General features: G+C 53.9%; 2 protein-coding genes across 2 annotated transcripts; both read right to left on the bottom strand.

The window, feature by feature from the left end:
- Positions 1–21,359: 21,359 nt before the first annotated feature.
- LOC121475736 (tumor necrosis factor receptor superfamily member 6-like) lies at positions 21,360–29,253 on the bottom strand (the record flags this gene model as incomplete). The annotated part of the gene is made up of 7 exons (XM_041729275.1): positions 21,360–22,862; positions 23,464–23,488; positions 24,332–24,396; positions 25,308–25,376; positions 25,525–25,583; positions 27,802–27,910; positions 29,058–29,253. Coding segments are annotated over 7 exons (810 nt in total), but the record flags the coding sequence as incomplete, so codon positions are not given.
- A 3,938-nt stretch (positions 29,254–33,191) lies between these two features.
- Positions 33,192–52,474, bottom strand: FAS (Fas cell surface death receptor). Its single transcript, XM_041728978.1, has 5 exons — positions 52,352–52,474; positions 40,067–40,232; positions 35,297–35,434; positions 34,240–34,266; positions 33,192–34,148 (listed from the first exon to the last, which is right to left on the bottom strand). Exons 1-5 carry the CDS (start codon positions 52,379–52,381, stop codon positions 34,036–34,038), a joined length of 474 nt encoding a protein of 157 aa, XP_041584912.1. The 5' UTR covers positions 52,382–52,474; the 3' UTR covers positions 33,192–34,035.
- Positions 52,475–70,259: the final 17,785 nt, after the last annotated feature.

Here is a 70,259-nt window from a genome sequence, read left to right as displayed (position 1 = left end):
AATGTTCTTATTGCTCCTGGAGCTAAGTTAGAGAAGACACAGGAGGCTGATGATAATGACCGTTACGAGACGTCCAGAGGTGAAAGGCAGTTGGTGGATACGGGCAGGGAGTCCCGATGGGTGTTTGGGCCGGGCGGACCTAATAACGTTCCCTTGAACCGCAAGGTCTCAGGCGGCGAGGGACGGACCTCTCTCCCAGCCCTAGATGCGCGTACCTAATTGGCCGTTGATGTTTTCATGGCTTCACCCTCACTTTTATCCTCCTGTTCTTTTCCCCTAGAAGACGTTTGCTTCCAACAAGGACATGTGTGGGCGGGGGGGGGGGGGGGGCGGGGATTGCAAACAGTAATACTCTGACCCCATGCCACTCGCTGAACACTCAGTTCAGTTGAAGTCAACCAGATCCCTCTAATCATAAATTTTTAAATTTACAAACTGGCACGGAGTCACACAAGGCACATGCCCTAGCGAAGCCACATTAACTCTTCCCACCATGAACGGATTGCCTGCCCTGCCAACTAGGGTCACTTTAACTCTGCAGCTTGTACGCGAGCCTCTGAAGACTTCTGCAAGGAGAAGGCTTTGCCGTGCGCTGGGTCCTGGAAAAGCAAAGAGGAGTAGGGCACAGTCACGTCTCTTGAGGCCGATTATTTCAAAATAGGCAATGGGTAACACTCATAAAAGCCGTCAGTGGGGGCAGCTAATGGAGAACTGTGGGGGCCTGAGCTATTGCCCTCCTTGCACGTGAACAAATAGCCCAACACAGTCTCATGGAAGCTTCCAGAAGACGCCAGCCTCGTGGGTCAAAGATAAGGGACCCTACACACATGCACAACCATGAACGTCACGTCTGCCACGTTTCCCTCCATCCAGCTATTATCTGGGCACAGCTGGGGTCCTTGAATTTAGGACACCTAAACCCTTCCTACTTCACAGGAAGCAGTAAGCTCTGCAGGTGGACGCATTATATCCGTCTCCCAAGGCTGCTCACCGCACGTCTTTTTTTTTTTAATAAAATTATTTTTTATTGGTGTTCAATTTACCAACATATAGAATAACACCCAGTGCTCATCCTGTCAAGTCTTTGAAAAGTCAGCCAGAAACCAAAGGACAGTTGGTGCCTCCCTCACAGGACAAGGACAGTTGGTGCCTCCCTCACAGGACACGTGGAACCTCGTAGAGAATTAGCCCTGCCGGGAGATCAAGGAGGACTTCCCGGAGGAGTTGTCTAGCGTAGAGACTAAATCGGAGGTGACCAGGTGGAGACGTGAAAGGGAAGACGCTTGAGAGAGTGGAAACTGAGTAAAGACCTGGAGACGGAGGGAAGAGAGGTCAATGATAATTCGCAATTTCTCGGGAGGAAAATATTATTCTCTGCTTCAATGATTTCAACACATTTTGATCATCATTTAAATGGATTGCTTCTAAGGGGCTGACCTGATGGTCGCAGTGATGTTTGTGACTGCTCAAGGAGCTGCAGGCCGTGGAGAAATGCATTTTGACTTCTGGAGCCACACGATCCCCGTCTGCCCACTGAGTCATGAGGGAAGTACAGTGGCTCACGATGGGGGGGGGGGGACACCCCCTTCCCGCGGCCCCAGGGCCTTGGGTCCTGGTTTCTAGGCCCTTCACCATCTGGAGCTGCTCGTCTCTGGGCCACCCCCCGGAATGCTGAACCAGCATTCTGCGGCACAGGTCGGAGTTCTGGGGGCTCGAGTCCACCCTGTGAGCTCCCGAAGGGTCGAACTCACCGAGTCTACTGATCGCTTCTGGGTCTGCGAGAATTAGTGTCACCTGAGCAGCCAGCTGAGCAGGGGAGCCTCAGCCCCAGCCCGTGCAGCCTTCGGGATGGCTCTCAGGGCCCAGGGAGGCGCTCCAGTGCAGAGACAAGAGCGCTTGGGGGCCTGAAGCTCTCCCTGCCTTGGAGCCAGAGGACCGGCAGCATCAACAGAATGGGGAGGGGGAGACTCAGGACAGGAAAATGCAGATTCCTGGGTCCCCCCCCCCCCCCGAGAAATCACTGTCCCAGCAAGAAATCTGCATCTGTAACAGACCCCTTCCGTGAGTCTCTGCCCTCAAATACTCCTATGTGCTCAAATATTAGCACCCTCCTGCTTAAGAAGGTCCTTTAAGGGGCCCCTGGGGAGCTCTGCACTTGAGCAGCTGTATTCAGCCCAGGGTGTGACCCCGGGGTCCTGGGATGGAGTCCTGCATCCGGCTCCCTGCAGGGAGCTGCCTCTCCCTCTGCCTGTGTCCCTGCCTCTCTCTCTGCATCTCTCCGGAATAAATACATAAAATCTTACAAAAGAAACAGTGCTTTAGAAATGTGCTCTGTCCCAAAGGAGTTACTAGCTCTCCCCAGGAGCCAGCGCACTCTCTGCTTCCCGGGAGGAATTTCCCTCGTATTGTTGCCAGGGTCCCTTTAACACCGTGGTGTATGTGGGGGGGAGTCAATCTCCTTATCAGCATTACAAGGGCAGTGGGGGCAGGTGCATCCCTTTGTCCCCAGGGGGACTCACACAGAGGACCCAGGAGCCCAGCCTGCGTGTTTGCAGCTTCCATAGGCTAATTCTCAGAAGGGGCTGCAAAAGGGGTGCTGGGCTCCGTGCAGGTGAGCAAAGGTCACGCTGACAATACACAGATGTGCCTGAGCATCTAGGGGAGCAGAGCACGGGGCGGGGGGTACACCAAAAAGTAAGAACCACGCAGGGAATACATGGCGTTGGGGGAAAGAGGGAGTAAAGACTGGACTGGGGGTTTTCTACCTTCAGAGGCAGAGAGAAAGCTATCCCGGGAGAGCCCACGCAATCCGCGGCGGATGGAAAGGCTGGCCAAGGCCAACAATGTGCCCTGGAATAGACATTTTATGTTATATACGGTCGCATTTTTAAAAATTTTTAAAAATTTTATTTATTTATTAATAAGAGACACCCAGAGGGAGAGAGAGAGAGGCAGAGACACAGGCAGAGGGAAAAGCTGGCCCCATGCAGGGAGGCCAATGCAGGACTCGATCCCCATGACCCCAGGATCATGCCCTGAGCCTGAGCCAAAGGCAGACGCTCCACCCCTGAGCCCCCCCCACCGGGGGGGTCCCCTTTCCCGTGCAATTTAAATGTAAGTGCAATGCACTCCATAAACCAGAATAGGACTTATCCCCCCAAAAGTCCCTGGTGAATTGGAAAAGTCCCAAATGAACTGAAGGGATTAGAACTGTCAATGGCTGTGGTTTGGAAGGTCAGAAAAGGCCTCTTTCAGAATAGAGGCTTCAGATGGACTTTTATTTTTTTTTAATTCTTTTTTAAAGATTTTATTTATTTATTGATGAGAGACACAGAGAGAGAGAAAGAGAGGCAGAGACACAGGCAGAGGGAGAAGCAGGCTCCATGCAGGGAGCCGGACGTGAGGGAGAAGGCACTGGCCGGTTAGACGGGGGAGCCCACGGGTCACCGCAGGCCGGTCCGACCTCGGGGTGATTTGGGAGGTTCCAGGGAGTCCAGGCTGGGGCGGCCCGCGGGTGTGCAGGTGGGCTCCTCCAGGGGAGGGGTCCCAGGCCGCCTGCCGTCCTCCCTGCTCTCTGTGCTCACTGCCCCCTGAAGCTCACAGAGGACTGTCCCTGATGCTCGTCCCCGCTTTTACGGGTACAAATTGCTGTTAATTTTTTACGTCTCAGGGCTGTGCACTAGAATTTTCCGGTCTCTTTTCCTGTGCATCTTAACTTCCTACTGGATTCAAGGTACAGTGAAAAATTCTTAGAATGGAATTTTCTGTGTGTACGAGTATTTTTATAGTGGTCCCCACCCCGCCGGGCCTGTATTTTTAATTTTTTTTTTCTTTTATTGAAATCTCTGAAACACTCATGACAAACCGCTGGTATTTGCTACTCGGGTCGCAGATACACGAAGGCTCCATCACTGTGTTGTGTCATAGGTGCGGTACCTGTGTAGTGACGGCTATGGAATAATCTGTAGGGCGCTGTGTTGTATTTACAGTTTTCAAAATAGAAATAAACTCGGAGCAGTTACAGCACTCTCAGTTCTTGGCCCAGGAACTCTGCTCAGAACTACAATCTGGAATCCAGCATCAAAAAGTGAGGCTGGGGGGATGCCCGGGGGGCTCAGGGGTGGAGCATCTGCCTTCGGCCCAGGGTGTGACCCCGGGGGCCTGGGTTCGAGTCCCATGTCAGGCTCCCTGCATTGAGCCTGCTTCTCCCTCTGCCTGTGTCTCTGCCTCTCTCTATGTTTCTCATGAATAAATAAATAAATAAATAAAATCTGAAAAAAAAAAAAAAGTGAGGCTGGAGCGTGTGGGGGGCTCAGTCACTCGGGCTAGAGGTGGCATCCCGGGAGGGGGAGGCCAGGCCCCTGTCCGGTTAGCGGGGGAGCCGTCGTGCAGGTGAGCTGCCCCCCGACGGTGTCCGCTGCGCCACTCTCCTCCTCGCCTGGTGCCCAGGCCTCACCCTCAGGAAGCCGCTCGCTGTCCCGGAGAGCATCTTCCTCGAACCCTAACCCCGGGGCCTGGGGATGTGACCCGCTGGACCCAAACTTCCCTCAGAGGTTTCCAGGCTTAGAAGTTTTGGGTTTGGAAGACAGTGAAACATTTCTTTTTTTTTTAAATAGACTTTTTTTTTTAGGTCAAAAATGCAGGAAAGTTGAGAAGATCACCCCGGAGGTGGCCGCAGGCCGCGTACCCAGTTCCTCCTCTTACCCACGTGTGAGTGTGGCACGCTGGCTGCGACTGCTGAAGCAAGCCACGCGCTGTGAATACGGCCCATGAGGTCAAGTCCACATTTTATTTGTATTTCTTTAGTTCCCGCCCGCCGCTCCCTTCTGTTCCGGGCCCGGCCCAGAGCGCCGTGTCACAGTGAGTCGCGCGTCTCGGCCGCCCCACCGGGGTATCCTCGGTCTGGACGACCCTGACAGTCTCGGGGGGGGGGACAGTCGGGTGTTTTGTCGGCTGTGTCTCACTCGGGATTCGTCTGAGGCTGGAGTGCCACTGCAACTGGAGCACCCGGGTCACGGACCTCGCGGGCTCGGGCCGCCAGGGCAGGCCCCCCAGCTTGTCCACCGCGTAGTCACGCTCCCCACTGCCCGGCCCGCCTCCTGGAAGAAGGTGTGTGAAGCAGGGAGCAACCCATCAATTACTTTGCATTTTTCTGCACAGAGGCGGTGCTTCTGCCACCATTTGCCACGTCACTATGGACTTCTACACACTTCTCCTAGAGTTTGAGTTAGGATTCAATACTGTTCCGTGCTGCTCAGATCACCCTAGCTCTGGCCACTGGGAGCCCCTTATCGGTTCCTGCTGGTCACATGTTTCTACCTAAGGATGACTATCTTATATGGCATTTAGAACATTGTAAGCATCAACTTAAAATTTTTCGTGTGGGAATGCCCGGGTGGCTCAGTGGTTGAGCATCTACCTTTGGCTCAGGCCGTGACCCCGGGGTCCCGGGATCAAGTGCCGCATCAGGCTCCCTGCATGGAGCCTGCTTCTCCCTCTGCCTGTGTCTCTGCCTCTCTCTGTGTGTGTCTCTCATGAATAAATAAATAAAATATTTAAAAATAAAAATAAAATTTTTCATGTGTTTGGATCATACATGTAATATATACTTATGAGAGATAATCTCCATGATAACACAAAAGGCATAAGAAGCTAAAATCACGTAAAATGTACTGCTCAGGCTCAACACGTTAGCTTGATGCTTTCTATTTTTTACAAGTGTATTTAGAGATCATGCTGAGAATTTAAGCTGAACACATCGTCTGGTCTTCAAAAGAACACGATATGGAAAGGGTCTTGATAAAGCGGAATATTTATCTCCGAATGGCTTGTTAGTTTTTTTCTGATTAAAAAAGGAAGCAAAAAAAATTTTTTTTAATTAAAAAATAAAAATAAATAAATAATGAATAATAAATAAATAAATAAATAAATAAGGAAGCAGAGTGATCGACTCAAATCGATATAACTTTTTTTGTCATGCAAAAAATTTCACAGGGTCTTTGACAGCGGAAATTAGGACTCTCTTCTTCGTGACTCCTACAGACTAGTACCAGGGGTTACATGGGCCGCTGTCGAGGTAGAGCTACTCACCAGGAAATTCTAGTAGGATTATTTTAAGTTTTGTCAAAAAGTGGTGTAGGATTTCAACCACTTAAAGGAATGAAGAATAATGACAGAATGACATTTTCAGTGCTGACAAGAAAGTAGAACTAGAAGGCACAGCTCTAGTCGCCTCTAGTCCTACATTTTAGCTACTTACTCAACTCGGGAAAGTTTACTTCTGTTACATGTGAGGTTACTTTGATTCCAGGTGTGATGGTTTCACTTGGAATCCCCTATATCCTTATTAAGTTGGAAACTTACTGTCTGACCTCCAGATTATCAATGTCAATTTTGTCTTCATGAAGGAGCACTCAAGTTTAAATAAACTACTTAAAGCTACTTGGGTCTTATGAATATTGTAATCAAAATTTGGAAATTTAGTTTTCTTTGAGCCTTTATGTTTTGTCAATATTTTTACCAATTGGGTACATGTTATATAAACTGTTAAGTAGCAAACTGTTATTTCTGAGGGAGGCTTTGGTTAATGTTTAATAACCTCAATTCAAACATATTGAACTATTTACAGACTTAGTAAATTAGATCTTTTAAATACGGTATTTTTAAACGTTTAAAAAATTATATTTATTTATTCATGAGAGACACAGAGAGAGAGGCAGAGACATAGGCAGAGGGAGAAGCAGGCTCCATGCAGGGAGCCCGATGCGGAACTCGATCTCGGGACTCCAGGGTCACGCCCTGGGCCAAAGGTAGATGCTCAACCGCTGAGCCACCCAGTTGTCCAACTCGTAAATGTTTTAAATTTATTTATAATCACTGTATTCAAATCTCTTGGTAAATACTTTAAATTTTGCAACCCCAACTATCAAGGGTTTCCCCAATACTTAGACAATATATACCTAATGAATTCACGTGGAAATATAGTTAATCCCAAATTGCCTTAAACATTCCAATACAGTTTATGTATTTTGGCAAATTATTTTATAAGATTCAGCTTAAATTCAAAGCTCACTCATACAGTTTATTAGGGATCTATGTAGGTTCATAGGTCAGAGTCTCCTGAACACAGCAAACACTTCGAATTCATATACTGAGAAGCTAGTCCACTGATTGCAAGACTTAGTCCTGAGCCTAACTCACAAATGGTAAATCCACATTTTCTTTTTTTTTTTAATTTTTTATTTATTTATGATAGTCACAGAGAGAGAGAGAGGCAGAGACACAGGCAGAGGGAGAAGCAGGCTCCATGCACCGGGAGCCTGACGTGGGATTCGATCCCGGGTCTCCAGGATCGTGCCCTGGGCCAAAGGCAGGCGCTAAACCACTGCGCCACCCAGGGATCCCTAAATCCACATTTTCTATTTATGCTTCAGTATTGATTTTCTAGGGTTGAAAATTGTTTATCCATACAGAGGCCGCAGAGGAGCCGCCTAAAGAAGACACGGCCAAATGACGCCTGCTGAGGCTGCAGAACTCACAGGCCCGAGGGGTTGAGCCCAAGCACAAGCGCTGTCACGCCCACCGCGGGTGCAGGCTCACGATGCTCGTGCCCACAGGTCATTTTGATGACAAATATGTGTCAGCTCCCTTTAACTTTTCCTGATTATTTTTCCCTTTGCCTCTATACTCTGTAAGAATTTAACTTTGTTTCCCATGAAATGGGTTTGATTTTTTCATCGTATTTGGAGTATCTTAAATTAAATGAAATGTGCATTATAAATGTCCCCCGTTCCAACCGCTCTATGAATTTTTTTTCATAAAATAGCCACTTTTCATTAATATCCATGAACAGATTACCTTTTTTAAAGATTTATTTATTTATTTTTTATTTTTTTACTTATTATTCTAAAGAGAGAGAGAGAGAGCTTGTGCGAGTGAGCATGGGTGGGAGGGGCAGAGGGAGAGGGAGAGAGTCTCAAGCAGACGCCGAAAGCGCTTCAAGGAGGAGTTAGCTCTTATCTCGCAAAGGGCGACGCTGGCAGGTGTGGCATCTGCGGGTCAGGAGGCTTCTTTGTTGATCCGAGTCTACAAGGCTCTGGGGACAGAACCATGTTGGATTCAAGTCAATCCCCCAGAAGGAATCCTGCCCTTACATGAATCCTCTTCTCTGGAGAACCCAGACTCATAGGTTTGCTCTTGTTTTCGGAGTCGTGTATCCTACACAAGTGACTCTCTGTGACCTCTGGGCCAGGTGGGCTCATGGTGCTCAAGCTTCTGCTTGCCCCTTTTGGGGTGCTCGTGGTGCGCCCGCCCCGGGCTGGGAGGATGCTGAAGGGCAGGTGGAATCAGCTGCATGCTGGTGCCGCAGCCCCCGTCCAGCTAAGACCCGGGACCGCGGCCTTGGGCACAGGCCTGCGAGTGGGGGGCCGGTCTGCTCGGCCCACGGCTGCCCAGCTGCCTCTCTGCTCCAGAGACGGGCCACTCCCGAGTCCTCTGACCTCCAGACCCTGGGGTGCACGTCCACAGCGACCGAGAACCAGAGCCTCGGAAAGGGCGGGTGTGGGTTGGCCAGTGCAACACGGCGACGGGCCACCCAGGCTGCAGAGACCTCGGTGGCGGGGTTCTCGTCTCTGCCCGGTCCCAGTGCACCCTGGGGCCCGCACTTGGACTCCACAGGCTCTCTGTTCTGGACTCAGACCAGGGCCCCAGAACGGGCCAAGTGATCATCTGGTCTACCAGGGGGAACCATCTATCTGGCATCGGGAGCAAACGCTCGATGCCTTTGCTCCCTCTGGGTCTCACGTCAGAAGAGACCAGGCTCAGCTGTTGGTGTGGCCCACGTCCTCACTGGAGTGTGACGCGCCCACCCCGGTCTCTGGTCCCTCCTTGGCCTTTGTCACTCAGCTTTGCAGTTACTCTGCGCTGGAGGGGGCGGTGTGGGCGATCACAGAATAGATCGTAGATGCGAGTGGGTTTAACTTGGAGGTTGTCCCTAAAAGACATCGAGGAGCTCTTGAGGCTTCGCGAGCACAGTCGAAGGCCAGCTGCCTAATGGACAGATCTGAAAGCAATCTGGAGAATGGGTTCAAGTAGGGCAACCTCGGGGGCCGGCTGTCCGGCATCTCGGAGGACTTTGTCTAGAAGGATAGAGACCAGAGTCTGAGGTAGATAAGCCACAAAAAGCGAGGAAGTGGACTTAAACAGTGACTAGGCTGCACTGACGAGCCCGAGGACAGAGGCGTAAGGGCCGGGAGGACCAGCGCGGGCCGCCCGGAGGCTGCAGCTGGACGCACTGCTTGGCAGAGCACAGCTGGGATGTCTCCGGTCGTCCGAGCATCTCCAGCTTTCCAGAAAGCCTCCTATGAAAAGAAGTGTCTCGGAGCATCTGGCGGATGCTCAAGGGGTGAGTCGTCTGTCTGCTTATCACCACCGCCTGGGTCATTGGTCTGGCAATTTCTTACCCCAAATCCCCATGAAAAAGGTCTTAGACCAAAAAGGGTGGTAAGGGCAAGGGAATTTTTCCGTGACCTCAGCCCAAGCGCGTCTGTGGGGCCCCCGGCAAGGACGGAGGTGAGGCCTCCTGAGCTGTTGCTGCGCTCCACCCAGGACAAGGGGCCCGGAGCCGCCAGGGGCATGTCCACTCGGGCCGGGGAAACGGTGCCTCCGAGGAAAGAGGAAGGAGGGTACTCACTGCCCAGAGTCCTCCCATGACTGACCGCGGGCATCCGGTTCGCTCCTGTTACACCCCCAGCCATGGCACAGGGCCTGTCCTGCTGCCTGGAATTAATGGTCCGGCTCAAAGGAATTTAGGACATAAGATGCCCCATTAGCAGGAAAACGGGGTTACGTGTGCGATCCCTCCTTCTCAACTTCCTGTTGTGTAATTATTCAAGATCTCAGGGCTCTGGATGCTGTTGAAAGTGGAGAAATATAGTTTAAAAGAAAAAAAAGGGGGGGGTCCCTGGGTGGCTCAGTGGTTGAGCATCTGCCTTCGGTTCAGGGTGTGACCCGGGGTCCCGGGATCCAGTCCCACGTCGGGCTCCCTGCATGGAGCCTGCTTCTCCTTCTGCCTGGGTCTCTGCCTCTCTCTGTGTGTGTGTCTTTTCATGAATAAATAAACTCTTAAAAAAAATAAAAGAAGAGGAAAAAAAAATGAGCCTCAGTCATGTAACTTGATTTTTCATTGGCAGGAATAATCCTCTCATCCAAATGTGTTATTTATGAAGAAATGCTCACCGGAAGCAAAATCTCATGAGTTAATCAGTTACATTTTAAGAATTAAACAGCTGGCTTTCTTATCTGAAATGTTAGCCTCTAAGCAAGTAACCTCAGGCCTCATGCAGTCATGAGTCACCAGGATAGAAGACAAGACTTCGGAATATCGCACTTAGTAAGCTACTAAGCTCCAATAGCTTCGAAAATCTGTAAAATCACAGATACTTAGTTTTTTCCTTCTGGACTGCTATAGTTGGGTTTTTGTGTCAGTGATGACTTGGTGAAAATTGACCGTGGGAACATCATCCAAGAACACAGCAGCCTGGATAACAGATATGCCTGCCAACAACCTATATACTCTGAGTCTAATATCAAGCAAGAAAAGGAAGATAAAGAATACATTTGCTTGGCAGTTGCATGGCTTTTTTTTTTTCCCAGAAATTGACAAGCTGAAACTAACATTTATATGGAAATGCAAAACATCCCAGAGAGTCAAAGCCATCTTTAAAAAAAAGGGGGAGGGGGACAAAGTTAAGAACACGTATTTTCTTATTTCTTTTTTTTTTTTAAGATTTTATTTATTTATTCATGAGAGATACAGAGAGAGAGAGAGAGAGAGGCAGAGACACAGACAGAGGGAGAAGCAGGCTCCATGCAGGGACCCCAACACGGGACTCGATCCCAGGTCTCCAGAATCAGGCCCTGGGCTGAGGTGGTGCTTTTGTTTTAAGATTTTATTTATTTACTCATGAGCGACACAGAGAGAGGGGCAGAGGGAGAAGCAGGCTCCGTGATAAACGTTGTGGCATAAGGATGGGTACGTAGGTCGAGGGAAGAGAATTAAGAGCTCGTACGGACATCCTTGCATTTATCATCAATCGATTTTTGACAAAGGAGCCGAGGCAACTCAGAGGGGAAAGAGTCGTTTTCTCAACAAACGGTACCAAGACAACTGGCTCTCCAGGGCAGATGTATCAATTGCACTCCCATGTTACAGCACATACATCCCAAAATTAACTCAAAGTAGCACACAGGCCTACGTGCACAATATGAAACTGTGATATCCATAGAGGAAAGCACAGAAACAAGTCTCTGTGACTTTGGGTGAAACAATGGGTGGTTAGCTAAAATACCAAAAGCACAAATGACAAGAGAAGGAAACAAAGTGACCTGCATTACAGTTGAAAACTTTCATGCTCAGCTCTTTCTGCCCACAGGTCCTGTAAAAAAATAAAAATAAATAAAAAATAAAAATAAATAAAAAATAAATTAAAATAAATAAATAAAAAATAAATTAATAAATTAAAATAAATTAAAAATAAAAATAAATTTAAAAATTAAAAAAGAGAAAACTTTCATGCTGCAAACAATGTTGCTAAGAAAGTGAGAAGACAGCCTGCAGAATAGGAGAAGTGTCATAGATCATATACCTGATAAATAAGTTACAGCCACGGTATGTAAAGAGCTCTTACAATTCAATAATAAAAAGACAAGCAGATTTGGTAGCGGATTTGCATAGACATCTCTCAAAAGGAGATGTACAGAGAGGAGACACATTCATAAAATGTTTTCAACATTCTTCATCCTCGGGGAACCACCAATCACAACCGCAGTGAGATGCCACGTCACACCTGCCTGGACTGCTCTGGTCAGGACGGTAGCGGCCGGTGTCAGGGATGTGCTGGGGATGCTGGGCTGCGTCCTCTGCTGTGAAGTGTGTGCAGTCACTGTGCAGACAAGTTCGACAGTTTATCGAAATCTGAGACACCATCAGCTACCGTAGAAGCCGGCCGCTCTGCGCGCTCCCAGGTGTCGTCCGGAGAGAAAGGTACTGATGCATGTGTCTGCAGAGGACGCCCCGGGGGCCCCCAGGGCACATTCACCATCACCACACGGTGGGAACGGCCACACGTCCGCCCACCAGTACATCGTCCGCATGGGGCGATCCCTCATCCCCAAGAGCGGGTGACGTGCCGATGCACAGACGGCCCGGGCAAACCCTGGAAACATCACACCGGGGGACACAGCCGTCACGGGAGGCACGTGCCCACGAGCGCACCAATGGACAAGGTCCGGGGTGCAGGGGGGTCCATCGGCCTGGTTCCTCAGGTGCCGGGGGAGAAAGCAGGGACACGGCTCTCGGGTACAGGGTTTGGGCGGGAGGTGATGGAAGGCTCGAGATTTGGATGGTGGTGACGGACTGAAAAAAATGGAACCAGACGGGTCAAGCGTATGTGAATTGTCCGGGGGCTTTGCAGGGAGGAGGGCAGATGTGGTTTCTCAGCCTCAGGCCTGTGATCTGTAGAATACTCAGTTTACAGGGTTTTGTTGGAATTAAATACCGTAGGGAGTGAGCCCTGGCGAGGACGGGGCACTGGGGAAGCGCAGCAATCTCTACTGTCCAAGGAGGTAACTGTTAACACATTTTCAACGTGGATTTTAAAAGATTGATTGATTGATTGATTGACTGATTGACTTCAGAGGAGGAGAGCGTGGGTGCTCCGTGGAAGAGCTGGGCTGCTGCTGGGACAGGCTTCAATTAGTGTCCGACGGACACTGTCCATTTTTGAGCCAGTGATGGGTATTTTGCGATCCGTTTCTCAGAAAAACAAAATTTTTCAGATTTCCTAAATTCCTCTGTGAATATCAAATAGGTCTCTACTCATTCAAAGCTGCAGAGCCACGGGTACGACACCAGCACCGTGTAACCCCGTGATGGATTTGCTTGGATTTTCCTTGACTGTAACTCCGTGCAAACGTGCAGGAAACTAATTTGCATAGGAAGCACCTATTTTTATATGTAAAAAAAATATACGTTTTGTGGAAGAAAAAGAATGGTCCCATATAATCCCAAAGCCCATTGCTGGGAGATGATCCTCTTTCAGTTTTTGTGGATGTGTGTTCACATCTATGGAGAGATCTGTCCAGATACGGGAGGACACACGCTGGTGCCATTCCCTCGTCACCCAGCCCCACGTCGCTCAGTAGGTTTCTCCATTACCCCAGGTCGCAGCACGCGGGCTCCTCGATGCCCCTTATTAAAGAATACGGGATTCGGTTAATCACGACAGACGGTGAACTCAGGGGTCCACCCTACGCGCACGGTGACCCTACAAGTGAGACGGGTGCCCCGGAGATCACTGGGCACCTCCTCGGCACCTCGTCCTGAGTTAACCAGCGGCGTATGCGGATGGGCACGAGGGTCTAAAGCCGGTGGGCCACCACCCCGGGCCCCACGTCAAGGGCAGTCACGAAGGAATGGGGTGGGCACAACGACAGCCACGTTAGCTGCCACGAGGGACCACGGCGTTTGTCAGTCTGAAACAGCGTAGAGAACTCCCACGTGCACAGGCACGGGCAGAGGTTCCGGCCCACTCACCTGCCGCCCCACCTGCTGCCCCCGCCAGGCCTCGCTGGCTCGCTGCGAGAGTTCACGGGCTCCCGGGGGACGTGTGGCTCAGCGTTCCCACAAACGACCCTGCGCAGCACTAAGGAGTCCCCCCGGGGGCACAAAGCCTGAGCGGCCAGCAGGGAGCTGCAGGATGTGCCCCAGTGTCATCCTCCGGGGACTGGCATGTCTTCTTTAAAACGGGAGGATGGTGTCTGCGTGGCTCTGTTGGTTACACCTGCGACTCCTGATTTCAGCTTAGGTCGTGGTCTGGGGGTTCTGGGATCGAGGCCCGCAGCGGGCTCCACGTTCGGTGGGGGGGGGTCTGCTTGATGGTCTCTCTCCTTCTGCCCCTCATGCTCTGTCTCTCTTTTTAAAGATTTTATTTATTTATTCATGAGAGACACAGAGAGAGAGAGAGGCAGAGACACAGGGAGAGGGAGAAGCAGGCTCCATGCAGGGAGCCCGACGCATGACTCGATCCCAGGACTCCGGGGTCACGCCCTGGGCCAAAGGCAGACGCTAACCCCTGAGCCCCCCAGGGTGCCCCCACACTCCCCATCTTTAAAATAAATGAATAAATCTTAAAAAATAAAATTGGAGCAACAACACCTGCCTGAAAGTCAGAGAATAAATACAAAGAAAATAATAAATACAAGACAAAGTTTTGGGGTTTTTTGTGAAAACAGAAGTAGAAAGTGTCCTTGCAGGGACCAGCGTTAGCACTGCATAGACGGAAAGCATGAGACCCCCTTGAGACTCTCACCTCGAGGCCCTCACCTGGAGACCCTCACCTGGAGCCCCTCACCTGGAGATCCTCACCTGGAGGCCCTCACCTGGAGATCCTCACCTGGAGGCCCTCACATGGAGACCCTCACCTGGAGGCCCTCACCTGGAGACCCTCACCTGAAGACCCTCCGCCCCACCCCCATTCCCACCCGAGACCACCTTGGCAAACGTCCCTGCTGGAGCCCGGCTGTACCTCCAGGCAGGGACCACTGCTGCCGTCAGCTGGATGCCGGAGCTTCACCCGCAGCAGACCAGGCGCAGCAGGGATGTTCCCCCCGACCCTGAGGAGCTCGAGGCCTCACCAAGCTGCTACTCCCCGCAAGTGGGCTCTGGCCTGCGCGGCTCGAAGCTGTGCCCGGCAGGTGGCAGGCGGCAGGCGGCAGGCACAGAGCACCCTATGCGATGCGACCCCGAGGCGGGGAGCACGCAGGGGTTTCCAGAGGCTGCAGGGAGCAGGGTGAGCCCCGGCTTCTGAGGTGGGGCGGGGGGTGAAAGGTTTGGGAAGTAGACTGTGGTGGCTGGTTACACCCGCGGAGCAAGCCACCCGCGCCGAGCTGTGTGCCTCCCGGGGCTGGTCCTGGGCTGTGTGAGCGTCACATCCACGGAGGCAGAAGGGGTGGCCGGGGTCGGGGGGCGGGGACTTTCCAAATTCCAAGTTGTTAAGAAAGTCCTTTCTCAGTGAAAAGATGAGTAAGGAATGAGGCATAGGGAAGCCAGGGGCTAGAGGAGTCGAAGGGATGCCGAGTCCTTGGCTGGTGTAGACAGCACCGCCCCAGGGCCTTCCTGGGTCCAGGCTTCCCTACAGTGGTGGTCCCTGCTCCCCCCACCCCCAATTGTCCCGCTGGCCCTCCTGGTGCTGGAACCCCAGCTCCGCAGACACAGCCTCGGGCCACTTCAGGCCTGCAGCGAGGAGCCTGGGGGGGCGCTGGCTCCGGGGGCGCAGCCGGGCAGCAGGTCCTCGTGGACCCAAGCCTCTGCTGGTGCTGTAACCTGTTCTCCACCAGCGCAACGTCCCCGCGTGCCCCTGCTGCAGGCCTGCGCACTGTCCCCCGCGGTGACACTTGGAAGGAGCCCCCATGCCAAAGGTGGGGAATCCCGGCTCCTCCCAGGGGGCCCACGCCCCCCTGTAGCTTCCCACTGTGCCCCGCATGGCTTCAGGCCTCCTGCGCTGGGCCTGGGGTGGGGGTGACCCTCCGAGGAGGACGGGGCCTGGGGCTTGGGAGACGCTCCGAAAACCTGGCCAGTACTGGCCGAAAGGCCCCGGTGGCCGCGCGCAGCGGGGGGCAGAGAACGGGGGTCGTGCCAGGTCACTGCTCAGCCCCCTGCCCTCTTGGACTGCTTTTCTCCTGGAATTCTCTCCCATGTGGAGAACATCCCGGGGGCGGTGACACAGCCAGGTGTTCCTTCGATCACGACCTGAACAGATGCCGTTAGGAGAAAGAGGAGGGCAGCTCGACGGGGGGAGAGGCCCGGTGTGCGGGCGAAGCGGGGAGCCTGGGGGGCCGGGGGCTGCAGCCCCCCCACAGCCGCACAGCCTCGGAGGGTTTCCAGGCCCAAGGCCAAGAGTCGCACAGACCTTATCCTCGTTGCCTTGGAGGTGAGCTGCTTCCTGTGCACGCGGCCGGGTGACGGGCCGTGGGCCTTGCTGGGCGACCCCGGGGCCCCTCCCAGGCATCTGCAGAGGTCCCCGTGGAGCGGAGGGGACGGGCCCCCATCTCCGTGTCTCCGCAGCGCCCTGACAGTCCTGTTTCTCAACACGCAGACGGCACCTTGGTTTGGCAGAAAGATGCCAAACGGGTGACCGAAGGCCCGGCTCAGCCGTGACCTGCAGGCTCCAGGCCTTTACTTGGAAGCAAAACGGAACCTGTGGAGCCGGCCGCAGAGCCCCAGCCCTACGGGGCCGACACAGGCACGCAGGGGAAGCTCCCAGATGCTGTCCAGGCCGCGGGCCTGCTGGTCACAGGGAAAGCGCCCAAAGCCTGGCTCTGCCGCCCAAGGGACGAATTAGGTCGGCATTCCCGCCTCCCTGAGGCATCCCGAGGGGCGCAACCCGCAGCTGTGCATTTGCAGATGTTCTGGGGTGGGGCTCGGGGGGGTTGGGAGGGTGAAGCACCTGCCGGAGGTGCAGGTCGGGGTCCTGGGGTCGAGCCTGGCTTCCGGGTCCCTGCTCGGCGGGGAGCGTGCTTCTCCCTCCATCCGGCCCCACACTCTCAATCCCAAATGAAAGGGTGAAGTCTTTAAAAATAAAAATTAAATCCAAATGCCCTTCTGGCGCTTCTTACGCACACTGCGAGGTGAGGTGAGTGCTTTCCTGGCCTGCACAGCGGCAGTGGTGGGTGAGACGCCAATGAGGAACCGGCAACATGGGATCCAGGGCGGGACGGCTGACACAGGAACCTGGACCTGCCTGACCTGCCCCACCTGTAAGGGGGAGGGGGACCGGACTGGGAAGTGACTGGGCCGCGCTTCACAGGGATCTGGAACCTTCCAGACCCGCGAGGCCCCTTGGGGCTGGAGAGGCTGTGTCCGCTGGTGGCCGCCAGGCAGGTCCATGGATGGATCCGAGTTGAGCCGTCCTCACTGGCATGGAGCACCAGCCGGCGGGGCTCCTAGCCGCGGTCCGGGTTCTCACGGGCCAGGAGGCCACGGAGTGACCAGGGGTCCCGGGGAAACCGTTCTAAGCCAACAAACCCTGTACCTCCAGAAGCTCAGTCTTCATTTTACGATTCCTATTTAAAATCTTTTCTTCTTTTTTTTTTTTTAAGCATCGCGACAAGATCTTTCTGCCAAACGAAGGTGCCGTCTGCGTGTTGAGAAACAGGACCGTCAGGGCGCTGCGGGGACACGGAGATGGGGGCCCGTCCCCTCTGCTCCGCGGGGACCTCTGCAGATGCCTGGGAGGGGCCCCGGGGTTGCCCGGCAAGGCCCACGGCCCGTCACCCGGCCGCGTGCACAGGAAGCAGCTCACCTCCAAGGCAACGAGGATAAGGTCTGTGCGACTCTTGGCCTTGGGCCTGGAAACCCTCCGAGGCTGTGCGGCTGTGGGGGGGCTGCAGCCCCCGGCCCCCCAGGCTCCCCGCTTCGCCCGCACACCGGGCCTCTCCCCCCGTCGAGCTGCCCTCCTCTTTCTCCTAACGGCATCTGTTCAGGTCGTGATCGAAGGAACACCTGGCTGTGTCACCGCCCCCGGGATGTCCTCCACATGGGAGAGAATTCCAGGAGAAAAGCAGTCCAAGAAGAGGTCACGGGAGGGCCCCCATTAGGACAGAGCTGCCCGGCTGGGTTCCTTAGCTTTGTTGGGGGGACTTCCAAATGCAACCAGCTGGGAGCAGACTGGGGACCTGGGTGCCAGGTTTCAGAGACAGATCTGAAGGTCCTGCCGTCTGGGGGCCCCTGGCCCGCTCAGTAGGGAGATCATGCAGCTCTCGGTCTCCGGGTCGTGAGTTCGAGTCCCACACTGGGTGTAGATGTTGTTTAAATTAAATAGAATCAGATCTAAAAAAGTTCCTGGCATCCAGAGTGGGAGCTGCTGCTCAGACAGCGGGCGGCGGCCACGGAGGATGCCCCGAGGACAGACATCCCGGGCTGCGGCTCGAGCCCCAGCGTCCTTACCCGGTGGCTAGGACAGGTGCCCGCACTGAGGGCTCCACAGCAGCACAGACAGGAGCCCACAAGGGAGGCACATCTTTACCACCCACCACCAGCCTGGCCGTATTCCCTGACTGCCGCCTAGTGGCCGCCTCGCCACTGTCCCCTGCAGGCCTGTGTCCCAGCTCCCTGAGCCTCAATCCCTCTCGGGATAGCGGTGGACGCACCCCAAACACCGCCAGCTTCGAGTGTGGTCTCTTGGAGCAGCCACTTTGGGGGCCACTTGGGGGCATGAGTCATGGTGGGGCATGGCCACCCCAGAGCCGGAGGTCCTCCAGGGGAGCCCGACATCCTCCAGGGGAGCCCGAGGTGTTCCAGGAGAGCACGAGGTCCTCCAAGGAGCCTGAGGTCCTCCAGGGGAGCCCAACATCCTGCAGGGGAGCCTGAGGTCCTCCAGGAGAGCCCAAGGTCCTCCAGGAGAGCCCGAGGTGTTCCAGGAGAGCACGGGGTCCTCCAGGGGAGCATGAGGTCCTCCAGGGGAGCCTGAAGTCCTCCAAGGGAGCAGGAGGTCCTCCAGGAGAGCACGGGGTTCTCCAGGGGAGCGCGAGGTCTTCCAGGGGAGCCTGAGGTGTTCGAGGAGAGCCTGAGGTTCTCCAGGAGAGCACAGGGTCCTCCAGGGGAGTGCAGGGTCCTCCAAGGGAGCAGGAGATCCTCCAGGGGAGCAGGAGGTCCTCCAGGGGAGCGCAGGGTCCTCCAGGGGAGCGCGGGGTCCTCCAGGGGAGCACAGGGTCCTCCAGGGGAACCCGAGGTGTTCCAGGAGAGCGTGAGGTCCTCCAGGAGAGCACAGGGTTCTCCAGTGGAGGGCAAGGTCCTTCAGGGGAGCAAGAGGTCCTCCAGGGGAGCGCAGGGTCCTCCAGGGGAGTGCGGGGTCCTCCAGGGGAGGGCGAGGTCCTCCAGGGGAGCACGGGGTCCTCCAGTGGAGCTCAGGGTCCTCCAGGGGAGTGCAGGGTCCTCCAGGGGAGCAGGAGATCCTCCAGGGGAGCAGGAGGTCCTCCAGGAGAGCCCAAGGTCCTCCAGGAGAGCCCGAGGTGTTCCAGGAGAGCACGGGGTCCTCCAGGGGAGCACGAGGTCCTCCAGGGGAACACACAGTCCTCGAGGGGAGCGCGGGGTCCTCCAGAGGAGCGCGGGGTCCTCCAGGGGAGCCTGAGGTCCTCCAAGGGAGCAGGCAGTTCTCCAGGAGAGCACGGGGTCCTCCAGGGGAGCGCGGGATCCTCCAAGGGAGCGAAAGTTCCTCCAGGAAAGCTGGGGTGTGCTCCCCAGGTGCGGCCCCACCCTGTGAGCAGGTGCAGCACCCAGCCTGCCTCAGCCTGCCTTAGAGCCGGCATGGGGAGACCTGCCCTTCCAGGGGGGACCAGGCAGCCTGGGGCGGCGCCCGGGCTGGTCCCAGATGGCGGTCCGAGGCTGCAGTGGCGGAGATGCTCATGGGCTGGCCCCAGAGCCTGCTCTCTGAAGCACCTGAAGCACCTGACACGTGGGTGCACATTTGCACCAAGTCCACTATTTGGGGGCATCTGCTGCAGGGGGGCAAGGGGGGTCCTGGAGGCAGTCACTGTGACTTCAGGAGACCTGAGGCTTTGGGGGAGTTGGTGAGCGCTCCTCAGGGCAGCTCCGCAGTCCCTGGCCCCTTGAGGAGGGTGGGGCTTGGCGAGATGCTTCTGGGAGGCAGGGGCAGAGCCGGGTGCCAGACACGCAGGGGCAGCCTACCTACGACCCAGTGGTGCTGAGCAGCGTTTGGGGCATTGAGGAGCCAGTGGGGTCCAGGGGCTGATGTAAGGACGTGGTCAGTTTTTAAGAAGAAAGGTCGGCCTCCCTGTGGAGCGGTAATTTTTCTACCGGAGGCAGCTGCCAACCAACACAAATGACTAGATCTGCATTTACTCCTTCGTTCATGGATTCAGCCAAAAAAATATCGATTGAACGAATATCTACTTTGCGTCGATTGTGATTTTTATTTTATTTATTTTATTTTATTTTATTTTATTATTTTATTTTATTTTATTATTTTATTTTTTATTTTATTGATGAGAGACACAGAGAGAGGCAGAGACCCAGGCAGAGGGAGAAGCAGGTGGGACTCCATCCCGACCCCGGGGTCACGGCCTGAGGGTTCCGCAGCCAGAGAGGTAAGAGGACTCATGCTGGCAGCAGGCCGGGGGAGGGGGGGCGCCTCCAGGCTGCTCCAGACACCAGGAGGGGACCAGGCAGGCGCAGCAGGGTGGGGAGATCGGAGTAGAGGCATCACCCTGTCCTCAGCAACGAGGCCCAGGGGTGTGCACGCGGAGCGGTTGGGGCTCAGGTGAGACCCGGGGGAGAAGCCAGCACCCCAACAGCCGACTGCTTTCCCGCCCCCGTGTCTGCAGGAGCCCCCAGCTGTCGGCGGGGAGGCACCAGGGCCGCGCAGTTCTCTGCAGGTCCACGGAGGCTGCGCTGGTCCACTTGGCTTCTGCCTCTGTAAGCAGGACACTGGTTGCTGGTGGCAAGGCCTGGGGGGGCTCAGGGCGTCCGACAACGCAGTACCCTCCTGCAGGCAGGGTCCTCCAGAGAAGCACGAGGTCCTCCAGGGAGGGGGGTCAAGGGCTGGGAGGAGGGCTGGGAGGAGGAGGCCCTCGGGGAAGAGGCCAGTGATGACCAAGCACACGCAGGGCAACGTCCCTGAGGGACAGGCACTGCGAGCCGGGAACCTGCAGCTGCCGCAGGGACGGGAGACGCTGAGGGGCCCGGGGCCTGGGTGACCAGACCCAGGAGGTGGCAGGGCTAAGGCGGCCACGGGGTTGGGGCGGGGCATGCCCCACGGGACCCGCCGGGCCTGACACTGCAGCCCCAGCCCTCTGCGGCCCCAACGGCCCGCGCTCAGGTGTGCTCTTAGCATCAACAGGACACACGCCAGCTCCTGAAGGCTTGTCTGCAAAACAGAGGCAGCCGCCTCCTGGGACTCCACACCACACGGGAACACTTCGGGATCACGGGTTAGATAGGACATATTACTAAAGTCAAAGCTGGGGCTCCTGGGCGGCTCCGCCTGTGAAGCCTCTGCCTTGGGCTCAGAGTGTGACCTCCCCCGCAGGGAGCCTGCTTCTCCCTCTGCCAGGGTCTCTGCCCCTCTCTCTCTGTGTCTCTCATGAATAAATAAAATCTTTAAAAATAAATAAATAAATAAACAAATAAATAAATAAATAAATAAATAAATAAAATCTTAGAAAATAAATAAAAAGGAAGTATTTTCTGAGACCCAAGAGAGAATTGGAGATACATAAACAGGTCACAGAGAAACAAAAACAAAATGTGAGGCCCCACCAAAAAAACAGACATCACCAGAAACGCCGAAAACATGATTTTAATTAAATATTTTCTATTTCCAAACATTAAGCTCTTTTGATGGTCGTAAATCCTACTTCGGTTTGTCTCCATTCTCGATTCCCGTCTGTATAAATATAAATAGCATTTACTGATTCACATTTGACACAAAATTCCAGATGTGTTTAAATGGGAAAGTGAGGGGGGTGCAGTGGGAAGGGCCCCTGGCTGGGGTTGGAAGCTGCGGGCAGTCACCGGGGCCACCGCGAACCCTGGAGGGGAGTCCCCCTTGCTGGGGGGCAGCGAGCGAGGACCCGAGGGGGCGGCTGAGCGGGCTCCCAGGACCAGGACACCCGGAGTGGCGGCGGCGTGAGCCCCAGTGGCTCCGCGGCCCGACAGGCTCCGCTGCCTCCACAAAGGGCCAGTCGCCTCCGAGCCCGCGGCACTTTCCCGGGGCGGCCCTGGCGGCCGGTGGGTCCAGCGTGCTTCTCAGGCAACGCTTTGCAGGGGGCACAAGGGCTGCACCCCCAAGAGCGTTCCTTGTGGGAATGCAATGCTGCGACATCAGAGGGAAGTGGGTCAGTTTGGCCCGGGGCAGGGGCGAGCATGAGGAGGACACCCAAGCATCCTCTGTGCGAATTCCAGACCGGAGCACGTCACACCAAGATGCCCAGAATCTGCGCAGAGATCTTCGGGACAGAAGCTTAGCAGGTTGCGGTGAGCTGTGCACCGAGCTCCCCGGGGCTTCTCCTCCCCGAGGTGCCAAGGCCACAAACACGCTCCCATCCCGAGGGTCGCGGGACCGGGCGGCACAACAGGGACGGGCGAGGCTGTGGCCGGCCCGGCGGGCCACTCTGGGTCGGGACGGAATCCACCCCACACCCTCGGACACCAGAGCATGTTCCTATCTTTTGTCCTTTGCACACGTCCCTACACACGCGACTCTGAGCCACGTCTTCCCCCGCAGCGCCAAGTCCGATCCACGCCACCCTCGGGACCTGCAAGCACGTGAGCCCGAGAATCAACAGACGCAACGAAAACTCCAGGAATCCAGCAAACGCAGACCTTAGCTCCCCACGGAGGGAATGAAGGGCGCAGGGCAGCCCCGTGCACAGCGGGGAAGAAGCGGCCCGGATGCCGGGCTCTGCCCCCACGGGCGCATACCCGGGCCTCGGTACCCGTTTTCCGCTTCTGGCCAGGCTGACGCTTTTACCTTCACGCCCGAAGTCTCCACTTTCAAGCTAACTGGCAACGTCCTTCTGGATCGTCTCCTGAATCCTCTCCGCCAGCGCGCGAAGATGGGCTTTTCTGAGGCCTCTGATTAAGGTGTGATACGCGCCCCTCCTCCCATGCACCTGGTACCAGTGACGCAGCAGCTGCACCTTCTGCTCCGCTGTGTCCTGCAGGTTGTCATTCTTGATCTCGTCTATCTTGGCTTCGTTGATCCCGTTCTTCCGAACGAATTCCCTGACCTGTTTTATTTTCATTTGTTCAGCGATGCCGATGATGTATTTGCTCAGGTCGATGTCTGAAAGGCAGGGGACAGTCTCTGACAACGCGTCCTGCTGAATGCAATTATCGCCATTGAGAACTACGCGGATCCCTCTGCTCCTAGTGCTGGGGACACCAGTTAAGTCCCAGAAATGGGGAGCACTGGCCCGCGTGGGGGACACAAAGCCAGAAACCTGTCTGAGCCCCCAGCCCGACCCCTCCTGGGCCCCCAGTAATTTGCTCACAACAGGGCAAGATGTACGAGGGAGGAGGCCCGGAAGAGATGCCCGCTGACATTCTTAGGATGTGCCAACCCGTGACCCAGAGACCGGGAGGCGGGCAACGACCCGGGGACCTTGTCTGTGACTTGCAGGCCAAGCAGCCCTGGGCGGAGCCCCAGACGCTGCGTCCCACTCCTGAGCCTCAGGACCGTGTCCACTGCACCCGATTCACTTCTAACTATGAGCATTAGTTACACGGCGGACCCGCCGATAAGCGCTCGGCGCCGAGCAGAAAGGCCTGTGAGCTCGAGGAAGGGCGGGAACACGTCCCGGAACCAGCAGCGTCAGTCTACCCCGAAGTCAGTCCGTTACCTTCGAAGGAAGCGTCTCCGTGCAATTACAGGACGGGAGCCTTACCTGCAAAGTTTATTGGTAGCACTTCCTGGGGGAGACAAAAAAAAAAAAAAAAAAGGAAAGAACATGATAAATAAGATTATATTTATAACAGTCTAAATCTAATTGTCTAATTCGTCCTTAACCCTGAAGGAAATACAGCCAGTAGCACTATGCACAGAATCAGCTAAACTGTATCCTTAAAAAGGATTCTTTTCCCATTGAAATTTTTATTCTGCAAAGTTCCAGCTTTGCCAGAAACTAAGGTGTGTGAGCTTATCTTTTATGCAAAGAATCAAAGGGATTCACGGAATTTGCCGAGACGACTTTTCTTTTTTTTTTTTTTTTTTTTTCCGAGACGACTTTTCATACAGACTTGAGAAAATAACATAATGAACATAATTCTCAATTTTTCTTTTTTTTTTCAAATTTTCTCTACAGCAACTATTCTTTTTTTTTTTTTTTTTTTTTTTGACATGTCAAAACGGTAGAGTAGTTCAAAGAGCCCTGGCCCCAAGCAGAAATCATTGCTCATCGAGTGAACTGCTTTCTCTCCCAAACGTATCTTCTGAGATTTGAAACGCTTTGCTCTCACACTGGAGAGAGAAGCGGCGATGCGCGGTCCGCGGGGCCCGGGTGACGCGTGCATCCCTACAGTCACACCAGCACAGGACACAGGCTCGGCCCCATCCCGCTGCCAGCTCCCACGGCGTGTGCGTCTCACGCCCGGTTAATTCGTCCTCGTGTGAGCTGTGTGGGAGCCTCCTGTCAACCGGGCGCCGTTCCCCACGTCCCGACCCAGGCCCACAAACTCTCGATAAATACAAATAAAAAGCCGGATGGCCACTTTCTCTAGTTTCTTAAGGAAGCGGGTGTATATTCCAACACCTACAGTAGGAGGGGACGGTGTGGGTCCCAGGGTGACATTCCCTTTTGTCCTGCGCCGTTTGAACAGCCCTGGAAGATCAAAGAAACTTCTATCAGGCTCCGGTCCCAGCCTTGGAGGAAGCCCCTAGGACACACCATCCACCAAGGAGAGGGTGACGCGGAAGGACGGAGGCACCGGCGCTCCAGGGTCCCACCCCACGAGGCCAAACATTCTCAAGACATGTCACGTCCTAACTGAGCCGCCCCGTGAGCACACCGGCCTTGTCAGAATGACGTAGGGCATGGCCACCGCTGCCCCCTTCACCGGGACGGACGTGGCAGGCGTGAGGCAGACGCGGGAGCCACAGGGCGTGGAATGTTGGATTCCGCGGCCTGGAATCCAAGTCATTAAAACTTGTCACCTCTCCGTGCTTTATGAGTGATTCCGAGGGACCTTCGATGGCGATCACGATCATGCCCAGGCGGGGCTCACCTGTTGGCTTTACTATAACCCTCGCGTTAACTCCATTGCCTTGGTGTTGTAAGTTAAGGGGCAGAAATAAATTAAAAAATCCTCAAAAAATTAAATAAATAAATAAATAAATAAAACCCCAAAGACTGTGGCGTTTGACCCAGGGACAGGGGGCACAGAGCACGGAGGTGTCAGGTGTCCCCTGCCTCTTTCCCAGGAAGATCCTGCCTCCCGTGGGGCCCTCGGTGAGTATGCAGGGATCACTTCTGATCCTCGGTCAACCCTCGTCCATAATGAGGACGGGACCTTCCACCCCCTCCGAGCTCCAGGATAACTGCTCAAACACAGCAGCTGGCGGACGGTACCACCTAGTTCTCAGCACCTGGCAGGGGTGCGGTTAGGGCCAGTGCTTAACGTGAGAGCTACCCGCCCGGCGGGAGCCGTCTCATGGGAAGGACACGGGGGAATTCTGGTGAATTCTATTTCCCAAGTGATTTCAATGTGTGGTCTGAACAAAGTAAGCACTTACACCAGCACACGAGCGCAGACGTCAGAATCGGGATGAGGACGCAAAACCACAGGTATCCGGAGCTGGATCCTGTAGGAGCCACATTGAAGAGCGAACGTGAGCACAGGCAACCCGGGAGGGAGACCGAGTGCGGGACTCCCGAAGAGTAAAATTTCTTCATATTTTTGACAGCAGGGATGAGAGAAAGGAGGACATAGTCATAAAGAGAAATCATGACCTTCTTCACATTTGGTGTCACTGGTCGGTGTGCACCTCTCAAGGATTCCATGTTCACACCTAAAAAAACAACACACAAAGGAACAGGGATGCCTGGGTGGTGCAGCCCCTTGTGTCCCACTCTTGATTTTGGCTCAAGTCATGATCACTGGGTCACAGATCGAGCCCCACATCGGGGTCCCACACTCAGCTCGGAGGCTGTTGGGGTTCTCTCTCCCTCGGCCCCTGCCCCCCACCACGTGCACGTGCACATGTGCATACACCCCCCCACACACACACACTCTCTCCCTCAAAATGAATAAATAAAATTAAAAAAAACCAGGAAATTTTAAAAAGCTTGGGGGGCGGACTCCTTGACCACCTGCAAGGACACCACACTGTAAATCCAGGGCCATTTTAGTCATCTTTGCATCTCCGGCAAACATACCCCTCCCCCCGGGTATTGCTAGATTAGCATCTAAAGCTGGTACAAAAAAAAATTAAAAATAAATAAAAAAATAAATAAAGCTGGTACAAATTCATAACATAATTTGGATGTTTGGACAAGAAATATCCTAGAGTGACTGTGCTTGTTGTTAAGATATCAAGAGTTAAAGGAAGGTATGAAAATATTGATAAATTGGAAAAAGGATGAAACAGACAAAGATTTAAAATTGGTAGTAAATGGGGGACCTGGGGGGCTCAGCGGTGGAGCGTCTGCCTTCGGCCCAGGGCATGACCCCAGGGTCCCGGGATTGAGTCCCACGTCGGGGTCCCCGCAGGGGGCCTGCTTCCCCCTCTGCCTCTCTCTCTGTCTCTCATGAATAAATAAATAAAATCTTTAAAAAATAAAATAAAATTGGGAGTAAAAAATTATTTAAAAAGTAATAAATTGGGAGTAAAATAAAAAATAAAATTGGGAGTAAAGCAATGTTCTTAAAGTCATAAACTGCAAAAAACTATTTCAAAACAGTCCCATTGAACAATAAAACGACGGGTCGACAGCCCTGCCCTCGACCCTGCTCAGCAAGCCTACCCAGCCTGCGCTCAGGTGTCCCATGGTGGGCAGGACACACGGGAGGAAACCCTCGGTATCTGAGCACGAAGGTCAGACTGGCTCAGCCCTGCCCCAACTCCACGTGCCTGGCGAGTCACCTAATCCCCGTAAGCCTGTTAGCTCACCGATGACAAGGAGTCAACATGACAACAAGGAGGTTCCGGTGTTTGAGATTACCAGGGACTTAGAACTATTACTATAGCCGACCCTTGAACCACGTGGGGGTTGGGGCCCTGACCCTCCCCTCTGTCCCCACATAGTTGATGATCCTCAAGTAGCTGCTGACGCCCCCGAAGCGGAACCTCTAATACCCTACTGTCGGCCGGAAGCCTTACTGATGACACGAATGGTCGATCGACACATTTCATGTACTACATGCGTTTTATACCGTATTCTTACGATGAGTCAGCTAGGGAAAAGAACATTTTACTTAAAAATCAAAAGGAAGGGGCGCCTGGCAGCTCAGGCAGGTAAACATCTGACTCTTGCTTTTGGCTCAGGTCATGATCTCAGGGCCGGGAGATGGAGCCCTACGGCTCTGTGCTGGGCCTGTGCTGGGCGTGGAGCCTCCTTGGGCTTCTTGCTCCTTCTCCCTCTGCCCCTCCTCCCCGCCTATTTACGCTCTCTCTCTGTCAAAAACATAACAAAATAAAATAAAATACATGATAAGGAAGAGAAAATACATTTACAGTGCTGCACTTATTGAAAGAAATCCACTTATAAGTGGACCTGCACAGTTCAAACCCATGTGGTTGAAGGGTCAACGTATTGTTATTATCGTTATTCTCATACATTAGTCCCTCCCCCACGGTCCCTACTCGTCCCACCATCGTGAGGCCCTCCCAGACCTGGGGGCCTAGAGGTATTCAATAAACGTTTGGAGACTGGATGCTTGAACGAACCAGTAGTTGTCTAGTGGCTTGGAGGCGGAGCAAGACTAGAAGCCAAATCCTTGACTCTCAGCCAGTGTTGCTTCCCCCCCCAGGATGACATGGTCTGTCAAGGTACATCTAGCACCTTGATCAAAGTAAGATCCCTGGGTGGCGCAGCGGTTTGGTGCCTGCCTTTGGCCCAGGGCGCGATCCTGGAGACCCGGAATCGAATCCCACATCGGGCTCCCGGTGCATGGAGCCTGCTTCTCCCTCTGCCTGTGTCTCTGCCTCTCTCTGTGACTATCATAAATAAATAAATAAATAAATAAATAAATAAATAAATAAATAAAAAAGAAAGATGAAAACTTACGTGCTACATGGGTTGCAGTGTTCGCACGGAGAGACGTCACAGTAGAAGTTTGGTTTACATCTGCACTTGGTATTCCGGGTCTGAGTACAGTTTCTTTCCACTTCTAAGCCTAGAAAGCCAGTTTGCAGACTATTAGTTACAGCAGCTGATGAGCAAGGGCCGCGAGAGAAGATTCGCGATCTACCCTTACGTCAGCACACCTTCTGCAACACACAGGTAGCGTTCACCTGCAAAAGAGGCAACCCCAGGTGAAGCAGTTGAAATCACTGGGCAGGGTTTGAAGAGGACAGACAGACAGTCCAGCAACCAACATAGCCCCACTTTTGCTGGAACGGTTGCCCCGTTCCTGTACAGCCTGGCTACTTAGGACATGGCTCGTGCACCCACCTTGGGGGGTGGGGTCGTGATCTCAGGGTCCCAGAATCGAGCCCCGTGTCATGCTTCCAGCTCGGGGGCAGCGGGGAGTCTGCTTCTCCCTCTCCCTCTGCCCCTCCCCTACTCATGCTTGCTTGCTCTCTCTTGCAAATAAATACATAAAATCTTAAAAAAAAAAAAAAAAGGAAATGCAGAGTATCAGGCCCTAGTCAACACTTAGTGAGACCAATCCCAAAGCCCTTGCTTAGAGATTCTGATTTAATTGCTCTGAGGTGGGACCTAAATGTGAACATTTTTCATAGTTCCCTGTGTGATCCTAACATACAGCCAGGGTGGAGAAACATTGCTTTAGGGCCCAAAAAGGGACAAGAAAAGCTTTATGTCCTGGGATTTCTTGATATGAAATGAAACTAGGGAGTTTTTCTGTTACATCTGGATCCAGGCTCTCATGATTGAGGCATCCATAAAAATTCCGGTCCTCAGTTAGAATTAATCAGGACAAAACAGATCTCCAAAGGGGAGGGAGCCTCCGCCTCCCACCCACCTCTTGGATTCCTGTCCTTGTATCAGAAGGCTCCTGAGCTCTTGCCGGCTATACCAAGAACACAAATCAAGGCAGGAAAACAAAATTTACACACCTGTTCACCAGGTTCATATTTCATCATTCTGGGAAAATTGCCTAGATTTGATACGCAAATGTCTAGACTAGTGATTAGCTCGGTACCTGGCGCTGCTTCACTCCAGCCAGCTCCATCCTGCCCACTCCCATATGCCAACCCGGCACCGGAGTAGTTCCCAACCTCAAAACCTCAAAGTGCATTATACATGGCTCTACGTGGAGTGGCACTACCGGCCTTTCTGATGGCTTCAAAGACACTTACCATGCTCTCCATCGCAGATTCCACATCTCCTGCATTTAGGAGACAAATGCGTCTTGTCTGTGTACTCCTCCCCTTCTTGGCAGGGCACACAGTGTGATTTACCCGCATAAGACGTGCAGTCACTTTCCTTCCGTGTGCCTGCCCAAGAGAAAAATGGAGGCGGCGTTTGAACACAAGGTGATGTGCAACAGCGTGGGAGATATGCAGGGGTGACGAGGAGCGGGAGTCAGAGTCGTCAGACTAATGGTATAGAAACACAGTGGCGGGCGGGGGGGGGGGGGCAGTCATCATAAAAATCATGTCAACACACGGGAAGTCTCCCAAGATAAAAGCCCAAAGAGTCACCCAACAACTGTGCCTACAGACACCGGAGGATGAGCTACACTATTTTTAATGCACGGAATGACCACATGCACAGAAGCCTATAGTAACTTTCTTGCAAAGGGGGCAGAGGTTCACATCCATTCCTCTTTCTATTTTTTTTTGCCATTCAGGCACAGAGTGTGTTTTGATGGGAAGGCATGAGCATATCTATAACAAAATTTGCTATGAGGTTTGTTGTCTTAATTCACACGATTATAAGTAATACTCACATTTGCTTTACTTTTCAAATAAAGCGAGTCATTGTATTGGTGTCAGGAAGCCTTGGATGACAATGCTTTATGCTGAAACTTCACTTATTTGGCAAGTGTCTATTAAATGCCTATTGTGGGTCAGGCCCTGTCAGGAGCCAGAGATCCTGAAGGAAATATGACAAAGTCTAGGTCTCCGAGGGCTTCGCGTTTCCAGGGAGGACGCAGGCAATGCCTGGACCAATCTATGATGTCAAGTGGTGGTATGTGCCTTGGGGATTAGGGCCAGGAGACGGAGGGTGAAGAAGAAAGAGACAGAAAGCACGAAGGAAAATCTAAGAGGAAAGTATGGCTAGTGGCTCTGGTTATTCTTGGTGTAACTAATTAAAAAGAATAGGCCGAGTCTAATCGGCCCCACACGTTTGCTCCTTCCTGGGCACACGACGTTCTCAATAACCTCACAGCATTCTTTTTAAGAAAACAAAATACTACATAAGCAAATCATGAGATGGAGACAGGTGCGATATTGTGCAGTCAACAAAGAAAACAAAATGAATTCTGAAAACCCGGCACCAAATTCAAATACCATGCGTTGGGGCTGTGGAACATCACGGCAATGTCTGAGAGCGCTGAACCAAAGAACAATTTTGTCGAATTTTGCTGGTTTGCCAGTAGTATTATCGTGGTTTCTAGACGAATTGGCCCCTTTAAAGAATTACCCTGCAGAACACGCCTAGCACAATGCCTACCGCACGACCATAAACACGGGGTTTTCTCTCCTCCAACGTACACAACCCAAATTTATCAAAATATCAAAAATGAGTGGTTGTTTTGGGTTTCTTTAGTAAATTTGTTTTAGTTAGAGAGACAAAGCGTGAGTGAGCGGGTTGGGGGCAGGAGAGAGACTCTCAAGCAGACTCCTCGCTGAGTGCGGAGCCCAGCGCGGGGCTCGATCTCATGACCCTGAGATCACGACCTGAGCCGAAATCAAGAGTTGCTGCTTCACCCACTGAGCCACCCAGGCGCTCCTATTGTCTTGAAAAATGAGATTTTAAAATACATTTGTTTCTAAAATAAAAAATAATAAAAAGTAAAAAAATATAAATAAATAAATAAATAAATTAAATAAAAAATAAAAATATAAAATTAAATTAAATTAAAAATAACAAAAAATAAAAAATAAAAATAAATAAAAAATATAAAATAAAAAATAATAAATAAAAATAAATAAAAAATAAAATTAAATTAAATTAAAATTAAAAAATAATAAAAAATAAAAAATACATTTGTTTCTGAGCATAATAGAACCTGGAAAAGTTAGGGGAGGGTAGGAGCAATTCCATATCAACCGCTGCGGGAGCGTCACGGTTATCTTGGTGCATCCACGTGGGGACCCCGTACACGTGGGAGTATACGCAGGTGTGCCACGTGTGCCGTGTGCCCCAGAATCCTTCTTATTGGGTAAGGTGGGTGATAAGCACTTGTCGATCAAGTAATCAGAACTGTTGGTTCACCTAGGGTATCATCGAAAACCATACTGTGAATATTTTAATCAGCGAAATATAACTGAGTGATTATCGGCCAGCCTTGCAGCGAAGGAGAGAGTAATACGCATTCCAGATTCTTCCTCATGTAAGTGACCTTCAAAATGCCTCCTTCCTGTTTTTCTTTGTCTTCCCTCCTCCCTGCATCCTTCTTTGTCTCCCTCTCTCCCTTCTTTCCTTGCTTCCTCTCTTTCTGATGGAAAAATCCCTTCCAGGTACCAATAATTTATATGAAAGGCTTTCAAGGGGTCTGTGATTTTTTTTTCCCATTGATTCTGACCTCCTCTCATTCACCAACAACTCCGTTAGCAGCTCATCCCGAATTAAATCCTCTAAACATGCAAATGAGTTTTCACAGAAGTAGGAATCTGTCTTTTCTCTGTATTTGTACAGCATTGGCTCATATAATAGTTCGTTAAATTACATATTAATTCCACAATACCAACGAGCATAAAGACCTGGAAGCAGCTGGAAGAGCGACGAGCCTACAGCCCCACAAGAGGGACCAGGAGCAGGAAGCGGGTTAGTGTGTGCCGAGCACCCCAGGGCGCTGGAGCGTGGAGCAGGGTCCGTGAATCCAGCAGGCAGGTGGGCCAGCGACCCCTTTGGGGGGCTCTGGGGCGCTCCCATCAGGGAGCGTCCGACTCCTGGTTTTGGCTCAGGTCGTGAGCTCAGGGCTGTGGGATCGAGCCCCGCATTGGGCTCTACACTGGGCGTGGCACCGGCTCTGGATTCTCTCTCTCCCTCACCTACCCCCACCCCAGAAAAGAAATTCCTTTGGGGAATGTATACATTGAGGCTACGTCAGAAAACATGACATAGTTGATGGAGACATTCCAACTCTTGAAGACTCCAATTCCCCCAAAACAATCCGAATCCCTGGGTATCACAACGGAACATCATGCGTACATTTTCCTTGACTTCTGACTACTTTTGAATACGTGTCCCCCATAACCCTGCTGCATCAGTAGGCATGAACAGTTTCAAGTCTTGGGCCCACCTATCCGAATTTCTTTCTTAAAGGGTTCCAACGACTTACATTCCAATTGTGGTTTATGAGGGTTCTTATCTCAAAGGCAAACCCACCAGGGCTAAAGGCACGTCTTAAGTGAAAATTTTTTAAAAATGCAAAATAAAAGAAAAGCAAACAGACACAAATCCTTGGCAGCTTGATGGGCAAAGCATATTGATTTTGTTTGAACCGACATTTTAAGTTCTAAAAATATGAAGGAGGGCAGCCCGGGTGGCTCAGCGGTTTAGCGCCTGCCTTTGGCCCAGGGCATGACCCCGGGATCCTGGGATCGAGTCCCACGTCGGGCTCCCTGCAGGGAGCCTGCTTCTCCCTTTGCCTGCATCTCTGCCTCTCTCTCTCTCTCTGTGTCTCTCATGAATAAATAAATAAAATCTTTAAAAAATAAAATAAAATTGGGAGTAAAAATTATTTAAAAAGTAATAAATTGGGAGTAAAATAAAAAATAAAATTGGGAGTAAAGCAATGTTCTTAAAGTCATAAACTGCAAAAAACTATTTCAAAACAGTCCCATTGAACAATAAAACGACGGGTCGACAGCCCCTGCCCTCGACCCTGCTCAGCAAGCCTACCCAGCCTGCGCTCAGGTGTCCCATGGTGGGCAGGACACACGGGAGGAAACCCTCGGTATCTGAGCACGAAGGTCAGACTGGCTCAGCCCTGCCCCAACTCCACGTGCCTGGCGAGTCACCTAATCCCCGTAAGCCTGTTAGCTCACCGATGACAAGGAGTCAACATGACAACAAGGAGGTTCCGGTGTTTGAGATTACCAGGGACTTAGAACTATTACTATAGCCGACCCTTGAACCACGTGGGGGTTGGGGCCCTGACCCTCCCCTCTGTCCCCACATAGTTGATGATCCTCAAGTAGCTGCTGACGCCCCCGAAGCGGAACCTCTAATACCCTACTGTCGGCCGGAAGCCTTACTGATGACACGAATGGTCGATCGACACATTTCATGTACTACATGCGTTTTTATACCGTATTCTTACGATGAGTCAGCTAGGGAAAAGAACATTTTACTTAAAAATCAAAAGGAAGGGGCGCCTGGCAGCTCAGGCAGGTAAACATCTGACTCTTGCTTTTGGCTCAGGTCATGATCTCAGGGCCGGGAGATGGAGCCCTACGGCTCTGTGCTGGGCCTGTGCTGGGCGTGGAGCCTCCTTGGGCTTCTTGCTCCTTCTCCCTCTGCCCCTCCTCCCCGCCTATTTACGCTCTCTCTCTGTCAAAAACATAACAAAATAAAATAAAATACATGATAAGGAAGAGAAAATACATTTACAGTGCTGCACTTATTGAAAGAAATCCACTTATAAGTGGACCTGCACAGTTCAAACCCATGTGGTTGAAGGGTCAACGTATTGTTATTATCGTTATTCTCATACATTAGTCCCTCCCCCACGGTCCCTACTCGTCCCACCATCGTGAGGCCCTCCCAGACCTGGGGGCCTAGAGGTATTCAATAAACGTTTGGAGACTGGATGCTTGAACGAACCAGTAGTTGTCTAGTGGCTTGGAGGCGGAGCAAGACTAGAAGCCAAATCCTTGACTCTCAGCCAGTGTTGCTTCCCCCCCCAGGATGACATGGTCTGTCAAGGTACATCTAGCACCTTGATCAAAGTAAGATCCCTGGGTGGCGCAGCGGTTTGGTGCCTGCCTTTGGCCCAGGGCGCGATCCTGGAGACCCGGAATCGAATCCCACATCGGGCTCCCGGTGCATGGAGCCTGCTTCTCCCTCTGCCTGTGTCTCTGCCTCTCTCTGTGACTATCATAAATAAATAAATAAATAAATAAATAAATAAATAAATAAATAAAAAAGAAAGATGAAAACTTACGTGCTACATGGGTTGCAGTGTTCGCACGGAGAGACGTCACAGTAGAAGTTTGGTTTACATCTGCACTTGGTATTCCGGGTCTGAGTACAGTTTCTTTCCACTTCTAAGCCTAGAAAGCCAGTTTGCAGACTATTAGTTACAGCAGCTGATGAGCAAGGGCCGCGAGAGAAGATTCGCGATCTACCCTTACGTCAGCACACCTTCTGCAACACACAGGTAGCGTTCACCTGCAAAAGAGGCAACCCCAGGTGAAGCAGTTGAAATCACTGGGCAGGGTTTGAAGAGGACAGACAGACAGTCCAGCAACCAACATAGCCCCACTTTTGCTGGAACGGTTGCCCCGTTCCTGTACAGCCTGGCTACTTAGGACATGGCTCGTGCACCCACCTTGGGGGGTGGGGTCGTGATCTCAGGGTCCCAGAATCGAGCCCCGTGTCATGCTTCCAGCTCGGGGGCAGCGGGGAGTCTGCTTCTCCCTCTCCCTCTGCCCCTCCCCTACTCATGCTTGCTTGCTCTCTCTTGCAAATAAATACATAAAATCTTAAAAAAAAAAAAAAAAAGGAAATGCAGAGTATCAGGCCCTAGTCAACACTTAGTGAGACCAATCCCAAAGCCCTTGCTTAGAGATTCTGATTTAATTGCTCTGAGGTGGGACCTAAATGTGAACATTTTTCATAGTTCCCTGTGTGATCCTAACATACAGCCAGGGTGGAGAAACATTGCTTTAGGGCCCAAAAAGGGACAAGAAAAGCTTTATGTCCTGGGATTTCTTGATATGAAATGAAACTAGGGAGTTTTTCTGTTACATCTGGATCCAGGCTCTCATGATTGAGGCATCCATAAAAATTCCGGTCCTCAGTTAGAATTAATCAGGACAAAACAGATCTCCAAAGGGGAGGGAGCCTCCGCCTCCCACCCACCTCTTGGATTCCTGTCCTTGTATCAGAAGGCTCCTGAGCTCTTGCCGGCTATACCAAGAACACAAATCAAGGCAGGAAAACAAAATTTACACACCTGTTCACCAGGTTCATATTTCATCATTCTGGGAAAATTGCCTAGATTTGATACGCAAATGTCTAGACTAGTGATTAGCTCGGTACCTGGCGCTGCTTCACTCCAGCCAGCTCCATCCTGCCCACTCCCATATGCCAACCCGGCACCGGAGTAGTTCCCAACCTCAAAACCTCAAAGTGCATTATACATGGCTCTACGTGGAGTGGCACTACCGGCCTTTCTGATGGCTTCAAAGACACTTACCATGCTCTCCATCGCAGATTCCACATCTCCTGCATTTAGGAGACAAATGCGTCTTGTCTGTGTACTCCTCCCCTTCTTGGCAGGGCACACAGTGTGATTTACCCGCATAAGACGTGCAGTCACTTTCCTTCCGTGTGCCTGCCCAAGAGAAAAATGGAGGCGGCGTTTGAACACAAGGTGATGTGCAACAGCGTGGGAGATATGCAGGGGTGACGAGGAGCGGGAGTCAGAGTCGTCAGACTAATGGTATAGAAACACAGTGGCGGGCGGGGGGGGGGGGCAGTCATCATAAAAATCATGTCAACACACGGGAAGTCTCCCAAGATAAAAGCCCAAAGAGTCACCCAACAACTGTGCCTACAGACACCGGAGGATGAGCTACACTATTTTTAATGCACGGAATGACCACATGCACAGAAGCCTATAGTAACTTTCTTGCAAAGGGGGCAGAGGTTCACATCCATTCCTCTTTCTATTTTTTTTTGCCATTCAGGCACAGAGTGTGTTTTGATGGGAAGGCATGAGCATATCTATAACAAAATTTGCTATGAGGTTTGTTGTCTTAATTCACACGATTATAAGTAATACTCACATTTGCTTTACTTTTCAAATAAAGCGAGTCATTGTATTGGTGTCAGGAAGCCTTGGATGACAATGCTTTATGCTGAAACTTCACTTATTTGGCAAGTGTCTATTAAATGCCTATTGTGGGTCAGGCCCTGTCAGGAGCCAGAGATCCTGAAGGAAATATGACAAAGTCTAGGTCTCCGAGGGCTTCGCGTTTCCAGGGAGGACGCAGGCAATGCCTGGACCAATCTATGATGTCAAGTGGTGGTATGTGCCTTGGGGATTAGGGCCAGGAGACGGAGGGTGAAGAAGAAAGAGACAGAAAGCACGAAGGAAAATCTAAGAGGAAAGTATGGCTAGTGGCTCTGGTTATTCTTGGTGTAACTAATTAAAAAGAATAGGCCGAGTCTAATCGGCCCCACACGTTTGCTCCTTCCTGGGCACACGACGTTCTCAATAACCTCACAGCATTCTTTTTAAGAAAACAAAATACTACATAAGCAAATCATGAGATGGAGACAGGTGCGATATTGTGCAGTCAACAAAGAAAACAAAATGAATTCTGAAAACCCGGCACCAAATTCAAATACCATGCGTTGGGGCTGTGGAACATCACGGCAATGTCTGAGAGCGCTGAACCAAAGAACAATTTTGTCGAATTTTGCTGGTTTGCCAGTAGTATTATCGTGGTTTCTAGACGAATTGGCCCCTTTAAAGAATTACCCTGCAGAACACGCCTAGCACAATGCCTACCGCACGACCATAAACACGGGGTTTTCTCTCCTCCAACGTACACAACCCAAATTTATCAAAATATCAAAAATGAGTGGTTGTTTTGGGTTTCTTTAGTAAATTTGTTTTAGTTAGAGAGACAAAGCGTGAGTGAGCGGGTTGGGGGCAGGAGAGAGACTCTCAAGCAGACTCCTCGCTGAGTGCGGAGCCCAGCGCGGGGCTCGATCTCATGACCCTGAGATCACGACCTGAGCCGAAATCAAGAGTTGCTGCTTCACCCACTGAGCCACCCAGGCGCTCCTATTGTCTTGAAAAATGAGATTTTAAAATACATTTGTTTCTAAAATAAAAAATAATAAAAAGTAAAAAAATATAAATAAATAAATAAATAAATTAAATAAAAAATAAAAATATAAAATTAAATTAAATTAAAAATAACAAAAAATAAAAAATAAAAATAAATAAAAAATATAAAATAAAAAATAATAAATAAAAATAAATAAAAAATAAAATAAAATTAAATTAAAATTAAAAAATAATAAAAAATAAAAAATACATTTGTTTCTGAGCATAATAGAACCTGGAAAAGTTAGGGGAGGGTAGGAGCAATTCCATATCAACCGCTGCGGGAGCGTCACGGTTATCTTGGTGCATCCACGTGGGGACCCCGTACACGTGGGAGTATACGCAGGTGTGCCACGTGTGCCGTGTGCCCCAGAATCCTTCTTATTGGGTAAGGTGGGTGATAAGCACTTGTCGATCAAGTAATCAGAACTGTTGGTTCACCTAGGGTATCATCGAAAACCATACTGTGAATATTTTAATCAGCGAAATATAACTGAGTGATTATCGGCCAGCCTTGCAGCGAAGGAGAGAGTAATACGCATTCCAGATTCTTCCTCATGTAAGTGACCTTCAAAATGCCTCCTTCCTGTTTTTCTTTGTCTTCCCTCCTCCCTGCATCCTTCTTTGTCTCCCTCTCTCCCTTCTTTCCTTGCTTCCTCTCTTTCTGATGGAAAAATCCCTTCCAGGTACCAATAATTTATATGAAAGGCTTTCAAGGGGTCTGTGATTTTTTTTTCCCATTGATTCTGACCTCCTCTCATTCACCAACAACTCCGTTAGCAGCTCATCCCGAATTAAATCCTCTAAACATGCAAATGAGTTTTCACAGAAGTAGGAATCTGTCTTTTCTCTGTATTTGTACAGCATTGGCTCATATAATAGTTCGTTAAATTACATATTAATTCCACAATACCAACGAGCATAAAGACCTGGAAGCAGCTGGAAGAGCGACGAGCCTACAGCCCCACAAGAGGGACCAGGAGCAGGAAGCGGGTTAGTGTGTGCCGAGCACCCCAGGGCGCTGGAGCGTGGAGCAGGGTCCGTGAATCCAGCAGGCAGGTGGGCCAGCGACCCCTTTGGGGGGCTCTGGGGCGCTCCCATCAGGGAGCGTCCGACTCCTGGTTTTGGCTCAGGTCGTGAGCTCAGGGCTGTGGGATCGAGCCCCGCATTGGGCTCTACACTGGGCGTGGCACCGGCTCTGGATTCTCTCTCTCCCTCACCTACCCCCACCCCAGAAAAGAAATTCCTTTGGGGAATGTATACATTGAGGCTACGTCAGAAAACATGACATAGTTGATGGAGACATTCCAACTCTTGAAGACTCCAATTCCCCCAAAACAATCCGAATCCCTGGGTATCACAACGGAACATCATGCGTACATTTTCCTTGACTTCTGACTACTTTTGAATACGTGTCCCCCATAACCCTGCTGCATCAGTAGGCATGAACAGTTTCAAGTCTTGGGCCCACCTATCCGAATTTCTTTCTTAAAGGGTTCCAACGACTTACATTCCAATTGTGGTTTATGAGGGTTCTTATCTCAAAGGCAAACCCACCAGGGCTAAAGGCACGTCTTAAGTGAAAATTTTTTAAAAATGCAAAATAAAAGAAAAGCAAACAGACACAAATCCTTGGCAGCTTGATGGGCAAAGCATATTGATTTTGTTTGAACCGACATTTTAAGTTCTAAAAATATGAAGGAGGGCAGCCCGGGTGGCTCAGCGGTTTAGCGCCTGCCTTTGGCCCAGGGCATGACCCCGGGATCCTGGGATCGAGTCCCACGTCGGGCTCCCTGCAGGGAGCCTGCTTCTCCCTTTGCCTGCATCTCTGCCTCTCTCTCTCTCTCTGTGTCTCTCATGAATGAATGAATGAATGAATAAATAAATAAATGAATAAATAAATAAATAAATAAATAAATAAATAAATAAATAAAGGAGGATCTTAGCTCCTGGACAAATAGATGGTACCTGGCAAGTTATAAGAAAGCCAGGGAGCCATTCCAGATTCCTCTCCAGAGGAGAGTACACGTGAATAGGTTTAAGTATGAATGGGCTGGATGGCAAGGCAGAGCTTCCCTGAGGGTCACTAACAACTGGATGGGGGGCCTTGCAAGGGGGCCGGTAGGATCTCCGCACACAGGCCCTGAGCCATTCGGCTGCTGGGGGCCCCACAACCTGCTGCCCACGGCCTCGCGGCAGCTCCCATGGGCCTTCCCCGGACGTCCCCGTCCCACTTCACAGCGCAGCAGAGACGCCGACACCGCGAGCTGGTGCCAGCTCGGCTCCAGCTGCAGGAAAGGGCCGCTCGACGACACTTTGTGAAACGTCCCATCTGCTCCTGTTCGAAGGATTTCCGACCTGAGATTGGTTTGCATTTCAAACCGCTGGGGTTAAAAGACCGTTGGGTTTGCGCCCATTGCTCTTCTAGCTCGTCTAGTTTCAGCTGCAAAAAATGCAAATGCATTTTGCAGGCTTCAGAGACCTCCTGATTGAGGGGAATTGCCAGATCCACCTCCTGAGGGTGGGTGGAGGTCCTTCACTGTCAGAGATCCACCTCCTGAGGGTGGGGGTCCCTCGTTGTCCGAGCTCCAGCTGCGAGGATATATTTAATCAGTTCTGTTGTGAGAAGCTTGAAATTCCGACCGTCTTCTCTCGCCACTGAAAAGTGGAGCTAAAGAGAGAGATATTAAAAAAAAAAAAAAAAAAAAGGGACGCCTGGGTGGCTCAGCGGTTGAGCCTCTGCCTTAGGCCCAGGGCGTGATCCTGGAGACCCAGGATGGAGTCCCATGTCGGGCTCTCTACATGGAGCCTGCTTCTCCCTCTGCCTGTGTCTCTGCCTCTCTCTCTCTCTCTCATGAATAAATAAATACATAAAATATTTAAAAAAAAAAAAAAGAGAGAGAAAGCCTCTCCCTCCAGGGGCACCCGTCACCTGTGAATGTCCTGTCCTCGCGTCCACAGCAGCCACGCAGGAAAGAGGTGAACAAACCCGTTTCGGGAAGGTAATTTCCTAGTTGTTGTTTCTTTCCCCTGATAACGTCCTAACGCAGGAGGACCAAGCGCCGGAGGAGCAGTGACCCCTCCTGAGCCCGATGCTCAAGCTGCCTTGGGGGTCTGCGGACTCACCAGGAGGACACGCATCACAGCACAGGCTGTTCCCGTGAAGCGGGTCTTCCCAGCACCTGACGTCTCCCATGGTGACGTTCCTACCCGATCTCAACACTTTGTAGCTGAGGCCGGTCACTTGAGCCTTCACCCCCCTGGGCCACAGTCCAGCGATGGAGGCGAGCGTCTGCCAAGGAAAAGCAGAAGAGCTGCAGTGAGTGGGGCGAGGCCACCGGGGAGCAGGTGTGGGGCGGCAGCTGCGGCTGCACCTGCTGACACCCACGGCCCCACGCACCCAAGCACCCCAGGAAGAACATTGTGGATGGGAGGGAGGGCTGGGCCCTGGGATCCGAGGGGACCCTGGCTGCCACCCCCGTGTCGCTGTGGGCAGAGGCACCCGGACTCCCCGAGTCTCTGTTCCCTCATCTCTTTTTTTTTTTAAGATTTTTTTTTTAAATTTATTTACTCATGAGACACACAGAGAGAGAGAGAGAGAGAGACAGAGAGAGGGGCAGAGACACAGGCAGGGGGAGAAGCAGGCTCCATGCAGGGAGCCCGATGCAGGACTCGATCCCGGGTCTCCAGGGTCACGGCCTGGGCTGAAGGCAGCGCTAAACCGCTGAGCCACCGGGGCTGCCCTATTTATTTATTTATTTATTTATTTATTTATTTATTTATTTATTTATTTTACTGGAGTTCAATTTGCCAACTGAGCATGACACCCAGTGCGCATCCCGCCAAGTGCCCCCCTCAGTGCCCATCACCCTGTTCCCTCATCTCTAAAGTGGAAACGGAAAAAAAATTAAAAAATAAAATAAAATAAAGCGGAAACGGTCGCCTCCTCATGGGTCTGCTGGGATCATAAAAGCCCTGCAGCTCCGCGCAGAAGATGCAGGCGCCCGGGGCACCGCATGATTATTACGTTGTTATTATCACTGTCATCGCCATGAAGCTCTAGCGAGGAACAAGAGAACAAAGAAGGAAAAACCAAGAAAGTTCAAAATGACTTCAGGGAGGTCATGGAACCAGCTGATCCTCGACTGCGACCCACAAGTGGCCAGAGCGCGCTCCGTCTTGAAGGGTTATTATGAGGATAAAAAGTGATAATTTCTCCCAAACCCGGTGCTTGGGTTTTTATCTCTTCTTGTTTCATGATGTGACATGTTTTATCTCTTCCCATTTTATAAAGCGACCACGGAATACGCAATTGGGTCGCAAGCCTGTCTGGTTAACCAACCCCACAATGACTCAGCTAGGATTTTCTTCACGTTTTGCTCAGAAAAAAAGGTGAACTTCTTTCGGGGGGGGAAACCAAGCTGTAGTCTATTTTGGGTCCCTTTCTTCCACAGATAAAAGCTTATCAGTCTAAGCAATACTGTGTCAGAATTATCTGAGTTATCGACTAGAATTTCTTAGAAAAATGAGCCCTTTAAGACGTATGGAAGCATTTGGGGGCGGCCTCTGATGGATTCTTCTCTCTGGTTTCCTAAGTTGCTTTTGCTTTTCTTTTTTTTTTTTTTTGGTCTAACCATAAACATAAATAATCTCTCATTTTAGGTGGAATATGTAGTCTATTGTCAAACATCACAAATAATTTTAAGTATTAGTTCTGAGGATTTTTGTTAAGATCCTTGCTCATGGTTTTTATGGCACATATTTTTTTCCCCTATTTTAAGGTACAGTAATAATACTAGCATCTTCCAAGTCGAGAGAACTAAATGTTCTTCATGTAGAAACCACTGCCACGGGCGCTCCTGCCTCTTCCCTCCTAGCCCTTCCCCCTCTGTCACTAAGGCCTGTATCCCCTTCAGGTCACAGGTGTCACGGGACCCCCAAGGACGGAGGGGTGAGGGAGATGTGGTTGCCTGCCTCTATTCCGGATGGATGTCTGCAAAAATGCATTCCTAGGGCCCCCGGGGGGCTCAGCAGTGGAGTGCCTGCCTTTGGCCCAGAGCGTGACCCCGGGGTCCCGGGATCAAATCCTGCATCAGGCTCCCTGTATGGAGCCTGCTTCTCCCTCTGCCTCTCTCTCTCTCTCTTTCTCTGTGTCTCTCATGAATAGATAAATAAAATCTTAAAAAAAAAAAAAAAAGAAAAGCATTCCTAACATTCAGTCTTCCAAGAGGGAAAGCGATACCAAAGTATCAAGAAAATATGTCCTTGACCAGGGACATTGTCCAGCAAAAGGCAGAACTAGGACTGGCCCGAGTCCCCCAGCAGCGTTCACAGTGCTCCTTCCCTGCACCCGAGGGGCCAGAGGCCTGACCCCGGGCCCCAGCTTGCCCTCCTGTGCGTGAGCAACTGTGTGTACAGGACAAGCGAGCCTGGCGCCCCGGTCACAGGGACACTGCCGAGCACACTAGCTTCCCTGCCTCTTCGGTCCAACAGACATTTCTTGAGCATCTACTATGTGCCAGGTTCTGCGACTACAAGGCAAGGAACACACTGGCTGTAAGAGAAAGTGGGTATGAAGTCTCCAAAAGCAGATTTGCCCACGGGCAGGTTACCTGTAGTGCACTGATGGGGGCGGGGGGGGGGCAGTTACGCTTTATATCTGCACGACTCATTTTTTAAAACAAGTTTGCGGCGCTGGGGGCGGCTCAGTCGGTTCGGCGTCCGACTCTTGATTTCAGCTCAGGCCACGATGGCACTTTCCTGGGGTTGAGCTCCGGGCTCGGTGGGCGGCGGCGGGGCTGGGGTCTGCTTGGGATCCTCTCCCCCTCCCTCTGCTCTTCCCCTCACTCGTGCTCACATGCTTGTTCTCTCTCTCTCTCTCTAATAAATCTTTAAAAATACGTCTGAATCTATGACCTTTGTCCAAGGCATGACACGCAACTTGTAGCAAAAGATCTTTATCAGCATCAGTCTCTCTCTCGTGGCGATGGTTCCCCACTTCTTGCTTTATCTGTGGGTCATTCGATCATCCCATTAATATCAGCTCCTCTTCTAGATCAGAGAAGAATCGCTAATGCGTAGCAACTGCATCGGGCGTGCTAGGAAATAAAGACGTGATGGCATATTTCTCTAATAAAATAAATTTGCTTAAAAAAAAATCTGGGCAGCCCCAGTGGTGCAGTGGTTTTAGCGTGGCCTTCGGCCGGGGGTTTGATCCTGGAGATCCGGGATCGAGTCCCATGTTAGGCTCCCTGCACGGAGCCTGCTTCTCCCACTGCCTGTCTTTCTCTCACTCTCTCTCTCTGTCATGAATAAATAAATAAAATCTTTTTAAAAAATAAATAAAATAAAATAAAATAAAATAAAATAAAATAAAATAAAATAAATAAAATAAAATAAAAATTAAAAAAAAAAATCTGTCCATACCTGGAAGAGACCCGTTAGTCCTGTTTGCAACAGATAATGGAACACAAGCCTCGGCACCCAAACTGAGTAGAAGCGACACCTGCCTGAGGTCCGTGACCCCACTACCGTGAAGAGGGGGTTTACAGGGACATAATAATGTTCCCCTCGTTCAACTCTGACGTCTCACCAGAAACTGAAGAAAATGGTACAGATTCAACTGCTGAAAAGCACGGAAAGCTGGAACCCGATGCTGCGGGTGCGGCTCCTGCGACCCGGGGCCCCTCTCCTGCTTGGCACCCTGATTCCACCCCGGATTCCTGAGACCTTCCAGCAAGTGCATGGTGGGGGTGCGGGGCAGGTGCGATGGGAGCTCCCCGAGGGCGAGGCAACATCCCCAGGGTCCGAAGGCAGGGGCAGGACAGCCCTCCTCAGGCGGACACCTTGCCCTGGGCTGCAGCTCAGGAAGGAGCGGGGTGCACCCGGCTGTCCCCCAAGGGTGCGGACTTGCCCAGAGCAGCCACGATGCCCAAGGGACTGCACTCTCCACGAGGCAGCCCCCCCGACTAGAAGCCTTGCACCGGCCCTGAGCCTTCGGGGCCCGCGGATCTCGCCCATCTCTGCACGAGGAATGAAGCGGGCAGAGCCAGCTGGAGGACAGCCCCCAAGGCCTCACCACGGTGCAACAGGCTGTCCCCGTTCTGGGACGGCCAAAACGGGACATCTGACACGCCAGCGAGGGTGACACCCCGTGCTGGATGAAGCCACCGGCTGGAAAAAATTGGGACTACCCTTTGGGTTGCACCAAAGAATCAGATGCTCTGAGATGAGCTAGGATTTGAAAAGGAAGTGTAAAAAAAAAAAAAAAAAAAAAAAAAATCATCACCTTTTTTTTCTGTTCTTAGTGAAGCTCAAAGCAAACAGGAAAATAATTTTTTAAAGCAGCAAATTAAAAAAAAAGAAAAAAGACTCGAGGCAGTGAAACAGGCTAGCTCTTCGAACAGCAAGAATGACTAACAGCCGCCTCGAAGAGTCGGTGAAGTTTTTCTAGATTGAGCCCCGTCCTGTAAACGGCACAAGAAATGGAGCTGCGCTAACTCCGCTTGCTGGCTGGCTGACGTTTAGTTATTTAGAACCTGTGACGAAAAAGAAATTCTAACAGGACCAGTAACCAACTCTGGCACATATTTTTTTCCCCTATATTAGTGTAAAAAATAAGGAAAGAGCAGTGACATTCTGTAGCAGGTGCATCAGTGAAATACAGAGAAATGAAATATGTTTTTCTACAGGAAACAGAGGAGTGAAGATCCACTCTTTCTTTTTTTTTTTTTTAAAAAATGTGTACATAAAAAAACTGGCCTTAAGGCCAGTTTCTGGGGAAACCAGGAGAGAGCGAGCGAGTCGAGGCAGTGGGCGTAAGGGACGGGCTAGACTTCTGAGTGATCAAGCAACGATAAAGGAAAATGAGGGAATCTAGAAAATTCTACCTGGGATTAGATTTTGATTTTAGAGCTACAGTTCACAAAATAGTCTTCAGAACTGTGATAAACCTCAGAATCACAAAAAAATAGTCTTCAAAACTGTGATAGACCTCAGAATCACAGGGAGTGATGCCCTGAAAACAACAACAACAACAAAAATGGTGCAGGTCCCACCACGGACGTAAAGAATCAGGGTCCCTGAGATCATCCCTGGCAAGTTCCCAGTTCGGGGGATGCTCACCACAGGCCGAGGACAGACAGGGGAAGACCTAGGGCAGCCGCCACCATAGTCACAGGGGAGAAGCTGCGGAGGTTTACAGACCAACAGCCTCTACGCTCCGCGTTTGCAAATCGCCAAGTCTGCTTCTTGGGGAGAAATAATGATTCCAAAAATTGGCCTGAAGGAAGAGGAGTCATCCTGGTGGAGAAAACATAATGGGAGGGCCACAGAGTCGCTGCCCAGGGGCTGGGGGCCGGAGACGCAGCACAGACAGGGCGCCTCCTGGAAACGGGGAGGTGAGGGGAGTGGGGGCCACAAGGCGGGTGGGCCCAAGTCTTCCATTTTTCAGGAGTAACCAAAATCCTCCAACGTTTAGGGGGCAACCAATATTCAAAATAGGTACTTGTGTGTATTTACTGTACGTATCAATCCCGCGTGGGCTAAACAGACAAAACACCATAGTCTGGGGCAGTGGCTGCTCAATTTCGGAAATCAGGCCTAAATCCAATCAGACACCCATGGGAAGTCTACTTTGATCAAGGATTCTTTTTTTGGGGGGGTGGGGGGTGGCTGGAAACGGAAGCTCGGTCACCAGCAAGGGGCAAGGGCACAAGCCACACGCTCTGAGCCCTCGCAGTCTCTCTCTCTCTCTTCCAAGGCCTCTGCCCTCAGAAATCAAAAGTATCGATGTTTTTCACGTCCTGCATTTGTACTGCTTCCCAGAACGCAGACGTGAGTAAATCTGGGACCTGGCATCACTGGACGGAGGACAGTCCGTCATCCACGGCTCCGTGGCCACATTCATTCTGATCCTGCAAGTTTACCCCAGTGGGCAGCTGAGCAACACCTGCAGCACAGGCTTGCTTGCCTCGGGGGGCTGCGTACAGCCGCCCAGTGAGCTGTAGTCCGATTTGGTAATTTATAAGTTACAAGGCCGGCCTTGCTCAAAATGCCCTGATTCCACACTAAATTCACGGTCATCCTTACATCCTTGGTGGAACTCGGGCCAGTCGTCCAACAGAGGCGGCTGTTTCTAAATGCCCAGGGATGGGAGCGGCGTGGCTGCACAAAGTGCGTTCCAAAACCAGAAGCAAGCAGAGCTCAAAGGGCAGAACCAGCTCATTTCCTCCTGGTGAAGGCGGAGCTGCCAATCTCACGGGGATCCATCTTTCTGTCTAGCTAGAGCTCCACTACTTCTATCTCACTTCAAAGAAAATAAAGGCTGGCAAGTAGGTGGAATTATTTGTTCCTGTTTAAGAGGCTTCATTGGGGGCAGCAGTCCAGCCATTTAAGAAGCGATGGGTGCTTTATTTTTCTTTTTAAAAGAAGGGTCTTCCAAAAAAAAAAAAAAAAAAAAAAGAAGGGTCTTCCAGAAAACCAAAAGGATTTTCTAGCTGGTTAAATGCTGTTTTCCAACTTTTGCAAACAGATACACACAGATAAGCAAAAACAACGCAATAAATACTAAGCATTACGATACAGACACTGGTCCTACAAATAATTTTTTTTCGGGAATAAAATATAGGTAGACTCCAGTACAACTAGAAATGGTTTTGTTATGACAGTAGATCACCCAAAAAGTAATAAATAATAAATGATAAGAATTCTAGAAATTCAGGTTCACTGAATAAAAGCCTTCGCTGTACATGTATCCACTACAAACTGTAAGATTAAAGTTGTGTGTCCAAGGAGTGAGAGAAAGCAGACTATAAGTAGCACTCAACTATGGACAGGTGTGGACAAAACTAACAGGCCGTAAGTAAAACGTAAAAAAAAAAAAAAAAAAAAAAAAAAATCTTGTTTTAGGTGATATACAATAAAGAATGACTCTATTTTTTCAAAAGTCACTGTTTGGCATCATCTGGCCAATTTCTCTACCTGTATCTACTGAAGGAGAAGAAAGAGATCCACTGTCCTCAACTTGGTTTCGACTTGCTTTTTACTTCTGGATCCACTTTTTTAGTACAGGCCCCTTTATTGGTTTTCATCACAAGGTGACCGTCTTTAGTACCTATTACAAAACATGTGCTTATTGAGGGACTTTTGGGACCTGAGATAATTTACCAAAAGACAGTTTGCTCACTAGGGGTTTTCGAGTGGGGGATTTCCTTACTCAGGTTTTTAAACATCTCTTAAGTGTTGGCTATTTTCTCCAACTGCCAGTTGTACCACAGTCATTGGCTCCCCCTCCCCCCCAGCACCCCAGCAGCATCGCCTTTCCTGCAGATGCTGAGGGTCCCACTATGGGGGTCCTTTAGAAGTAAATGACTCGTCTAGTGTCCCAAAGAGACTTGCATCCAAATCCTTGGTCTCCTTTGCCTCTCACTACTTTGCTTTCCCCCCCTTTAAACTTAGGGCAAGAAATAAAATTTATTTTCTCTAGAATAAACTCTAATCCGCCAGAGGAGACTTCCTTCATCTTCCTTCCTTCATCTCACATGGTGGTTCTGATGGGCTCCTTGTATCAATCTCATTTCTGCCTCCCAATCTTGACATCATTCGGGAGTTTTGTGTCTTTCCATCCAGGTTGGTACTGTTTTAAATTACAGTTTCGTAAATTTGCTTCATTTTAAAAACTTTTTAACTCCTCTGCGATCTAAGTAATACCTACTTTAAAAAAGTACTCATTTCATCTTTCTGAGGCTGGTTTAAGGAAAATGGTTAAATGATATAAATTAAACAACTGTTCTTTATTTTTTCCACTGAAAATCTTTCATATGATTCTTTATAAATACGTTAATTTTTTTCCCCCAAATGTCCTCTCCTTTCCCTTCAGCATAATTTTAGGACAAGTGTTCTAAGAAACGTAGAAGAAATTGGGCATCTAGTAACTTAACTGCCTGACCACAGACCTCAACAGTACATGACAAAACCTACCAGAGCCATGTGGTTAGAAAGAAAGAAAAAAAGAAAAGAAAAGAAAAGAAAAGAAAAGAAAAGAAAAGAAGGTAGGAAGAGAGAAAGCACTGCCCACAGCTATTTCTCACACAAATTTCTAAATTATGTGATGCTTTTTCAAAAATCTCCGTTAGACATTTGTAAATTGTTTGGGGATTTCAAACTGATTTCTTGTAGGTGCCGCAGATACAACAGCTAGAAACTAGAAGAAGGAAAACGAACTCCAGGAAGGTGGGAAGAAGAGAAGCACAGGGTAAGGGACAGGGGACAGCAACAGAGGCAGGAGGACCAGGCGGACAAGGCAGAAAGGGAAAATGAGGGAGCTCCGTCCCATCTACCCCCAGGCCCCCAACATGCTACCCATCTGCTTCTGGGTTCCGTGTGATTGGCAGGCCCACCCCCATTTTATTAACCTTGCGACTATTAAGTGCAAAGGTGCAAAAGCCAGTGTTTGCTGGACACACACGAGATGACATGACAGCGTGGAAACTTCTTTAATAATAATAGGGGTGAGGGGATCCCTGGGTGGCTCAGTGGTTTAGCGCCTGCCTTTGGCCCAGGGCGTGATCCTGGAGTCCCGGGATCGAGTCCCACATCGGGCTCCCTGCATGGAGCCTGCTTCTCCCTCTGCCTGTGTGTGTGCTTCTCTCTCTCTGTGTGTCTTTCATGAATAAATAAATAAAATCTTAAAAAATAATAATAATAGGGGTGAGCTACTGGGCACGTGGTGGGTGCGAGGAAGGATTCTGTGTAACTACACATAAGGGTCACGTCAGGGGGGAAAAATGGAGCATAGTTTACAAAATGTAGACAGTGATTAAGTGATAGGGTTGTGTCAGATTTTTTTCAGGAGAAAGAATTATTTGTCTGCCTTTATAAATGTCATCTAATAAAACTTAAATTTCTTCAGCTCCTAGGCCATTTATTATGTAATCATAAATAAAACATATTACAGATACCAAACATATTCGGTACATACAAAGTGTTCCTGGTGTTTTAAATACAGGCCTCGCAGAAAAGTTAAACAAGTGTAGCTCTCTCTGGGCTTTGATAATTCTGCTACACTTACCATATTGCTGTCCCCAGAGCTGAGATTTTTCAAAGTAACCAACACGGCAGTACCGTGGGGGTTAAGCACAGGAAGTAAAGAGCGAGTCAGCGCTGTACAAATAGCTCAGTTTTGAATCTTGAGATTTCTCTAAGGGTTTCAAAAGGGACCTAAATATTGCATATGACTCCCAAAAGAGCCCGCCAGTTTTTCTTTTTTCCCCAATCCTTTTTTTTTCCTTTTCAAATATTTTATTTATTTATTCATGAAAAACACACAGAGAGAGGGAGAGGCAGAGACACAGGCAGAGGAGAAGCAGGCTCCATGCAGGGAGTCGGATGTGGGACTCGATCCCGGGACTCCAGGATCACGCCCTGGGCCAAAGGCAGGCGCTAAACCGCTGAGCCACTCTTTTTTCCCCAATCCTAAGACCGTTCCAGGCATCACCATCTCTTTCCTTTCAGCCTTGGGCGCAGGCTGGTGCACTTGGGAAATGGGTCTAAATCAACCCCAGCGCTGCCCCTCCCGGCAGCTGTGTGATCTCCGCTGAACCCCGGGCTCTCTGGCCTCCATTTCGGCCCCTGGAAGATGGAGATGAAGCCCCCCCTCCCCAGGGGGCTTTGACACTGGCCTCAGGTGGCACCTGTGCACCGTCCTGCACCCTGCTGGGAACTTGGGTCGGTCCCAATCAAGTGAGAACCCACGATGCTCAGGAGCCTCCGCACCCCCAGGAGGGGTCTGGGGCCCGGGGTGCTCAGCGGTGGAGCATCTGCCTTGGGCCCAGGCCGTGACCCCGGGTCGGTGATCGAGTCCCATGTCGGGTCCCCGCATGGAGCCTGCTCCTCCCTCTGCCTGGGTCTCTGCCTCTCTTTCTCTCTCTCTCTGTGACTATCATAAATTCAAAAAAAAAAAAGATTCAAAAAAATGAACCAAGTGTCTTCCACGTGCCACCGAGCCGCAGTCGTGGCCAGGGGCTCCCGGGGGTGGCCAAGGCCCAGCTTTCCGGCAGGAGCAGAAGCCACCATGGGCCGCGGTGGAGGGGACGGGGAAGGCTAGGGGGGGGGGGCGGACGGGGGGGGGGGGGACGGGGAAGGCTGCGGGGGGGGGGCGGACGGGGGGGAGGGGGGAAGGCTGAGGGGGGGGCGGACGGGGGGGGGGACGGGGAAGGGTGCGGGGGGGCGGGCGGGGGGAGGGGGGAAGGCTGCGGGGGGGGCGGGCGGGGGGGACGGGGGAAGGGTGCGGGGGGGGGCGGGCGGGGGGGACGGGGGAAGGCTGCGGGGGGGGGGGGCGGGTGGGCGGGGGGGACGGGGGAAGGGTGCGGGGGGGGCGGGCGGGGGGGACGGGGGAAGGCTGCGGGGGGGGGGGCGGGGCGGGGGGGGACGGGGGAGGCTGCGGGGGGGGGGGGCGGGTGGGCGGGGGGGAGGGGGGGAAGGCTGCGGTGGGGGGGCGGACGGGGGGAGGGGGGAAGGCTGCGGGGGGGGGGGGGGCGGGGCGGGGGGACGGGGGAAGGGTGCGGGGGGGGGGGGGGGGGGGGGGGGGGGGGGGGGGGGGGGGGGGGGGGGGGGCGGGGGGGGGGGGGGGGGGGGGGGGGGGGGGGGGGGGGTGGGGGGGGGGGGGGGGGGGGGGGGGGGGGGGGGGGGGGGGGGGGGGGGGGGGGGGGGGGGGGGGGGGGGGGGGGGCGGGGGGGGGCGGGGGGGGGGGGGGGGGGGGGGGGGGGGGGGGGGGGGGGGGGGGGGGGGGGGGGGGTGGGGGGGGGGGGGGGGGGGGGGGGGGGGGGGGGGGGGGGGGGGGGGGGGGGGGGGGGGGGGGGGGAGGGGGGGGGGGGGGGGGGGGGGGGGGGGGGGGAGGGGGGGGGGGGGGGGGGGGGGGGGGGGGGGGGCGGGGGGGGGGGGGGGGGGGGGGGGGGGGGGGGGGAGGGGGGGCGGGGGGGGGGGAGGGGGGGGGAGGGGGGGGCGGGGGGGAGGGGGGGGGGGGGGGGGGGGGGGGGGGGGGGGGGGCGGACGCCCCCCCCCCTGGGGAGACGGGACGGGTGCAGGGGGCGGACGGGGGGGAGGGGGGAAGGCTGCGAGGGGGGGCAGACGGGGGGGGAGGGGGGAAGGGCTGTCGGGGGGGGCGGGCGGACGGGGAGGGGAGGGGGGAAGGCTGCGGTGGGGGGCGGGCGGCGGGGACGGGGGAAGGCTGCGGGGGGGGCGGGCGGGGGGGCCGGGGGAAGGGTGCGGGGGGCGGGCGGGCAGGGGGGGGGACGGGGGAAGGCTGCGGGGGGGGCGGGTGGGCGGGGGGGACGGGGGAAGGGTGCGGGGGGGGCGGGCGGGGGGGACGGGGGAAGGCTGCGGGGGGGGCGGGTGGGCGGGGGGGACGGGGGAAGGGTGCGGGGGGCGGGCGGGCGGGGGTGACGGGGGAAGGGTGCGGGGGGGGCGGGCGGGGGGGGACGGGGGAAGGGTGCGGGGGGGGGCGGACGGGGGGGGACGGGGGCAAGGGTGGGGGGGGCGGACGGGGGGGGACGGGGGAAGGGTGCGGGGGGCGGACGGGGGGGTGGGGGAAAGGCTGCGGGGGGGGGCGGGTGGGCGGGGGGGACGGGGGAAGGGTGCGGGGGGGCGGACGGGGGGGTGGGGGGAAGGGTGCGGGGGGGGGCGGGTGGGCGGGGGGGACGGGGGAAGGGTGCGGGGGGGCGGACGGGGGGGAGGGGGGAAGGCTGCGGGGGGGCGGGCGGGCGGGGGTGACGGGGGAAGGGTGCGGGGGGGGCGGACGGGGGGGGACGGGGGAAGGCTGCGGGGGGGGCGGACGGGGGGGACGCCCCGGCCTGAGCGCGTCCCGCGGGCGGCGGGAGCAGGATTCCCGGAAGGGAAACAAAAGCAGTTTCTTTTCTGCGCGGCGATGGGAAGGTAAACAGGCCTCCCGGGCGCCTTTGGCCCCAGGATAACTTTGCCCAGAAAGGTCAGGTCTGGAGCTTCAGGGTTCCCGCTGCCCCCGGGGCGCTTCCCTCCTGAATCTTTGAACTCTTGGGAAACTGCGCCCGCGGCCGTCGCTGCCCTCCCCGGAGTCGGTCCCCTCCCCGGGCTCGACCCCTCCCCGGGCTCCGTCCCCCTCCCCGGCCTCGATCCCCTCCCCGGGCTCCGTCCCCGTCCCCGGCCTCGATCCCCTCCCCCAGAGTCGGTCCCCTCCCCGGGCTCGACCCCCCTCCCCGGAGTCGATCCTCCCCGGGCTCCGTCCCTCCCCGCGCGCACCCACCCGACCCGAACCCGCGCGCGGCGGGGCACAGCGCACCTAGAGAACACCCGGGCCGCCGGTCCCCGCCAAGCGCAGCCGCCCCCGGGCAGGAGGCCCGCGGCCCGCGCCCCCCGCGCCCGCGGGAGCCCACTCACCAGACAGCCGACCGCCCAGGCCCCCCACATGGCCGCGGGCGCTCCCGCCAGACCGCCGCAGCCTCCGCGCCCGCCGGCGCGCCAGGTCCCCGCGGCCCGCAGGAGGCCCCGCCCCGTGGCCCCGCCCCGTGGCCCCGCCCCGTGGCCCCGCCCCGTGGCCCCGCCCCGTGGCCCCGCCCCGTGGCCCCGCCCCGTGGCCCCGCCCCCTTCCCGCCGAGCCCCGCCCCGTGGCCCCGCCCCGCCCCTTTCCCGCCGAGCCCCGCCCCCGCGCCCGCGCCCCGCCCCTTTCCCGCCGAGCCCCGCCCCAGTGGCCCCGCCCCCGCGCCCCGCCCCGCCCCGGCCCGCCGAGCCCCACCCCCGTGGCCCCGCCCCGGCCCGCCAAGCCCCGGCCCCGCGCCCGCGCCCCGGCCCGCCGAGCCCCGCCCCCGTGGCCCCGCCCCGGCCCGCCGAGCCCCGCCCCTTTCCCGCCGAGCCCCGCCCCCGCGCCCGAGCCCCGCCCCTTTCCCCGCCCCCGCCCGTCCCGGAAGTCTCGAACACCTGCGCGGGCGGGGCCGCCGGCGGGGGGCAGCCCGGGGGGAGGGGAGGGGAGGGGAGGGAGGGACGGAAGGAGGGGAGGGGAGGGGGCGGGCGTTCCCGGTGCGGAGCGTTTCCGCGCTGCGGGCGGGCGGCGGGTGGAGGTGCGGCCCCCAAGGCCTTGCGCGCCGAGTCCAGGCGGCTCCCCCGGCCCGCGGGCGCTCAGCTGGGTCGCGGCCTCCCGGGCGCGGGGCAGGACGCCGGGGCCGCGGGCTCCAGGAGCTCCCGGTGCTCGCGGACCGCGCCTCTCCGTCGCTCAGGCCCCCGCCAGCCTCCTTTAAGACAAGGTTGTGAGTGTTGAGCGCTTGGGCCAAGGCAGCTCGAAGTCACCGCTGGTCTGGGAAGCAGCTCGCGTAGTTTTGCAAGAATTTCACCGAAGGGAAGTCTGTGCAGTGACACGGGGTTCCGGGGTTCCGGGAGTAGGGCGCAGGCAGGAGGGCAGGGGGAGGCCTCGGCCGCGCGGTCAAGGTCAAGGCCAGACCCTCTTGTCCCCCTCCTGGTCCACGCGGTAGGCAGGGCCCCCCCTGGCCCACTCTCTCTCTGCTCCCTGGGCCTCTGCCTTGGTGACATTTTGGTGACCCGAGGCCTGGGCCAGGGGACACCTGGGCCCTCCGTCCCCTTAGGGCTTGCCCCGCACAGGGGGCCCAGACCTGCAGGTGGGACCCGCTTGCCTCTGCCGCAGCTTCCACTGCACCGTCTCCGAGGAGCCCCCCTGCCCCCAGGACCCCGGTGGGCCCCTGTCAGGCACAGGATAGACACAGAAGAAGCAAACGGGGAGCGGGTGGGAGGTGGCACGCAGGGACTCCAATGATCTTCACAACCTTCCTGCACATACAGAACATCTTCAGATACAAAGTTCATGGAAATAGAAAAATACCATAAGAGGGAGAGAGGGAAAGAGGAAGCAGAGAGGGGACGACTGACGAAACCAGGCTTCCTGGGTGTGAATTATGACGCAGCAACTTTCACAAACCTTTCTTCCTTACTCGATATTTATCATTTTAGTCCCAGGGAGGAGGGTGCTGATTAAACTGACTTTTCAAGTAAAGAACTGAAGCCAAAAACGTGTCAGCGTCGTTGGCAAAGTTGCTTAGTTAATCGGTAGCAGAGCCAGGAGTTAAACCAGTATTTTTGCTCCCGGGCCCTGGTCTTTCTATCCCCACCCCCACCCCCAACACACGGTGACCCTCAGGTTCAATGAGATAGTAACAGGTGCTTTGCGGGGAAACACGTGTTTCGTGGTGAAATGATCTTAGAATATTCTAGATCTAAAAAATTTAAACTGGCCTCCTATCCAAGACCTCTCAGAACCTTACTATGCTAGTGTGTACTGTCTAAGGGGGGGGGGGGGGGTGTGATATATACTGTTACCACACTTGTTTGTCTTTTTTATGGGGTCCCATCAAGAACACCTGCTAAATGAACACCTCATGAACCCTGATGTTCTAGGAAAAAAAAGAGTTTGGAAATGTCTAAAAGCTATTTTTATTTTAACAGCACATTCCTAAGGGCCTCCAAGCCCTCAAGGGCAAAAAAAAAAATGCAATTTTAATAATAGAACTTCAGGCAGTCTACCAGACGTGGGAGATATTTTGGACAATCGTCATGGTTTTGCTCAAACCATGCCATATATGTCGAGGCGTTTCTCTTCTCAAGTCGGCCCTGCCGCTCAGCATCTCATTCGGAACAAAGTTTAAACACACATCTGACTATAGAAAAGGTTGGGGGGGGGGCGGGGAGAAACTTCAAAATACCTTTTCACCACCAAAACTACTTGTATTCTTTCTCCCCGTGGACCCAATGTTTTAAAAACTGTTGTCAACCAAAGTGCTCTTACTAAATAGCAAAAGTAGGCTTTAATAATTCCCACCTAAAGCGAGCATCCCTGATTCTTTTTTTTTTTAAGATTTTATTTATTTATTCATGATAGACCTAGAGAGAGATTGAGAGAGAGAGAGAGAGAGAGAGGCAGAGACACAGGCAGAGGGAGAAGCAGGCTCCATGTAGGGAACCCGATGTGGGACTCGATCCCAGGACTCCAGGGTCACGCCCTGGGCCGAAGGCAGGTGCTCAACCGCTGGGCCCCCCAGGGATCCCCCCTGATTCTTTATCCTATGCGTTTTCTCCCACTTCCCAGTAACAGCACTTCCAAGTTGCCCTTAGAAAACTTGCCGCTCCCCATTGTTTTGGACTCTTTGATGTGGTGACTGTATTAGAGTTCTCAAGAAAAACAGAACCAACCGGAAATAGTGGTCTCTCTGGCAAGAGAGAGCTGTAGTTTGAGGAACTGGTTTCTGTACCTATAAAGCCTGGCAAATCCAAACTCTGCAAGCTACGCTGGAGGGCTGGGCCCAGGGGAGAAGGGCAGAGGTCCCCCTCTCTCTGGGCAAGACCTTCAACGGATTGGGTGAGGCCCACCCACGTGGTGGAGAGCACGGCTTGACTCACAGTCTGTGGATCTAAGTCTCACTCGCACCTAAAGTACCTTCCCAGAAACATCTAGAAAGGCACCAAGTGGCGGGGTACTGTAGCCTCTGCAGGTTGGTGCATAAAATCCACCCTCGTGGGGCCCACATTCGTGAAGGTCGGGGAGGGAGTGGGCGGGAACAACGTCTGGTTGGGGCAGGAGCCCCTCGCATTCTGTTGGCGTGAACCTTGGGACCTTTGTGGGGAACGGTGGGACGCAAACACCTTTTCTTCTCCCCTGAATGTGATGTGGGAAAGAGTATGCAGGGTGCGGCCCCATGGGGGTGCCACGCGAGCTTGTGGACCCGCCATCGTCCAAGGCATGGCCTCCGCGAGCCGAGCAGGAACCCGCCGCCAGGTAGAGCCTGCGAGTGTCACCTGAGTCCTGGCTAACCGGGCCCGGGTATGGGGCCGTGGAGTGTCCGGATGCCCAGCGTCACCTGAGTCCTGGCTGACTGGGCCCCTGGATGGGGCCGTGGAGCGTCCAGATGCCCAGTGTCACCTGAGTCCTGGTTGACCGGGCCCGGAGATGGGGCCGTGGAGTGTCCGGATGCCCACTGGGTGCGCTCCCACTGGCCACCTTTCGCCAGCGCTTAGGGTCAACAGAAGTCGCCTGGTGCCAAGGCCACCTGTGGCAGGGTGACTGTCATGCCGGCAGGTGCCAGGAGGATGAGGCCTGCGGGGTGGCCCGAGGGCTGGGCCCTGCGAACCCAAAGGGCCGCCGAGCTCCACCCACCAGCCGGGGGACAGATGGGATGTGCCGCTTGTGCCCCATAGGGACAATGATGAGTGTGCACCTGTGAACTGCCACCCGGCCAGTTCCTCTCCCGGGAGCACGTGACATCTCCCAGGGTCAAAGAACGGCAGGTGCGCAGCCCCTGGAGGTCCCATGGGCCCTGGCCCTGCTGCTGCACTGCCCGTTCTCTGCGACGTGCCAGGGGGCGTGTGGGGGGGAGAGTGGGGTCAGCGAGGAGGCCAGGCCTAGAGCGAGTCCTCCGCGCACTGCCTGACACTGAACCTCTCTCGGCCCCCGAGTCACACAATTTTCCGGGGAATCGGTCTTGCGTTTCCTGACTTCATTTCACGTTCACGATTTGCAGACGGTCCACACCAGACCCTGTGAGGCACCGATGCCTTTTATAGGCGATGCCGTAGGTGGGCCCTGCATCAGCGCCTTTTGCCTCCAAAACTTTCTCACGGACAAGAAAAAGCAGCACTGCTTGCGGCCTAGCAGCGTGGCTTCCCCACAGCGAAGATGATACTCTCAGCTTTTTTTCCAGGAAAGAACTAGAAAGGGATCAAGGGATCAGACTCTGTTCCCGTGATGCTCTGTGTTGAGCCCCGTTTGATGGCTCCTCTGCTTTTGGACAAATCACAATAAGCTTGTGGGATAGTAAAGAGCGGGAAGGCCCGACGGCGCATGGACCAAGGGGACAGTGGAGCCCAGAGAGCCGCGTGCACGGTGGAGGGAGGCCCGGCGCGGAGGACGTGGCCGCATCTGCCTTTGGAAGCCCTTCCCGCGTGTTACAGCCACGCAGAAACCCGCGCAGACCCCGAAGTGGGTTGGTGGAAACCAAGGGGGACGCTGAGGGTTGAGGCTTCCGTGGGGAGCTCAGCTGGCTGCGGTCCAGACGCCAAGGCAAGGCCCTTCCTGGCTGTGAGCGTGGGCAGTTCTGGGCCCCTGCGACAGTCCCAGGACGTCGGGGGGAGTACCCGGGCTGCAGCGGCCGCCCTGGGTCAGCCCGGCCCGCCGGGGAGCTGCCTCCTCCAGGCCCCCCGCCGGGCTCAGTCCACACGGGGACACTGTCCAGTGGTTAGAAGTTCTCCGTTCCGCGACACGCTCTTGCAGTTTGCGTGTGCACTCAGCAGCTTCACCCGGAGAGCACTGCTCGGGGTCGGAGTGAAGGAGCCCCTGGAGAGGCCGGAAAGGCCGGTGGTAGGAACCAGCTCGGACTCGGGCTGGAGGAGGTGTCGGGCCACCGAAACCTCCCCCCAGCCCTTCGCAAACCTGCGTCCTGAGATTGTTTCGTCGTCTGGGCCACGATGAGAGCCGGTCAGCCTGACGCCCTGACATCGGGCCCGGGGCCTCTGCGGGGCGGGTATCCCGGCTTTGAGCTCCCCTTGGAATCCTCAGGTCATCGCAGGGGAGTGGGGGGGGGAGGTTATCGACATTCTTTCAAGTGCTTCTTTAGGTTTACTTGTCCTTAGGCCAGGAAAATGGGAGGTGGGGAGCAGCTGTTTGGGGAGACGGGAATCTTGACCCTGAACAAAACATCCCGTATCACTCACAGTGCGTCCGAGACCCGCGGTGCCAGGGACCACACGCACCTGTTCGCTCAGGTCTGCAAAGAGCCGTGCTTCGCGTGGCCCTCCCGGGAGCCGGGTCCCTCGTGTGGACCCCGCACTCGGTCCCGGGCGCCTCCAGCTAGGCCCTGTGACACTCACCGTCCACACGGGCAACTCGCAGCAGCAGCTTGCCCAGCTCACGTGGTTACTTACCCTGCTGAATCCACTTCTTCCAAAAAGTCCCATCAAGGGCCTCACGCCTGAGACGGAAATCCCTCGAGGCCGCGTGCCACCTCGTGCTGCTGCCCCGTCGAGCACAGGCTTTCCCGTTGCTTAAGGCCCTGCATCTGTCCTTGTTTTGCTTATATTCCCGGCGCTCTTTGCCAAGAAAATAATTCCGTGAGCTAAGGGAGCCCCGCTGTGCTGACAGCTCACGAGCGACGCGTTTTGCTGCTTGAGCCCGTCTTCCCCTCTAACGACCACGCAGTCGCCCGAGTGAGCTGCGCTGTGCTGCGGCCTCCGGGGCACCCGCCGGGCCGCGACACCTCCTCTCCTCGGCTCGGGGCCTGGGCCTCGTCCAGACGGGAGGCAGCCGGTCACACACAGCCAGGCGGGCCGTGCTGCTATTCGAGCCCCCCGTTAGGGCATGGGAGGGGGGTGCCTAGGAAACCAGCCAACCAGATGGACGTAATGAACCACCGGGCGCATTTTGTATCCCTTTCCATTTGCCTTCACATTACGCCACCCGGGCCAAGTCCTACCTGAGCAGGTGCGAGCATGCCCTGACCACACGCTCTCCCAGCAGCAAAGGGCCGAGACTCGTTTGCTCTCAAGCCGCAGAGCTGCCACTGCGGCCACGGCCAGAAACCCGGCTGGAGCTGCCCCTGCGCCGACTGACATGCCCTGAGTGTGCACGGACCCCCTCGGTGAGCCCCAGCCGTCTGTGTCGCAGGGACACGCGCTTTAGAGCCCCACGCACACGCGCAGCCCAGCACGGGACGCTAGGCTCCACAGCTCGCTCACCCGAAGTCCGTGGTCTTGGATGCTAAAGGGTGCTCACGGCCTGCAGCTTCTGCTCGCCTGGTGCTGGTGTCTAACGGCTGTGAGCACGGACGACGCCTCGGGTTCTGTATGAACACGCTCCCGTGTGGCGCTCGGGCGGGTCCCCGCGGCCGGGAGAGGAGACGGGGGCCGCGGTCGCGCGTGGGCACGCTGCAGAGCGGGGGCTGCACCCGGACACTGGGCAGCTGCTTGCCCTGGGCCATAGGCCGCCCCTTCCTGAGCCTGCGCGCTCGCCAGCATCCACTTCCACGGGCTGCTCCACAGGTGTGACTCTCTCGCTTCTCATATCCACGCCCGGAGGGAAGGTTGACTTCTTTTTCACAGGAACAGGTAATGGGATCAGGTTCCCGAGGGAAGGGACCCAGGTCTGCGTGTCTCTGAAGCTGCGTTCTCGGCTAGCCCCTGGGCATCGCCTCCCTTCTTCATGATCGAGACGGTTGGCCTCTTTTTTTGAAAAAAAAAAAAAAATTTTATTTATTTATTTGAGACAGAGAGCAAGCGAGAGAGCAAGCAGAGGGAGAAGCAGACGCCACGCTGAGCAGGGAGCCGGATGTGGGCTCGACCCCAGGACCCCAGGGTCATGACCTCACCTTAGCCGAGCCTCCAGGCCCCCCAGAAAGCTGGCCTCTTGGTTTTGGTCTTTGTTTCTGACAGAGGTCCAGCCTGCAAGCTGTGCACACCAAGCACAACCAGAGCGTCTGGACCCCCTGCCTGCCCCGCACCCGTCCCCATCTCGCCGTCCCCGCCCGGCCCCTCTTCCTTCGCCATCGCCCGCACCCCCCCCCCCCAGCCCGGGTACCTCTCTGTGGAGCTGTCTGCAAAGCATACACTGGGTCACCCTGCGCCCGGCCCCTCTCTCCCTGTGGGGAGAGTGCCGCCCCACTCCCCGGGGTCCCGCCTCCTGATGTGGCTTTCTGGTTCCCTCACCTCAAAATAGGATTCACTGTTTTCCTTGTCTGGCCGACGCAGCAGGACAGGCTCCTCGCACCGTCTCCTGGGGCCTGCACGTTACCCGTGCATGTGATGTCCTCGTCGTATTACAGATTAGGACCCGGGCCGACGTGCTCAAGGCCCCCTGGCAGCAGGCGGTGGCGCTGGGCTGGGGCACAAGCCCGTGTCCCCTCACTGGCCCCTCCGCCAGCCAGTCCCTCGCCCTGTTGGGCCGTGTGCGCTCTTGCCCTTGGCTCGCGCTGACCTCCTCCCAGAGGCCTCCCCACCCCGGCCCCACCCAGTGGCCCCTACGGCCCCTCAGGACAGACCGCTCTCTCCACCTGGAAAATCCAGCTCCCACTTTTCACATAAAGCAGCATTAAGCCCTTGGAGCCTTCCCGGCTCGCTTCCCCCGGTGGCCTTTCCAAACTCCGCACACTCAGGCAGTGAGCGACACTGGTTTTTCTATTTGGAGTCTCCCTGATATTAGCTTTCTTTTTAAAAGTTTCAACTTCAGGGCAGCCCAGGTGGCCCAGTGGTTGAGCGTCTGCCTTCGGCCCAGGGCGTGACCCGGGGTCCCGGGATCGAGTCCCACATCGGGCTACCCGCATGGAGCCTGCTTCTCCCTCTGCCTGTGTCTCTGCCTCTCTCTCTGTGTCTCTCATGAATAAATACAAAAAATATTTTTTAAATACATAAATAAATAAATAAATAAATAAATAAATAAATAAATACTCCCACTTCAGACAAAGCCACATGGACGTGGAGCTGAACCAAGCTGCAGCCCCGACGACACGGGACTTTGGATGCTAACTGGGGAGCGAGTTGCTTGGGATGAGGCGGTATTTCCCCGACCTGCACTAACGTCTCTCATCTTCCGCGTGGCCCCTCGGCTCCTCGTGCATGTGCACGCGAGCCCTTCACTGTCCGTCGTCGACCAAACGGGAGGAGAAACAGGAAGCCGTGAACCCAATAGACGAGACAGTAAAATTTCCGGTGGAAAGAGGGTCCCGTGGGTGTCAGGCCCCTGCCGCCTCCCGAGCCACAGGCTGTGCCAGCAGCACTGCTGCGTGTGTGAGGGTGGGAGCCCCCGTCCCGTGACCCCGGGGCTGCTGCAGCCTTGCACGCGCGCGGGCAGGTGACCAGGACACGGGGCTGGATGGGGCCTTCGCGGCCTCCGTAGGGACGCACCGGACACGGGACGCGCAGGCAGGACCTGGCGGCCACGAACCGCAAGGCCAGACCCCGGTAACCTCCCGCCGCGTGGGCTTCGCATCGCTCCTGAGTTTGGACACAAAGGTCCAAACGGCGACATCCGTGCTGTCCTTCCCCGTGTCTCAGGGACGGCAGGCGTGCCCGCAGGACCCACAGTGTCGTCATTAATGGCAGGGAGACAGAGACGGAGAGACAGAGACAGAGACAGAGATGGAGAGATGGAGAGAGAGACAGACAAAAAGACACAGAGATGGAGAGAGAGAGACAGAGACAGAGAGAGACAAAGAAAGAGACACGGAGAGACAGAGGTAGAGAGACAGAGACAGAGAGAGAGAGAGAGAGAAACAGAGAGAGATACAAAGAGAGAGAGACAGAGACCAGGAGAGACAGAGATAGATGCAAGGAGAGACAGTGACCAGGAGACACAGAGACAAAGAGACAGAGACAGAGATAGAGATACAGAGAGACAGAGGCAGAGACAGAGACAGAGAGACAGAGACCAGAAGAGACAGAGACAGACACAAGGAGAGAGAGAGACCAGGAGACACAGAGACAGAGAAATGGAGACAGAGAGACAGAGATACAGAGAGAGACAGAGGCAGATAAGAGACAGAGAGAGATACAGAGAGACAGAAGCAGGGAGACAGAGAGAGACAGAGACATGGGGAGACAGAGAGAGACAGAGACCAGGAGAGACAGAGACAGACACAAGGAGAGACAGAGACCAGGAGACACAGAGACAGAGAAATGGAGACAGAGAGAGAGACAGAGACAGAGATACAGAGAGAGAGATATGGAGAGACAGAGGCAGAGACAGAAAGAGACAGAGACAGAGAGATATAGAGACAGAAGCAGGGAGACAGAGACATGGGGAGGCAGAGACAGAGACAGAGACCAGGAGAGACAGAGACAGAGAGACCATGATAGAGACACATTAGTCTCAGTGTGGGAGCATCATGCTCCCTTCCCTATATTTTTCCGGAGCCACCGCCACCTACACTAAGCAGAGCCTGAATCCGTCCCAAGATGAGTAGCCTGCACTTGAAGGTTCTTGAGGATTATTTAGGCGGCCTGTCGTCTCCTCTGAGCACTGGCACGTTCAGCCGACGTCTCTCTCTGGAGCCAGCGGCATCCGGTGGGGGATGAATCACGAGGCCTGGCGTCCGCAGGAGATGGGCTGCCAAGCCTCTGGGCTGCGGGGCCTGGAGCCCCCCCCGCCGCCCCGCCCCGGCCCTCACTACAACCAGCCTCGGAGCCGCCAGAGGATCTCTGGCTTGAGTGGCGCTGGGGCCCCACCTGCGGCAGCGGACCGGGCTGGTGCCCCCGGGACCACGTGGGATCCTCGGTGCCTCTCCCCCATGCCCGGGTTTTGAGGGACGTCGGTTCTTCTTTTTTCTCTCTGCCTCTGGTCATGCTGCTTCTTCCTTCAGCAAACAGAGGAGACAGGGGACAAGTGGCCTCGCGAGCCTGTGGATGAGGACAAGGGGAGCCCTGTGTCCACACGTGTGCTCCAGGACGTTGTCAGGGCTGCACCCGCGAAGGACGGCAACCCCGCCTGTAGAGCCACGTCTCCCCGCTCCGCCCGCGCTCCAGTGCCGCCTTATGGGGGCTGTAGGGGCCTGGGCACGGGCCGCGGGGTGGCCAGTGACACCCGAGATGGGGGAGAGATGCTCTCCGGGTCACCCCGAAGACCAGCCGCACTTCGGTTGTCCCTCGGCCTGTGACTCTGGTGGTTTGTGCTGTATGGACACGGCCTCACCCCAACTTGCCCCCAACAGCTCAGGCCACCTGCGTGTTCCTCAGCCAGGAAGCCCGGGAAGCTGGTGAGCCCCTGAAGGCCGATTCGCTTCCCGGCTTTAGGGTCATAAATATGCACCGACTTTCGGGCAAGTCACTGTCCCTGCAGCAGCAGGACAGCAGAGAGACTTAGGGCACAGAGACGCGGGGGAAGTGGTCCTGTCCCCCAGAAGAGCGGAGGCGGCCGGGGGCTGTAGGTGCCGGGGCGGGGGCCGCGGGGTCGGCTCCCGCTGCAGACACAGGAGATCCGTGGACGCGAGCAGCTCCCTAGTGCTTCTGGCTTCCTGTCCGTGACAGTGCTAACAGCAGGTCTGCGTAGATGCTCGGAAGGGGGTGTCGGTCATCCGTGGGAACCCCCCCACAGTATCCTACACGGTTCCTGGTGAGCATCGGCTCCTACGCATGTTCTTGTCACCACAAGCAACGTGAAGTTGCCAAGAGAGCCAAGAGCGCAAGGGTGGCCTCCCGCTCCGGGTGCCCCGCCGGCTTCATGGAGGAGGCGTGCCGTCTGTGCAGCGGGAAGGGGCTCCACTGACCAATGGGCCCCCCCGGGCGGTGCTGGGCCCCCCCGACTGCGCGGGTCCCTGGTTTTCTACTGCACCAGACTGAGCGTGGCCAGCCCCAGGCCTCCGCAGGAGCCTGCTCCACATCACCTCTTCCCTCTGGGCTGGGGTCCCCATAGAGTACATCCAGAGGAATCTGGGCAAAATTCCTTAAAGCACAGGAAAGCATCTCAAATAAGGTAATTGTGTTCCACAAGCTTCAGTAGCCGTTAAAGCCTTTGAGAGGGGCCGATGTTTAATAAAAGAAGTAATCGGGATGCTGGGGGAGGGGTGGGGGCTCAGCGGTTGAGCATCTGCTTTTGGCCCAGGGCATGACCCCAGGGTCCGGGATCTCCCTGTTGGGCTCCCTGCATGGGGCCTGCTTCTCCCTCTGCCTGTGTCTCTGCCTCTCTCTCGGTGTCTCTCATGAATAAGCAAATAAAATCTTAAAAAGAATTGTTCAATATTCAAACCTCAACTCGTATCTTAGTGGCTGGATAGTTGCGTGTTGCTTTATTCTGTGAAACATTTTCACAGATTCGGTTCAAAATCTTCTTTGTATCATAGCTTCTTAATTAAGAATATGTATTTTGAAATGTCAATAGACTATAATTCCATCAGTTTAAAATCTACAGTCTCAATCCTTTGCATATATTTTTAACTAATACACTAGAACGGCACCCAACTGCTGTTCAGTATATTCAGGATTCTTTACGGACATGCTAGTCGCTTTCCAATCACAGAAGAAGTGGATTTTACAGAATTTGCGATGGAATAACAATTTGTGATGGAATAAGCGATGGAATTACAGAATTTGAGAGCCAAATAGCATGAATCAGATCAGTACAATGGAAAGGATATTTAAATGTGATTAATATACCGCCTTTCTCCATTTCATGTAACTCTCAGAATGAACCACTATCTCAACCCTATCAACCCCGTTGTTTGGGACTGAATACTGCCCCCTCCGTTTACTTGGCATCACTTATTAATAATATCACTTATTGATATATTAGTTATATATTATCTGTAATAGGTCATATAATCATTATATTTAATTTATAATCATCATCATCATCATAATCATCTGTGACAGAATCTTAACCTAGAAAGGACATAATGTGGCTGAGCCATTTGGCCCCGGCCACAAGCGTGAGAGAGATCTCAGGTTTTGGCCGCAATGAATTTGAGAGTCTGATGAAGAGGAGCCAGATTTAAAAAAAAAAAAAAAATGAGCCAGATAAACATGGACTCTGAGCGGAGCTCACCGAGCCACATCTGTCTAGCAGCGTGGTGGGCACCGTGGGTTGCACCCTGACGCTGCAGCCAACACTCCCCACCTCCAAGGGGCGACGGCGGATGGATCCAAGGAAGCTGAGCCTCAAAAGCTGCAGGTGGCCGCAGCCTCGCTGGGGCTCCCGCTGCCTCGTTACTGTAGGGTGCCCCCCTTTCAGGCCTTGTTTTTGTTCTAGGATACCCTCCGAGAGCCCGCGTGGCCAGGCTCCGTCTCGGCATACAGTCAGAACAGAACTGAGAAACGGCGCTGAGTGTCCTGCAGCTCAGGACCCGAGGGAGGAGCAGGCCTGGCTGGGATTTGGGATTTATGGAGCCTGAGCCCCCGCTGGCCTCCCGCAGGCTGCCTCCTCTCGCCCCGTGTCCCTCCCACACTTGCCTGCGACTCCAAGACCCTTGACCCACCAAAGCTCTGGGAGGTCAGGGGTGACGGGAAAGTTTTGTCACGTCTCCTCTGTAACGAGCCCAACGCAGAAACTACAGACCTCGGTATTTTTAGTTTCCTAAAAAAAAAAAAAAAAAAAAAAAAAAAAGAAAAGAAAAGAGAAAAGAAAAAGAACACATCGCAGAGCTGATGGCCTTCTCGTCTCCTCCGGATAGGCGTCTTCTCCTGCCTCTGATTTGTCACCTCCCTTCTCGTAAATTTAGCAGCTTTCTTCACAAATCTTTCAATACCCAAAGTTCAAAGATTTAAACAATGAAGAGGGAGTACAACTGTTTACTCTCGCTTGATAGTTTTCTTTCTTTTTTTCTTTTTAACATTTTTATTTATTTGTTCATGAGAGACACACAGAGAGAGGCAGAGACACAGGCAGAGGGAGAAGCAGGCTCCACGCAGGGAGCCCGATGTGGGACTCAATCCCAGGACCTCGGGGTCACGCCCTGGGCCGCAGGCAGGCGTCAAACCACTGAACCACCCAGGGATCCTCATTTTTTTTTTTTAGACTGATGACTAAAAATGTCATTTTATGTTGAATTTCAGTTGGTAATTTAATGGGATACAAACACAATCTGTAATAGTAGTCAGATGCCTTGTGCGCTGATTCCACGTAGACACTGCACTAAACAATTCGCATTCTCATTTAATCGCAAAACAACCTTGTTGTTCTCCCCATTTTAAAGATGCAATTCTGGGGGCAGCCCCGGTGGCCCAGTGGTTTAGCGCTGACTTCGGCCCAGGGCGTGATCCTGGAGTCCCGGGATCGGGTCCCACATCGGGCTCCCTGCATGGAGCCTGCTTCTCCCTCTGCCTGTGTCTCTACCTCTCTCTGTGTGTCTCTCATGAATAAATAAATAAAATCTTAATAAGTAAATAAATAAATAAATAAATAAATAAATAAATAAAGACGCAATTCTGAGAGGTGAAGTAAATAGTCCGGGGTCACGAGGCCAGCATGTTGCTGACCCAGGGTCTGGAATGAGTTCAGCTGACTCTCGAGGCTGAGCCCTGAACCACACACAGCCCTCTGCTTTCTCTCCTGGAAAGTTACCCGGCTCCCGGCCATCACTAGGAATATTATTTCAGAGGGGGGCAACATTCCACATAGTTTTCACCCCACCGCATTAGAGCCCTGGTCAGCTTCCCAAAAATGCTTCCTAATTAGAAGGAGAGAGATTCGTTTTACCAAATAGAGTCTTAAGTGGGCTACGAATGCCAAGGTCAGTGGTCAGGTGGGATTCATGAACACATGTTTGTTACTTAATGACCACTAACTGATCCTGCTGGCCCAGAGGAATCCATTTTTGCAAAAGGCCACCACCGTGTAATAAGCCGAATGCTATGGTGTTTGCTTTTTCCGTATTTTTGAGTAAGTTGGGCAGGGCGTTCATTTTCATCTGGCATTTATTTATTTATTTATTTATTTATTTATTTATTTATTTATGACTTATTTATTCATAGAGACACGGGGCGGGGGGCAGAGACACAGGCAGAGGGAGAAGCAGGCTCCATGCAGGGAGCCCGACGCGGGACTCGATTCCGGGTCTCCAGGATCACACCCTGGTCTGCAGGCGGCACTAAACCGCTGTGCCACCGGGGCTGCCCTTTCATCTGGCTTTTAATCCATAAAGCCTAAGGCAAGGATCGAGTTCAAAGTGCAGATTCTTTGGACATCTGTTTTGGGGAAAGATGCTAAGAACATTTTTCTCTCTGCTGAGTGTCTCCTCCACGAGGGTCTTGAGAGGCTGTTTCCTTATCGAAGATCGAAGCCCAGGGAAGTCTCACTGCAGGCCGGCTTATTCACAGTTCACCGCAGCGCCCGGGCGGGCCCACTGTTAACATCTAACAGATATTATAGCTCAAAGGTCGCTGTTTATGTGAATACGCACGTATGCCCATGTGTTCTTGCTCATGTGTGGCCTGACGGAAACTAATCCGCCAGGTGACTTGGGTTCAGTGGGAAAAATGAGCACAGACTTTATTCAAATGGCTGCAAATTAATGGAGGCCTCTTGAGGTTCATGCAGGTCAAGAGCTTTCTTTCTTTTTTCTTTTATTAAGATTTTATTTATTTATGCATGAGACGCTGAGAGAGAGGCAGAGACACAAGCAGAGGGAGAAGCAGGCTCCTTGCAGGAAGCCCGACGCGGGACTCGATCCCGGGACCCCGGGGTCACACCCTGGGTCCAAGGCAGATGCTCAACCGCGGAGCCACCCAGGTGCCCCCAGAGCTTCCTACCTGAAGAGAGAACAGCCCACGTTGATGAGGCTTTGAGGGCACAGAGAGGTTGGTGGACAAGCCTAGCAAGGACCCACAGGGCACATGAGTACCCACCAAATCGATGCACCAGGACGACACAATCCATTTTTCTTTAGAAGGAGAGAAGAAGACATAATTTCTAATAAGAAAGAAAGTCCGCGCCACCCCCATCTCCGGGGCTGCCCTGTGAGCCCCCACTAGGACATCCCGCTTCCTGTTTCTCTTACCCCTGCTCAGAGGGCAATGACCTGGAGGACGCCGAGAGCGGGGCTCCAGTAGATCCAGGGAATCTCCAGGGTCAATCCTTCTCGAGTCCAAAGCAGTGCCAGAAATTATCCCAATGAGGAATTTTTGACTTCGGTGGGTCACACGGGGCTGAGGGGGTGGGGGTGGGGGTGGGGAGGACATAGGGGGTGGGGGTGGGGAGGACATCCTGGCAAGATGCAAATAGAAAAATGACACGTAGACGTTGAATTTCATTTTTGGAAAAAACGAAGGACTTAGAAATTTAGCTTTTAAGGTAAACCGACCACAAACCCTGTACGGGTTCGCTCCCTTTGGTACTCTGTGTGGCACCTTGCGACAGCTCCGCGCACACACGGAGTGTGTATCAGCCATTTACACCTTGAATACTCCAAAGCTGCCCTTAGGGTTCTCAGTTAAAATGGATATTGGGGGGCAGCCCCGGTGGGTCAGGGGTTTAGCGCCACCTTCGGCCCAGGGTGTGATCCTGGAGACCCGGGATCAAGTCCCGCGTCGATTTGTCATGTACTTTGTAACAGGATGAGGGGTGAATGCACATAGACACCGGGAAGATTTCGACGCTTCCCACGCGGGGTACAGCATCCACCCTACGTGGACGGAGGCAGTTTAGGGACGTATACTGTGAACCCTGAGGCCCCTGCTCACACAGAATGCAAACAAGACAGCGCTCGGACAAAGACAGAGATGGTAAGATGACGGTTAGAAAACATCCAGATCCCACAGGACAGGTCGCGGAGGAGAAAGCAAACCAAGGCGACAGACGGAGACGAGCAGGGTGGAATCCAACCGCACCAAATATGACATTAGAGGTTAATGAATTTGAAAAGTGGGGATTGATCGTCTTCCTAATCGCTCTGTCCCCCAGACTCCAGCACTCTGACGTCAGTCACTATTGGGATAATGGTAGCCGGTCTCTTACTTTTCTGCTGCCGAACCAGCTGCGCGGAGGCTCCTCTCCTCCTCCGACGACCCTGCGGCATCATCGCCCGCGGAGTGGGCAACTATCAGGCGGTTCCGGGCAGCAGCCCTCCGGCGCCCCAGAAACTAGAAATCCGGCTTAAACCAAGTGCTGGAAAAGCCGCAGGTGCGCCCGTCAGCTCCCCGGGACCAAGCACCCCGACCGCTCACCCCACGCGGTTTTATGGGGTCGGAGGCAGCGCGGGGGAGGGAAGAGGCTGCGGAGTTGCTGAAGCCACGAAGCCATGACGGGCCACGGCCCCCTGAGCTGTGGGCTTGACTCCCTGGGCCAGAAGGCCCGCGGGCCGGGTTGCTCCTTGGCGGCGTCTGTCTTTGTCCTCAGCTGTTCGGATTTCATCAGGTGAACGAGACGGGGAATAAATATGCCGCCTCTTACCCTACACACTTGGGAGCCCCGCAGCTGAGGCCGTGAGCTGGAGGGAGAGGGAGGGGGGACCACCGTCCTCTCCAGCTCCGACAGTAGGGTTTTCTGCAGCTCCCTATCTTACTCCCTAAATTAGAGGTGAGGGGTGCACGAGTGGCCTGAGCCCGTGAACAACGCTCGGGTCTGAAGACTCCTCTAGGTTCATCTTTCTTTCTAGGGGTTGATGCAGTGACAGCCCAGGCCAGTCACCAGAAGAGGCATCGGGGCAGAGACCCCCGCGCGGCCTTGGATGCTGGGCTGCCACGGAGAACGGGGCCGGGGCCCGCGGGGGAGAGGGGGCACCTTCCACAGGCCTGGGAAGGTCAGGCGCTCTGAAGGTGTGGCTGGGGCGTCAGGCGCTGGGGGGGGGGGGAGGCCTCCTGGGGAGACCCGCTGTGCCAGGGGTCCGGGAAACCCGGGTGGGGTGCCCCCTGTGCCCCCTCAAATGGTCCGGATGGACACCAGCATGTGGAAATATTCATTTCTTCCATTGCAGTTTTTTGGACTTTTGGGGGATTTTTTTTTTTTTTGGTTTTGGGTTTTGGGTGATTTTTTTTGGCGGTGGGGGGAATGGACTATTGACATTTAAGTCTGCGGACTTTTCTGGAAGATGAGAAAAATGAGAGCCACAGGGCCTGGGAACGATCTATTTTAATCTTGTGGAAATAACGCTGTGCTGCGATTTCCTCCAGTCTTACCGCCGAGGGTGGTACTTCGTGGTCAACCACCAGGATCCCACTCACTGAGTCGCCTCGGGTATGGGGCAAAAAATAAAAATAAATAAAAAATAAAAAAAAAACAAAGTCCGAGTGCAATACAGAGGAGAGCTTTCTTGCCGCACGGGGTGGGGAGGCTCTGCTGGTCCAGGAGGACCCTCCACCCAGATGCGGCTCCATCCTTCTGTGGTCTGGAGACTGAGACCCTAAGGCGACTGCTGACCCCACATCCCACCCCCCGCCCCGGGTTCCGAGGGACGAGCTCTCCCTTTTTGGGGTCTGAGAGGCTCCCCAGCAGTGGCCACTCTGCAGGAAGGAGGCGTAAAGGGCCTGTGGGGGGTGGGAGCTGCGGGCCTCCCCGTGGTGGTCCGGGGCCAGACAACGACAGAAATTCCTGGGCAGCCGCTGCCGGGCGTTTAGCGGAGCCTCATTCCAGGGGATGAAGTGGGAAAGGCCTCTCTGCGCCTCAGGAGCTGCCTTCCCTTATAAAGCAAGGCTCTCCCCACTGGTATTTCCACTACTTGGGGAGGAGGGGCTGCCTGCGACCATCTGTCTGAAGAAGCCTGGGTTTTCTGTTCGTCTCTCCCAAAAAAGCACTCGGTGGACACACATGTGTGTGTGTGTGTGTGGCGCAGACGTTGCCCTCATTCCTCCAGGCCCGCGACCCCCCGCGCCCGCGGTGGGT

The sequence above is a fragment of the Vulpes lagopus genome, chromosome 14 (assembly GCF_018345385.1).
Source record: "Vulpes lagopus strain Blue_001 chromosome 14, ASM1834538v1, whole genome shotgun sequence".
Taxonomy (NCBI): domain Eukaryota; kingdom Metazoa; phylum Chordata; class Mammalia; order Carnivora; family Canidae; genus Vulpes; species Vulpes lagopus.
This window is presented reverse-complemented; position numbering and strand designations above follow the sequence as displayed.

What these genes read in the sequence shown, in the direction of transcription:
- FAS (XM_041728978.1), bottom strand. Translation starts at nt 52,381, where the DNA reads ATGTGGGGGGCCTGGGCGGTCGGCTGTCTG. An exon ending in CCTGGGCGGTCGGCTGTCTG is followed by an intron (nt 40,233 to 52,351) that starts GTGAGTGGGCTC and finishes TTTCCTTGGCAG; the next exon opens with ACGCTCGCCTCCATCGCTGG. An exon ending in CTGTGATGCGTGTCCTCCTG is followed by an intron (nt 35,435 to 40,066) that starts GTGAGTCCGCAG and finishes TCTCTTGGGCAG; the next exon opens with GCACACGGAAGGAAAGTGAC.